Below are 63,466 nucleotides of genomic sequence, written 5' to 3'. Positions count from 1 at the left end.
ACACCCTATGATGGCTGGACACTATCTGCCACAACACCGGGCAGCCAATGACGTCACCAAAATAGAAAGAAACTCTTTCTCTTTCCGAGGGAGGAGTCTGGAAAGGGAGGGGCGGGGTCTCTGAGGAAAACCTGTGATGGGAGGGAGGAGCGTGCAGCCCGTGAAGGCCCCGCCCTCCTGTGCGAGTGCTGATTACTGAGGAGGCGGGGCTCCGATACCCATCTCCCCCCCTCCCCCATTATAATGTGTGCCTTACCATAGAAAGACATTTACATTATTTTTTATTGTTTATTTGTTTTATGTAAACAAAAAGAGTGTGTGTGTGTGTGTGTGTGTGTGTATATATATATATATATATAATTATTTTATTTAACCCCTTCGATACCGGGGGGGAGGTACTTTCACCCCCTTCCTGCCCAGACCAATGTTCAGCTTTCAGCTCCGCCGCACTTTGAATGACAATTACGCGGTCATCCTACACTGAACACAAACTACATTTTTTAAATGATTTTTCTCCCACAAATAGAGATTTCTTTCGCTGGTATTTCATCTCCTCGGCGCTTTTTATTTTTTGTGAAAACAAACTAAAAAAGAACAACAATTTTGAAAACAAAGACAAAAATATTTTTTCTTTGTTTCGGTTATAAAATGTTGTTTTCTCCTTCACTGAGGAGGAGGCACTGATGTGTAGAAGTGATGGGCACTGATATGTAGAAGTGACGGGCACTGATGTGTAGAAGTGATGGGCACTGATGTGTAGAAGTGATGGGCACTGATATGTAGAAGTGATGGGCACTGATGTGTAGAAGTGATGGGCACTGATGTGTAGAAGTGATGGGCACTGATGTGTAGAAGTGACGGGCACTGATGTGTAGAAGTGATGGGCACTGATGTGTAGAAGTGATGGGCACTGATATGTAGAAGTGATGGGCACTGATATGTAGAAGTGACGGGCACTGATGTGTAGAAGTGATGGGCACTGATGTGTAGAAGTGATGGGCACTGATGTGTAGAAGTGATGGGCACTGATGTGTAGAAGTGATGAGCACTGATGTGTAGAAGTGATGGGCACTGATGTGTAGAAGTGACGGGCACTGATGTGTAGAAGTGACGGGCACTGATGTGTAGAAGTGACGAGCACTGATGTGTAGAAGTGATGGGCACTGATGTGTAGAAGTGATGGGCACTGATGTGTAGAAGTGACGGGCACTGATGTGTAGAAGTGACGAGCACTGATGTGTAGAAGTGACGAGCACTGATGTGTAGAAGTGATGAGCACTGATGTGTAGAAGTGATGAGCACTGATGTGTAGAAGTGATGAGCACTGATGTGTAGAAGTGATGAGCACTGATGTGTAGAAGTGATGAGCACTGATGTGTAGAAGTGATGAGCACTGATGTGTAGAAGTGATGGGCACTGATATGTAGAAGTGATGAGCACTGATGTGTAGAAGTGATGAGCACTGATGTGTAGAAGTGATGAGCACTGATGTGTAGAAGTGATGGGCACTGATATGTAGAAGTGACGGGCACTGATGTGTAGAAGTGACGGGCACTGATGTGTAGAAGTGATGGGCACTGATGTGTAGAAGTGATGGGCACTGATGTGTAGAAGTGATGGGCACTGATGTGTAGAAGTGACGGGCACTGATGTGTAGAAGTGACGGGCACTGATATGTAGAAGTGATGAGCACTGATGTGTAGAAGTGATGAGCACTGATGTGTAGAAGTGACGGGCACTGATGTGTAGAAGTGATGAGCACTGATGTGTAGAAGTGATGAGCACTGATGTGTAGAAGTGATGAGCACTGATGTGTAGAAGTGATGGGCACTGATGTGTAGAAGTGACGGGCACTGATGTGTAGAAGTGACGGGCACTGATGTGTAGAAGTGACGGGCACTGATGTGTAGAAGTGACGGGCACTGATGTGTAGAAGTGACGAGCACTGATGTGTAGAAGTGACGGGCACTGATGTGTAGAAGTGACGGGCACTGATGTGTAGAAGTGATGGGCACTGATGTGTAGAAGTGATGGGCACTGATGTGTAGAAGTGATGAGCACTGATGTGTAGAAGTGATGAGCACTGATGTGTAGAAGTGATGAGCACTGATGTGTAGAAGTGATGGGCACTGATGTGTAGAAGTGATGGGCACTGATGTGTAGAAGTGATGGGCACTGATGTGTAGAAGTGATGAGCACTGATGTGTAGAAGTGATGGGCACTGATGTGTAGAAGTGATGGGCACTGATGTGTAGAAGTGATGAGCACTGATGTGTAGAAGTGATGAGCACTGATATGTAGAAGTGATGAGCACTGATGTGTAGAAGTGATGAGCACTGATGTGTAGAAGTGACGGGCACTGATGTGTAGAAGTGACGGGCACTGATGTGTAGAAGTGATGAGCACTGATATGTAGAAGTGATGAGCACTGATATGTAGAAGTGATGGGCAATGATATGTAGAAGTGATGGGCACTGATGTGTAGAAGTGATGGGCACTGATGTGTAGAAGTGATGAGCACTGATGTGTAGAAGTGATGAGCACTGATGTGTAGAAGTGATGGGCACTGATGTGTAGAAGTGATGAGCACTGATGTGTAGAAGTGATGAGCACTGATGTGTAGAAGTGATGGGCACTGATGTGTAGAAGTGATGGGCACTGATGTGTAGAAGTGATGGGCACTGATGTGTAGAAGTGATGGGCACTGATGTGTAGAAGTGATGAGCACTGATGTGTAGAAGTGATGGGCACTGATGTGTAGAAGTGATGAGCACTGATGTGTAGAAGTGATGGGCACTGATAGACGACACTGATTGGCACATAGGTGGTACTGATTGGCACTGACGTTGAGGTACTGATGGGTTTCACTGTTGGGCACAGTGAGCTGTGTTTTTATTGGGGCACCAGAGGGGTCACATGTGATGGGGGATGTTCTGATTATCAGCACAGACCCCCCTCTGACAGGAGAGTAGTGGATCGGCTCCCCCTGTCAGCGCCAACTGAGACATGCCGTTTACCGGCACTTCCTGGTTCACACGATGATCTGTGATTGGTCACAGCTGATCACATGGTAAGAAGTCTCTGACAAAGGCTTCTTATCAGGATGGGAGATGTGGGGTGTCAGAATGACACGCCGCACTCGGGATCACCGCGCTGTGCCCCCCCAAGGCATGTTATCCTGCTGGGCGTCATATGAGGTCCAGTCAGGATAACAGAACCACTTCCCAGACTTTATTGTGCATACGGCGGGCAGGAAGTGGTTAAACTTTTGTTTTTTCCATTTATTTTATTTATTTTTAAATTATTTTATTTGTATTTGTTTCATTTTATTTAAAATTCTTATTGTCTTCATTTTTTTTATTTTTTATTATGTATTTCTTTTTTTTTTTAGCTATTTTGAACTTTTAACAATATTAACCACTTGCTTACTGGGCACTTAAACCCCCCTCCTGCCCAGACCAATTTTCAGCTTTCAGCGCTGATGCACTTTGAATGACAATTACGCGGTCATACAACACTGTACACAAATGACATTTTTATCATTTTTTTCCCACAAATAGAGATTTCTTTTGGTGGTATTTAGTTACAGCTCGGAGTTTTATTTTTTGCTAAACAAACAAAAAAAGATGCAAAATAAAAAAATAAATAAAAATCATGTTTAATAGTTTGTTATAAAATTTTGCAAACAGATCATTTTTCTCCTTCATTGAAGTGCGCTGATTAGGCGGCACTGATAGGCACTGGTGGGCACTGATAGGTATAGTTAAGGTGGCACTAATAGGCACAGATAAGGCGGCACCGATGGGCACAGATAAGATGGCACGGATGGGTGGCACTAAGGGGCACTGATAGGTACCACTGATAGATGGGACTGATGGGCACTGGTAGGTGGGTCTGATAGGTGGCACTGCTAGGCACTGATGGGTGGCACTAGTGGGCACTGGTAGATGACACTGATGGGCACGGATATGTGGCACTGGGGTGCAGCATCTTTGTTGAGGCAGATTGTGGGCACTGCTAGGTGGCACTATGGGCACTGACGGGGGGCACTTATTTTTTTAACATCTTTATTGATGAGTGGGGCAGGTGGGCACTGGCAGGGGGCAGGTGGGCACGGGCAGGGCTGGCCGTGATCGGGACTGATGTCCCGATCACGGCCGCCGGTGATCGGCTTTTTTTTTTCAATAATAGCCGGTTACCGGCTCCGTTGTATCACATGATCAGCTGTCATTGGCTGACAGCTGATCACGTGGTAAGGGGTCGGGATGGAAACCCTTGCTCTGATCGGTGATCAGCCGAGTCTCATAGACTCGCCGATCACAGAGCGCGCCGCAGGCCGCTCGTGCACGGGACTACGTCAATAGACGTGGTCCCGGAAAACGAGATCTGCGCTGTAGCCGTCTTTCGGCTATAGCGCGGGTCCCAAGTGGTTAATTTATTTCTTTAATTTAAAAAAAAATAAATGTTTGCATTTGTTAATAAGAAGGTGGCAGCAGCCATATTGGTACACCCCACACTCGGCCACAACAAGCCTTCTGTCTGAAGGTGGCAGCAGCCATTTTGGTACACCGTGCACTCATCCACAGTAAGGATACAGTCTGAAGGTGGCAGCGGCCATCTTACTACACCCAGAACTGGTCCGCAGTAAACCTACAGTCTGAAGTCACCAAGCGGACATCTTTTTACACCCGGACAAGTCTTGCATTTCACACTTATTGTTACCAGTAAGCTGATCTTATATAATGACATACAAGATTTATAAATCTGTGACTCTATTTTGATGTTGAATTATCAAATCAGCGGACTTCTGTCAGATCAGCAAACCTGTGAGATCAGAAGACTCGTCGCTGCTTTTAACCACTTCCCGACCGACGCACACACATATACGTCGGCAGAATGGCAAGGACAGGCATAAGGGCGTACAGGTATTTAAATATGCCATAGGTTTACTGTGGACGAGTGCAGGGTGTAGCAAGGTGGCAGCGGCCATCTCGGTACACCCCACACTCGGCCTCTGTAAGCCTACAGTAAAAAGGCAGCATCGACCATATTGGCACACCCCACACTCGGCCACAGTAATTCTACAGTCAGAAGGTGGCATCAGGCATCTTATTATACCCACACTCTGCCGCAGTAATTCTAGTCAGAAGGTGGAAATGGCCATCTTGGTACACCCCTGCACTCGGCTGCTGTAATTCTACAGTCAGAAGGCAGTGGTGGCCATCTTGGTACACCCCACACTCATCCACAGTAAGCCTAGTGAAAAGGCGACAGTGGCCATGTTGGCACACCCCCACACTCAGCTGCAGTAAATCTACAGTCAGTAGGTGTAGTGTCACAGTTTGCTGCCTATCACAGGATGCTGCGGAAGTGACGTTGTTGCGTACTGCGCATGCGCCGTGCGTTCCAACATAGTTTCGGCAATACAGTTCAGCAAAACCATCACATAATGTTACGGAAGTGATGTTACACACAACACAAACACTGGGCCGTTCGTTACAACACTAATACTTCCCTTGTTACCTAGTAGGTTTTGCATTGCTGGGACTTGTAGTGCCTATCCTGAGCTACATGCTTCAATGTTCAGTGTCCTCATCCTTATCCCCATGCTTCAATGTTCAGTGTCCTCATCCTTATCCCCGTGCTTCAATGTTCAGTGTCCTCATCCTTATCCCCCAGCTTCAATGTTCAGTGTCCATCCTTATCCCTGTGCTTCAATGTTCAGTGTCCTCATCCCTATCCGCAAGCTTCAATGTTCAGTGTCCTCATCGAAGCTCGGGGATAAGGATGAGGACACTAAACATTGAAGCACAGGGATAAGGATGAGGACACTGAACATTGAAGCTTGCGGATAGGGATGAGGACACTGAACATTGAAGCTCGCGGATAGGGATGAGGACACTGAACATTGAAGCATGGGGATAGGGATGAGGACACTGAACATTGAAGCACAGGGATAAGGATGAGGACACTGAACATTGAAGCTTGCGGATAGGGATGAGGACACTGAACATTGAAGCTCGCGGATAGGGATGAGGACACTGAACATTGAAGCACGGGGATAGGGATGAGGACACTGAACATTGAAGCTCGCGGATAGGGATGAGGACACTGAACATTGAAGCACGGGGCTAAGGATGGACACTGAACATTGAAGCTCGGGGATAAGGATGAGGACACTGAACATTGAAGCACGGGGATAGGGATGAGGACACTGAACATTGAAGCAGGGGGATAGGGATGAGGACACTGAACATTGAAGCTCGGGGATAGGGATGAGGACACTGAACATTGAAGCTCGGGGATAGGGATGAGGACACTGAACATTGAATCATGGGGATAAGGATGAGGACACTGAACATTGAAGCATGGGGATAGGGATGAGGACACTGAACATTGAAGCTCGGGAATAAGGATGAGGACACTGAACATTGAAGCTCGGGGATAGGGATGAGGACACTGAACATTGAAGCTCGGGGATAAGGATGAGGACACTGAACATTGAAGCTCGGGGATAAGGATGAGGACACTGAACATTGAAGCTCGGGGATAGGGATGAGGACACTGAACATTGAAGCTCGGGGATAAGGATGAGGACACTGAACATTGAAGCTCGGGGATAGGGATGAGGACACTGAACATTGAAGCTCGGGGATAAGGATGAGGACACTGAACATTGAAGCTCGGGGATAGGGAAGAGGACACTGAACATTGAAGCTCGGGGATAAGGATGAGGACACTGAACATTGAAGCTCGGGGATAGGGATGAGGACACTGAACATTGAAGCTCAGGGATAAGGATGAGGACACTGAACATTGAAGCTCGGGGATAGCGATGATGACACTGAACATTGAAGCTCGGGGATAGGGATGAGGACACTGAACATTGAAGCACGGGGATAGGGATGAGGACACTGAACATTGAAGCAGGGGGATAGGGATGAGGACACTGAACATTGAAGCACGGGGATAAGGATGGACACTGAACATTGAAGCATGTAGCTCAGGATAGGCACTACAAGTCCCAGCAATGCAAAACCTACTACTAGGTAACAAGGGAAGTATTAGTGTTGTGACGCACGGCCCAGTGTTTGTGTTGTGTGTAACGTCACTTCCGTAACATTATGTGATGGTTTTGCTGAATTGTATTGCCGAAACTATGTTGGAACGCACGGTGCAAGTGTTTGGAACGCATCGCGCATGCGCAGTACGCAACAACGTCACTTCCGCAGCATCCTGTGATAGGCAGCAAACTGTGACACTACACTACACCTACAGTCAGGAGGCGGCAGCGTCCATCTTGGCACACCCTACACTCGGTTGCAGTAATTCTACAGTCAGAAGTCAGCAGTGGCCATCTTGGTACACCCCCACTGATCTGCAGTAAGCCTAGTCAAAAGGCATCAGTGGCCATCTTGGTACACCCCGCACTCAGCAGCAGGTGTAGTGTCACAGTTTGATGCCTATCACAGGATGGTGCGGAAGTGACGTTGTTGCGTACTGCGCATGTGCGATGCGTTCCAAACACTTGCGCCGTGCGTTCCAACATAGTTTCGGCAATACAGTTCAGCGAAACCATCACATAATGTTACGGAAGTGATGTTACACACAACACAAACACTGGGCCGTTCGTTACAACACTAATACTTCCCTTGTTACCTAGTAGGTTTTGCATTGCTGGGACTTGTAGTGCCTATCCTGAGCTACATGCTTCAATGTTCAGTGTCCTCATCCCTATCCCCGAGCTTCAATGTTCAGTGTCCTCATCCCTATCCCCGAGCTTCAATGTTCAGTGTCCATCCTTATCCCCGTGCTTCAATGTTCAGTGTCCTCATCCTTATCCCCGAGCTTCAATGTTCAGTGTCCATCCTTATCCCCGTGCTTCAATGTTCAGTGTCCTCATCCCTATCCGCGAGCTTCAATGTTCAGTGTCCTCATCCTTATCCCTGTGCTTCAATGTTCAGTGTCCTCATCCCTATCCCCATGCTTCAATGTTCAGTGTCCTCATCCCTATCCGCGAGCTTCAATGTTCAGTGTCCTCATCCTTATCCCTGTGCTTCAATGTTCAGTGTCCTCATCCCTATCCCCATGCTTCAATGTTCAGTGTCCTCATCCCTATCTGCGAGCTTCAATGTTCAGTTTCCTCATCCTTATCCCTGTGCTTCAATGTTCAGTGTCCTCATCCCTATCCCCATGCTTCAATGTTCAGTGTCCTCATCCCGATCCGCAAGCTTCAATGTTCAGTGTCCTCATCCTTATCCCTGTGCTTCAATGTTCAGTGTCCTCATCCCTATCCGCAAGCTTTAAATGTTCAGTGTCCTCATCCTTATCCCTGTGCTTCAATGTTCAGTGTCCTCATCCTTATCCCTGAGCTTCAATGTTCAGTGTCCTCATCCCTATCCGCGAGCTTCAATGTTCAGTGTCCTCATCCTTATCCCCCTGCTTCAATGTTCAGGGTCCTCATCCTTATCCCCGAGCTTCAATGTTCAGTGTCCTCATCCCTATCCCCCTGCTTCAATGTTCAGTGTCCTCATCCCTATCCGCGAGCTTCAATGTTCAGTGTCCTCATCCTTATCCCCCTGCTTCAATGTTCAGGGTCCTCATCCTTATCCCCGAGCTTCAATGTTCAGTGTCCTCATCCCTATCCCCCTGCTTCAATGTTCAGTGTCCTCATCCCTATCCGCGAGCTTCAATGTTCAGTGTCCTCATCCTTATCCCCGAGCTTCAATGTTCAGTGTCCTCATCCCTATCCCCCTGCTTCAATGTTCAGTGTCCTCATCCCTATCCGCGAGCTTCAATGTTCAGTGTCCTCATCCTTATCCCCCTGCTTCGATGAGGACACTGAACATCGAAGCATGGGGATAAGGATGGGACACTGAACATTGAAGCTTGCGGATAGGGATGAGGACACTGAACATTGAAGCACAGGGATAAGGATGGACACTGAACATTGAAGCTCGGGGATAGGGATGAGGACACTGAACATTGAAGCAGGGGGATAGGGATGAGGACACTGAACATTGAAGCTCGGGGATAAGGATGAGGACACTGAACATTGAAGCAGGGGGATAGGGATGAGGACACTGAACATTGAAGCTCGGGGATAAGGATGAGGACACTGAACATTGAAGCTCGGGGATAGGGATGAGGACACTGAACATTGAAGCTCGGGGATAGGGATGAGGACACTGAACATTGAAGCATGGGGATAGGGATGAGGACACTGAACATTGAAGCTCGGGGATAAGGATGAGGACACTGAACATTGAAGCAGGGGGATAGGGATGAGGACACTGAACATTGAAGCAGGGGGATAGGGATGAGGACACTGAACATTGAAGCTCGGGGATAAGGATGAGGACACTGAACATTGAAGCTCGCGGATAGGGATGAGGACACTGAACATTGAAGCAGGGGGATAGGGATGAGGACACTGAACATTGAAGCTCAGGGATAAGGATGAGGACACTGAACATTGAAGCTCGGGGATAGGGATGAGGACACTGAACATTGAAGCTCAGGGATAAGGATGAGGACACTGAACATTGAAGCACAGGGATAAGGATGAGGACACTGAACATTTAAAGCTTGCGGATAGGGATGAGGACACTGAACATTGAAGCACAGGGATAAGGATGAGGACACTGAACATTGAAGCTTGCGGATCAGGATGAGGACACTGAACATTGAAGCATGGGGATAGGGATGAGGACACTGAACATTGAAGCACAGGGATAAGGATGAGGACACTGAACATTGAAGCTCGCGGATAGGGATGAGGACACTGAACATTGAAGCATGGGGATAGGGATGAGGACACTGAACATTGAAGCACAGGGATAAGGATGAGGACACTGAACATTGAAGCTCGCGGATAGGGATGAGGACACTGAACATTGAAGCACGGGGATAGGGATGAGGACACTGAACATTGAAGCACGGGGATAAGGATGGACACTGAACATTGAAGCTCGGGGATAGGGATGAGGACACTGAACATTGAAGCACGGGGATAGGGATGAGGACACTGAACATTGAAGCACGGGGATAAGGATGGACACTGAACATTGAAGCACGGGGATCAGGATGGACACTGAACATTGAAGCATGGGGATATGGATGAGGACACTGAACATTGAAGCATGTAGCTCAGGATAGGCACTACAAGTCCCAGCAATGCAAAACCTACTAGGTAACAAGGGAAGTATTAGTGTTGTAACGAACGGCCCAGTGTTTGTGTTGTGTGTAACATCACTTCCGTAACATTATGTGATGGTTTCGCTGAACTGTATTGCCGAAACTATGTTGGAACGCACGGCGCGAGCGTTTGGAGCGCATCGCGCATGCGCAGTACGCAACAACGTCACTTCCGCACCATCCTGTGATAGGCATCAAACTGTGACACTACACAGGAATTCTACTGTCAGAAGGCGTCAGCGGCCATCTTGGTACACCCCGCACTTGGGCACATCAAGCCTACAGTCAGAAGGCAGCAGTGGCCATCTTGGTACACCCCAGACTCGGCCACAGTAATTCTACAGTCAGAAGGCAGCAGTAGCCATATTGGTACACCGCACACTGATCTGCAGTAAGCCTAGTCAAAAGGCGCCAGTGGCCATCTTGGTACAGCCCCACACTCAGAGGCAGTAATTCTACAGTCAGAAGGCAACAGCGGCCATCTTGGTACATCCCACACTAATCCGCAGTAAGCTTTGTCAAAATGCATCAGTGTCCATCTTGGTACACCCCCGCACTCAGCTGCAGAAATTCTACAGTCAGAAGGCAGCAGTGGCCATCTTGGTACACCCCACACTCATCCGCAGTAAGCCTACTCAAAAGACCTCACTGGCCATCTTGGTACACCCCCGCACTCGGCTGCAGTAATTCTACAGTAGGGTTGCCACCTGTCCAGGATTCACCCGGACAGTTCGGGTTTGGAACCATGCGTCCAGGTTTCAGACTGCCTGAAACCCGGACACATTATTCAGACTGGACTATGGCTTCCCAGCAGGGTTGCTGGCTGCAGTTGTCTAACCTGAGAGTGACTGTTACATTCTTTCACGCTGCCCAAAGCCAGCACTAACACCCCTCCCCCAAACACACACACAGACGGGAGAGGAGAGAGGGCTCGATCTGCACCTCTCCCCCCCCCACCCCCTACCCCTCTGTGTGTGCCCCACACTCCAATCCCCGGTGCTGTTCTTCAGAAAAGGAAAGTGGGGGCTGGAAATTGGAAGTCCAACAGCCTCAGATACATCTGGATGAGAGGTACTGATTGCCAAGGGGTGAGTGAGCTCACCATCCATCCCTGTCTGTGACTGAAGTCTCCCCCCTTCTCTCTCCTGACTCTGAGTGAGTACATTAAGGTATATCAGGGTTCTCAGAGCACCCCTTACATTCGATTTCCCCTTTACACCAGAGGCCACAGTGTTTCCTCTCCATAGATCAGGATCCCTTACGTCAGAGTCCCCAGAGTTCTTCCTTAAATCAGAGTCTGCAGAGTCCCCCCTTACAGTGAAAGGGAACTCTGCGAGTTCAGATGTAAAAGGGGAACTCTGCGGACTCTGATATAAAGGGGAACTCTTGTTATTAATTTCTTATGATTAGAAATATTATTTAATAGCAAAATATATATATAGTTTATAATATAAAAAATTTTTTTTTGCTGTGCGCCGCTAAAGTGTTCGGGTTTGACTTGAAGAAAAGGTGGCAACCTTATTCTACAGTCAGAAGTGACCATCTTGGTACACCCCACACTCATCCGCAGTAAGCCTAGTCAAAAGGCTTCAGTAGCCATCTTGGTACACCCCCGTACTCAGGCACATCAAGCCTACAGTCAGGAGGCGGTGTAGTGTCATATTTTGCTCCCCATCATAGAATGCTCCGGAAGGGACGTTGCGGCCATAAATTTAGCACTGCGCATGCGCGATGCGTTCCAAACGCTTGCACCATGCGTTCCAGAGGATTTCCGACAATGTAGTTCAGTGAAAGCGTCAGATAATGTCACGGGAGTGAGGGGAGGTAATCGTGACATTAACTTTAGACAGAGCGGAGAGCGGTGGAGAGAGAGCGGGTAACTGTGGCTCAGGGAGGGGATTACCTCCCCTCACTTCTCTGACATTATCTGACGGTTTCACTGGTCTGCATTGTCAAAAATCATTTGGAACGCATGGCGCAAGTGTTTGGAACGCATCGTGCTTGCGCAGTGCTAAATTTCTAGCCGCAACGTCACTTCTGGAGCATTCTATGATAGGGAGCAAAATATGACACTACACCTACAGTCAGGTGGCGCCAGCGGCCATCTTGGCACACCCCACACTCAGTCGCAGTAATTCTACAGTCAGAAGTAAGCAGTGGCCATCTTGATACACCCCAAACTCATCCGCAGTAAGCCTAGTCAAAAGGTGTCAGCGGCCATCTTGGTACACCCCACACTCATACACAGTAAGCCTACTCAAACTGCTTCATTGGCCATCTTGGTACACCCCCGCACTCAGCAGCAGTAATTCTACAGTCAGAAGGCGACAGCGGCCATCTTGGTACACTCCACACTAATCCGCAGTAAGCCTTGTCAAACGACATCAGTGGCCATCTTTGTACACCCCACACTCATCCACAGCAAGCCTACAGTCAGAAGGCAGCAGCGGCCATCTTGGTACACACCAGCACTCGGCTGCAGTAATTCTACAGTCAGAAGGCAGCTGTGGCCATCTTGGTACACCTCACAATCATCCGCAGTAAGCCTAGTCAAAAGTCTTCATTGGCCATCTTGGTACACCCCCGCACTCAGCAGCAGTAATTCTACAGTCAGAAGGTGACAGCGGCCATCTTGGTACACCCCACACTCTGCCACAGCAAGCCTATTGTCGGAAGGCAGCAGTGGCCATCTTGGTACACCCCACACTGATGCACTGTAAGCATTGTCAAAAGGCGTCAGTGGCCATCTTGGTACACCCCTGCACTCAGAAGCAGTAATTCTACAGTCAGAAGTCGACAGCGGCCATCTTGGTACACACCACCATATTCCGCAGTAAGCCTTGTCAAAGGTCATCAGTGGCCATCTTTGTACACCCCACAATCATCCACAACAAGTCTACAGTCAGAAGGCAGCAGCGGCCATCTTGGTACACCGCACACTCGGGTACATCAAGCCTACAGTCAGGAGGCGGCAGCGGCCATCTTGGCAAACCCCACACTTGGTCGCAGTAATTCTACAGTCAGAAGTCAGCCGTGGCCATCTTGGTACACCCCACACTGATGGGCTGTAAGCCTAGTCAAAAGACGTCAGTGGCCATCTTGGTACACCCCCGCACTCAGCAGCAGTATTTCTACAGTCAGAAGGCGACAGCGGCCATCTTGGTACACCCCACACTCGGCCACAGCAAGCCTATTGTCGGAAGGCAGCAGTGGCCATCTTGCTACACCCCACACTCGACCACAGCAAGCCTATAGTCAGAAGGCAGCAGCGGCCATCTTGGTACACCCCACACTGCTGCGCTGTAAGCCTTGTCAAAAGGCATCAGTGGCCATCTTGGTACACCCCCGCACTCAGAAGCAGTAATTCTACAGTCAGAAAGCGATAGCGGCCATCTTGGTACACCCCACACTAATCCACAGTAAGCCTTGTCAAAAGGCATCAGTGGCCATCGTTGTACACCACACACTTATCCACAGCAAGCCTACAGTCAGAAGGCAGCAGCGGCCAACTTGGTACAGTAATTCTCATCCGCAGTAATTCTACAGTCAGAAGGCGGCAATGCCCATCTTTGTACACCCCACGCACTCGGCTGCAGTAATTCTACAGCAGTGTTTCTCAATTCCAGTCCTCATGGCCCACTAGCAGGTCATGTTTTCAGGATTTCCCTCAGATGAAACAGCTGGGGTAATTACTAAGGCAGTGAAACTGATCAAATCACCTGTGCAAAATAATGGAAAGCCTGAAAACCTGACCTGTTAGTGAGCCATGAGGACTGGAATTGAGAAACACTGTTCTACAGTCAGGAGGCACACCCCACACTCGGTCGCAGTAATTCTACAGTCAGAAGTCATCAGTGGCAATCTTGGTACACCTCACAATCATCCGCATTAAGCCTTGTCAATAGACATCAGTGGCCATCTTTGTACACCCCACACTCATCCACACCAAGCCTACAGTCAGAAGGCAGCAGCGGCCATCTTGGTACACCCCCGCACTCAGCTGCAGTAATTCTACAGTCAGAAGGCAGCAGTGGCCATCTTGGTACACCTCACACTCATCCGCAGTAAGCCTAGTCAGTGGCCATCTTTTTTTTATTTTTTATTATGTATTTCTTTTTTTTTTAGCTATTTTGAACTTTTAACAATATTTAACCACTTGCTTACTGGGCACTTAAACCCCCCTCCTGCCCAGACCAATTTTCAGCTTTCAGCACTGATGCACTTTGAATGACAATTACACGGTCATACAACACTGTACCCAAATGACATTTTTATCATTTTTTCCCCACAAATAGAGCTTTCTTTTGGTGGTATTTAATCACAGCTCGGAGTTTTATTTTTTGCTAAACAAACAAAAAAAGATGCAAAAAAAAAAATCATGTTTAATAGTTTGTTATAAAATTTTGCAAACGGGTCATTTTTCTCCTTCATAGAAGTGCGCTGATGAGGCGGCACTGATAGGCTGCATTGGTGGGCATAGTTAAGGTGGCACTAATAGGCACAGATAAGGCGGCACCGATGGGCACAGATAAGATGGCACGGATGGGTGGCACGGATGGGTGGCACTAAGGGGCACTGATAGGTACCGATAGGTACTGAACATTGAAGTTCAGGGATAAGGATGAGGACACTGAACATTGAAGCTTGCGGATAGGGATGAGGACACTGAACATTGAAGTTCAGGGATAAGGATGAGGACACTGAACATTGAAGCTCGGGGATAGGGATGAGGACACTGAACATTGAAGTTCAGGGATAAGGATGAGGACACTGAACATTGAAGCAGGGGGATAGGGATGAGGACACTGAACATTGAAGTTCAGGGATAAGGATGAGGACACTGAACATTGAAGCAGGGGGATAGGGATGAGGACACTGAACATTGAAGCTTGCGGATAGGGATGAGGACACTGAACATTGAAGCTCGGGGATAGGGATGAGGACACTGAACATTGAAGCTCGGGGATAAGGATGAGGACACTGAACATTGAAGCTCGGGGATAAGGATGAGGACACTGAACATTGAAGCTTGCGGATAGGGATGAGGACACTGAACATTGAAGCTTGCGGATAGGGATGAGGACACTGAACATTGAAGCTCGGGGATAGGGATGAGGACACTGAACATTGAAGCTCGGGGATAAGGATGAGGACACTGAACATTGAAGCAGGGGGATAAGGATGAGGACACTGAACATTGAAGCAGGGGGATAGGGATGAGGACACTGAACATTGAAGCTTGCGGATAGGGATGAGGACACTGAACATTGAAGCTTGCGGATAGGGATGAGGACACTGAACATTGAAGCACAGGGATAAGGATGGACACTGAACATTGAAGCATGGGGATAGGGATGAGGACACTGAACATTGAAGTTCGGGGATAGGGATGAGGACACTGAACATTGAAGCTCGCGGATAAGGATGAGGACACTGAACATTGAAGCTCGGGGATAAGGATGGACACTGAACATTAAAGCTCGGGGATAGGGATGAGGACACTGAACATTGAAGCATGGGGATAGGGATGAGGACACTGAACATTGAAGCTCGGGGATAGGGATGAGGACACTGAACATTGAAGCATGGGGATAGGGATGAGGACACTGAACATTGAAGCATGTAGCTCAGGATAGGCACTACAAGTCCCAGCAATGCAAAACCTACTAGGTAACAAGGGAAGTATTAGTGTTGTAACGAACGGCCCAGTGTTTGTGTTGTGTGTAACATCACTTCCGTAACATTATGTGATGGTTTCGCTGAACTGTATTGCCGAAACTATGTTGGAACGCACGGCGCGAGTGTTTGGAACGCATCGCGCATGCGCAGTACGCAATTTCTGGTGGCAACGTCACTTCCGCAGCATCCTGTGATAGGCAGCAAAATATGACACTACACCATCTAATTCTACAGTCAGAAGTCAGCAGTGGCCATCTTGGTACACCCCACTGTCATCCGCAGTAAGTCTAGTCAAAAGGTGTCAGTGGCCATCTTGGTACACCCCCGCAGGCAGCAGCAGTAATTCTACAGTCAAAAGGTGACAGCGGCCATCTTGGTACACCCCACACTAATCCGCAGTAAGCCTTGTCAAAAGGCATCAGTGGCCACCTTTGTACACCCCACACTCATCCACAGCAAGCCTACAGTCAGAAGGCAACATCGGCCATCTTGGTACACCCCACACTCGGCCACAGCAAGCCTTTTGTCGGAAGGCAGCAGTGGCCATCTGGGCACATCCCCCACTCATCCGCAGTAATCCTAGTCGAAAGGTGTCAGTGGCCCTCTTACTACACCCCACACTTGACCACACCAAGCCTACAGTGAGAAGGCAGCAGGGCCATCTTGGTACACCCCCACACTCGGCTGCAGTAATTCTACAGTAAGAAGTGACCCTCTTGGTACACCCCACACTCATGCAGTAAGCCTAGTTAAAAGGCTTCAATGGCCAACTTGGTACACTCCCGCACTCAGCAGCAGTAATTCTACAGTCAGAAGGCGACAGCGGCCATCTTGGTACACTCCACACTAATCCGCAGTAAGCCTAGTCAAAAGCATTCAGTGGCCATCTTGGTACACCCCCACACTCGGCTGCATTAATTCTACAGTCAGAAGGCGTCAGTGGCCATCTTGGTACACCACACACTCGGTCTTAGTAATTCTACAGTCAGAAGGTGGCAGTGGCCATCTTGGTAAACCCCACACTCGGCCGCAGTAATTCTACAGTCAGAAGGCGGCATCGGCCATCTTGGTACACCACACACTGATCCGCAGTAAGCCTAGTCAAAAGATGTCACTGGCCATCTTGGTACATCCCCGCACTTGGCTGCAGTAATTCTCCAGTCAGAAGTGACCATCTTGGGACACCCCACACTCCACCGCAGTAAGCCTAGTCAAAAGGCTTCAGTGGCCATCTTGGTACACCCCCACTCTCGGCTGCATTAATTCTACAGCCAGAAGGCATCAGCGGCGATCGTGGTACACCCCGCACTCTGGCACATCAAGCCTACTGTCAGGAGGCGGCAGCGGCCATCTTGGTACAGCACACACTCGGTCGCATTAATTCTACAGTCAGAAGTCAGCAGTGGCCATCTTGGTACACCCCACACTCATCCAGAGTAAGCCTTGTCAAAAGGCGTAAGTGGCCATGTTGGTAAACCCCACACTAGGCTGCAGTAATTCTACAGTCAAGACGGTGTCAGCGGCCATCTTGGTACACCCCACACTGATCCGCAGTAAGCCTAGTCAAAAGGTGTCAGTGGCCATCTTGGTACACACCCGCACTCAGCAGCAGTGATTCTACAGTCAGAAGGCGTTAGCGGCCATCTTGGTACACCCCGCACTCGGGCCCATCAAGCCTACAGTCAGAAGGCGGCAGCGGCCATCTTGGCACACCCCACTCTCAGTCGCAGTAATTCTACAGTCAGAAGTCAGCAGTGGCCATCTTGGTACACCCCACCCTCGGCGGCAGTAATTCTACTGTCAGAAGGCAGCAGTGGCCATCTTGGTACACCCCACACACTACCACAGCAATCCTACCATCAGAAGGAGGCAGCAGTCATCTTGGTACACCCCACACTTGGATGCAGTAATCCTACAGTCAGAAGGTGGCAGTGGCCATCTTGGTACACCCCACACTCGGCTTCATTAATTCTCCAGTCAGAAGGCTGCAACATCCATCTTGGTACACCCCACACTCACCTGAGGTAATCCTACAGTCAGAAGGCAGCAGTGGCCATTTTGGTACACCCCACACTTGGCTGCAGGAATCCTACAGTCAGAAGTAGGCAGCAGTCATCTTGGTACACCCCACACTCGGACACAGTAATCCTACAGTCGGAAGGCAACAGTGGCTATCGTGGTACCCACCATACTCAGCCACAGTAATTCTACAGTCAGAAGGCATCATTGGCCATCTTGGTACACCCTGCACTTGGCTGAGTTAATCCTACAGTCAGAAGGCAGCAGTGGCCATCTTGGTACACCCCACACTTGGCCGAAGTAATCCTACAGTCAGAAGGTGGCAGTAGCCATCTTTGTACACCCCACACTCGGCCACAGCAAGCCTACAGTTAAAAGCCGGCAGTGGCCATTTTGGTACACCCCACGCTCATCTGCAGCAAGCCTAGTCAAAACGCGTCAGTGGCCATGTTTGTACACCCCGTACTTGGCTACATTCAGAAGGCAGCAGTGATCATCTTGGTACACCCCACACTCATCCGCAGTAAGCATAGTCAAAATGCATCAGTGGCCATCTTGGTACACCACACCGTCGGCTGCAGTAATTCTACATTTAGAAGGCGTCAGTGGCCATCTTGGTACACCCCACACTCATCCACAGTAAGCATAGTCAAAAGGCATCAGTGGCCATCTTGGTACACCCCACACTCGGTTGCAGTAATTCTACATTTAGAAGGTGTCAGTGGCCCTCTTGGTACACCCCACAATCGGCTGCAGTAATTCTACATTTAGAAGGTGTCAGTGACCATCTTGTTACACCCCACATTCGGCAACAGCAAGCCTACATTCAGAAGGCGACAGTGGCCTTCTTGGTACAGCCCACACTCGACCACAGTAATTCTACAGTCAGAAGGCAGCAGTGGCCATCTTGGTTCACCCCACACTCATCTGCAGTAAGCCTAGTCAAAAGGCATTAGTGGCCATCTTGGTACACCCCCGTACTCGGCTTCACTAATTCTACAGTCAGAAAGTGGCAGCAGACAGCGAGGTAAACCCCGCACATGGCCACAGCAAGCCTACAGTCAGAATGCGGCAGCGGCCATCTTGGTATGTTAATATATCAGGCTATAGCTGTATTCCTGTCATTGCTGTATATATTTTATATTTTTTTTTCCCAAAATGTCTGGACCCCAGAACAGTAGTACCAGATGTGTGACATTGTGCCTCTTGCCCCGTGACATCTCCAACATATATCTTCATTCTCTGAACTTATTTTATGTATATCTACTGGGCATCTGTACCATCTGGCTAATATTTTATAATTCCTTTCTTGGTGTCTATTGGATATTGATCATCTATGTGTTGCTATAATTGCTTTTTCCCACTTCACTCTGGAGATATTAATCCGAAGTTCTTCCTCCCATTTCTTATATATGTTATCTCCCGCACATTGTTCCCTGAGATGAAATACTTCTATACATTAGATAAGGTGTGTATTGGTTTCCAGGTTGGTCAGTGGTCTATTAATTAGACCCTCTTTCGTTAAGGAGAGGATATCTCTTTGAAGCTGCCAATGTTTTCCATTTATCTTCATATTCCGTACCCAAGAAATCCAGTGTGAGAAATCTATTATGCTCCATTATCTCTACCAACCTAGTGCCCTCCCTTCTCTGCCAATCTCTACCAACCTAGTGCCCCCCCCTTCTCTGCCAATCTCTACCAACCTAGTGCCCTCCCTTCTCTGCCAATCTCTACCAACCTAGTGCCCCCCCCTTCTCTGCCAATCTCTACCAACCTAGTGCCCCCCCCTTCTCTGCCAATCTCTACCAACCTAGTGCCCTCCCTTCTCTGCCAATCTCTACCAACCTAGTGCCCTCCCTTCTCTGCCAATCTCTACCAACCTAGTGCCCTCCCTTCTCTGCCAATCTCTACCAACCTAGTGCCCTCCCTTCTTTGCCAATCTCTACCAACCTAGTGCCCTCCCTTCTCTGCCAATCTCTACCAACCTAGTGCCCTCCCTTCTCTGCCAATCTCTACCAACCTAGTGCCCTCCCTTCTCTGCCAATCTCTACCAACCTAGTGCCCCCCCTTCTCTGCCAATCTCTACCAACCTAGTGCCCTCCCTTCTCTGCCAATCTCTACCAACCTAGTGCCCTCCCTTCTCTGCCAATCTCTACCAACCTAGTGCCCTCCCTTCTCTGCCAATCTCTACCAACCTAGTGCCCTCCCTTCTCTGCCAATCTCTACCAACCTAGTGCCCTCCCTTCTCTGCCAATCTCTACCAACCTAGTGCCCTCCCTTCTCTGCCATCTCAAGAAAGTCCCTGCTTCCAGTGCTGGTAGGAATTCTGGGTTGCTGAAGAGAGGGGTCATTGGGCCTATATATACGTTGACCCCGCCCCCTGTCTCATCAGTCCATCCCATACGTTCAATATTGATACAACCAGGAAGGGCATATCCCGATCGGGGGTGGGGGGGGGGGGCGTTTTTCTCTCTTTATCCATGGTAATGATTTTAATTGGATGTCTGTGACCTCCTCCTCCAGTCTGCATTGTGAAACCAGTCCACTATCCTTGTTATAAACACGGCTCTAAGATACGCCGATAGATCCGGGAGGGCCACGCCTCCGGGAGGGCCACGCCTCCACCCTTTATTGGGCGAATGAATGTGTCTCTACTGATTCTAGCAGACTTATCTTCCCAGATAAAGCTCCCTATAGCCTTTCCTAATTGGTTCAGGATGTTTGTTGAGGGGAATATTGGAATGGTCTGGAATATATAGAAGATCTCAGGCAATATATCCATATTTATAATATTTATCCTCCCCATCCACGGAAAAAATCCCGTCATATCCTTGGAGTGTCTTTATTTATTTTTTTTTCATTATCGGGAGGTAATTAAATTCCTGAAGCTTTTCCATTCCTCTGGGGAGATCTGTACCCAGATATTTAATTGCATTTATTCGCCATTTGAAGGAGAAATTATTGTTAAGAAGTTCCTCTGTATTATTTGGTAGTGTACCTCTGATTTGTTATAATTCACTTTAAAGTTACTCACCTTATCCAAACTCTTAAATTCCCGTAAAAAATTTGGTAACGTCACCAATGGATTTATAAAATATACCAACAAATCGTCCGCATATATGGACAATTTATATTCCTCCTCCCCCACTTTTATTCCTTGTATATCTCTATTGTTCCGAATGGCTGTCTCTAGATGTTCCATAGCTAATACACACAGCAGTGGAGACAGCGGGCATCCCTGACGGGTTCCGTTAGCTATGGTAATTGACTCGGATATGTCTCCATTTGCTCGTATCCTGGCAGTGGGACTATGATAAAGAACCGTTATTTTTTCCAGAAGCACTGGACCCAATCCCCATTGTTTTAATGTTTCCTTGAAAAAAAACAATATCACACCCATCAAAAGCTTTCTCTGCATCAATTGCCAGCAAACAGGATGGGGCTGGTGTGTTTCCGGACATACTCCACAAGTGTCAATGTCTTCAGGGTGTTATCTCTTGCCTCTCTTCCTTTTATAAATCCTACTTGGTCTAAATGTATGTATGTCGGGAGTATCGGGGTAAGTCTATTAGCTATGATCTTCAAATAAATTCGAAGTCAACGTTTGTCAGGGAGATTGGTCGATAGTTTCTGCAAATAGTATCCTTTTCAGGCTTCGGTATAAGAGAGATACAGTGGTGTGAAAAAGTGTTTGCCCCCTTCCTCATTTCCTGTTCCTTTGCATGTTTGTCACACTTAAGTGTTTCGGAACATCAAACCAATTTAAACAATAGTCAAGGACAACACAAGTAAACACAAAATGCAATTTGTAAATGAAGGTGTTTATTATTAAAGGTGAAAAAAAATCCAAACCATCATGGCCCTCTGTGAAAAAGTGATTGCCCCCCTTGTTAAAACATACTATAACTGTGGTTGTCCACACCTGAGTTCAATTTCTCTAGCCACACCCAGGCCTGATTATTGCCACACCTGTTCACAATCAAGGCATCACTTAAATAGGAGCTGCTTGACACAGTAAGGTCCACCAGAAGATCCTTAAAAGCTGCACATCATGCCGAGACCCAAAGAAATTCAGGAACAATTGAGAAAGAAAGTAATTGAGATCTATCAGTCTGGAAAGGGTTATAAAGCCATTTCCAAAGCTTTGGGAATCCAGCGAACCACAGTGAGAGCCATTATCCACAAATGGCGAAGACATGGAACAGTGGTGAACCTTCCCAGGAGTGGCCGGCCGCCCAAAATTACCCCAAGAGCGCAGCGACGACTCATCCAAGGTACCTGCACCCCCCTCCCCCCTGAAAGGTGCCAATTGTGGCGCCGGAGGGGGGGAGGGTTCCAATGAGCGGAAGCTCCACTTTAGGGTGGACCTCCGCTTTAACAGTCGATGTTGGATTTATTGGTTGGCATAGTGCTCTATCTAGGAGTTTACCGGGTTTATTTCTTTGTTGATAGTATAAGGAACGGGTTTTATCTCTAATCTGCAATGTTTGTTCATTTAATAGGGTTAGTAATTCTATTCTCTTTGCTGTTAACTCTACTACTTTCTCCTGTATTCAACTTTGTTTATGTTGTTTTTTTCCAATTTGGTTATATCCTTCGAGAGCCGATCTATTCCATTCCCCTTTGTCTTATTTAGTCTCGCTCCATATTTTATAGACAAACCCCGTACTATACATTTAAATGTTTCCCATTGGATAGATAGGGGGGTAGTATCCTTCAAATGGTCCCCCATAAAATGTGTTATTGCTAACCCAATCTCTGATGTACATACCTCATCAAATAACAGATTATCGTTTAGCTTCCAGGAGCCTCTAGCCCCATTCCCACTAGACATAGCCATCGTCAGAAATATCGGCATATGGTCAGACCATACCAAACTACCTATCTCAGAGGAAGAGGCCGCAGCCATTCCTAATTGATTTATCAAAAAGTAATCAAGTCTATGATTTGTTCCATGAACTTTCGAGTGGAACGTATAGTCTTCTCTAGTGGATGGGAAGCCCTCCATATGTCAACTAATTGATATTTAATCATCATATCCTTAAATCTCCTTTTCTCATTACTTCTCTGCAACATTGGGGGTGCTGTAGTATCTATATCCCGATCAAGAACAAAGTTAAAATCTCCGCCTATTAATGTCACCCCTTCTGCTTTTTCCATTAAATCCATTAGAAGTCGCGTTCCCGTTTTGATTTGGTCTTGATTGGGTAGGTATATATTGATAAAGGTATATTTTTTACCATATATGACCAGTTTTAATAATGTTGCTCTTCCGTCTCTATTCCTCCAGATTTCCATTACATGATGAGGTATTGATTTATGTATTGCTATAGAAACTCCCCTGGATTTAGAATAGGCAAAGGAGTCATGGTACCAGGTTGAGTAATATCCATTTTGTATGTTCGGTATATGATCTGAGCGAAAGTGTGTCTCCTGAGAGAAGATGATACCAACATTTTGTTTGTGAAGAGAGTATAGGACCTGTGATCTTTTTGAAGCTGAGTTTAATCCTCTAATATTATAAGAACATATTGTTACCATGCCAGTAGGATTTCACAAGCAGGGGAGAAGAAAAGAGAGAAAGAAAAAAAAAAGAAAGGAGGGGAAGTTTAAATTGGACTTTAACGGACAAACGCACCACATACTTCCCCACTCAAACACACCACACCCTATAACACTCGAACCAACCTCACGTACCAGCCTCTCACTACCTATTTGACTCCTTTGAGTATATACCCTTACAAATGAGGTCCCTAACTTGGAGGTAATGGGGTAGCCTTCCTTAGAGAGGACGTGCCCAGCCCGGGCTTATTTATTTATTATAATACTTCCCCACTAATAGAGCACAAGAGGCAAGAGGAGACAGGGGACAAGGGCAGGGGGGCAGGGAAGAGACAGAGGGGGGAGGAGGAGAGAAAACAAGAAAAAAAAAAACACCAACCATGACCTCCCCCTCCCCTTACATATTCTATTCAAAATTGTCCTCTATTGTTTATTGCCTATACATTATTAACATGTGTCCATAGTTTATCATTGTTTTCCCTACTACACCATTATTCATAAATGTGCCATGTGCAAAAAAAAAAGAGAGGGGGAACCACCCCCTCTTCCCTTCTACCCTAACCTACCCTCTTTACCCCCTGGTCGGGGAGTCCACGATCTCCATTGTGTTCTATACAGGGCCAGCTACCCTAAATGATTTAGTGCTAATTCATCATTCTATATTGATGTTGACCTTACGTCTCAGTTTTCTCAATTAACTTTGTTACATGGTGCATAACAGTAGAATACATACTTTCCCCATCCCCTTATTCTATATTTTAGTGCATACTCGCTTGTGATCCTTGTGTCCAGGTTATATAAGGTTCACCCCAAGAGCGTGTCAACATCCTCCCTATTATTGAAGGAAAAAAGAAAAAGCCCCTCCCCCTCCATCTTCCCCTATTTCCTCTCCTCCAATCCATCCACCCCCCCCCATCTCTCCACTATCTCCTTCTGTACTGCTCTCCTGAAACATCAAAATATGATTGTGGCCATGTCAGTAATTCAGTTGGAGGCAATTCGAGATTTTTCAAAAAATCAGGAAGATCTCTTAAGTCCCGAAAGGTATTTTTTTTTGTCCATTTTGGTGAACTATGATCCGAAAGGGAAATACCCATCTGTATAGAATCTCCCTTTCCCTTAATGCGTCCAATAGTGGCTTTACCGCTTTCCTCCTGACCAAGGTATATTTGGACAAATCCTGCAAGAAAATCAATGGAGTGCCTTCAAACTCAAAATCTCTTTGATTTCCATGCAGCTGCCATGATACTTTCCTTAATATAATAAAAACGTATCCCGCAGATCACATCTCTTGGTTTCAGTGGGTCTTTGTCTTTAAATCCCTGCGCTATGCGCTCAATCAATTTCTATTTCTGTTGTACCGGGCCGCTTTAGTACCATATTAAATATTTCTTGTAATAAGATCTTCAAACCTTCTAGTCCCTTTGCTTCTGGCAAGCCTCTGACTCTTATGTTGTTTCGTCTAATTCTATTTTCAAGGTCATCGGTAACATTTATTATATGGTTTAAATATCTATCAGATTTCTTTTTCTTCCAATAATAATATTTTTTGGTTAATATCCGCCATTTTAGAGTCGATGATATCACCCCTATTTTGTGTGTCTACTACTGATGTCTTCAATGTCTGAATTTCAGTTTTATAGGAAGTTTCCAACCTGTATACATATTTGTCCCTATTTACGGAAGTCTAGGGTTCCCACAGAATAACCAGGGGAGAAAGAGAAAAAGGAAAGTCCAGCTTTTACCTTTTGTTCAGCGGGCCTCCCTTTCTCCTTTTAGGGTATAATATCATCCCTCTATATTTATTATTGGTCTATGCTGAATGTGCAAACAAAAAAGAAAGCCAGACCTGTATCTTTATACTTCAGCAGGGCTCCATCCGTTCATAGATCTCTAGCAACCATCTCTAGCAACCCGGGCTCAAGGCAGTACCACCCGCCCGATCCCCGGGTGTTCCCCGATCTCAGCTGGACTCCAACTGGCTCTGGTGTAGTCGGTTGCTCCTCTCGGCGCCGCTTTTCCAGACTCTGGATCCTTTGGCACCACTCGGGGTCCTCGGTAGAGATCGGCTCCGTGCATGCCGATGTCGGCCAGGCTGGGGAGTGTTTGGCGGGGCTCGGGGGGAGGCCCGGCGTGTTTCTTGTGCTCTCAACAGCGCTTGGCTGCGGATACGCACCTCCGCTGTCCACGCCCTCTACACTTTGTTCGTCCCGGTTCTCAGTCTGTGCCCCGAGATCGCAAGGAGGTCTCAAGGAGATCCAGCGGAGCTTGATGGTTCCTTTTTGGCTCTTAGAGGAATATGGATAACAGGTAGCTGAAAAGATAGGATTTCAAGATCCATGGTTCATAGGCAGGGGAAATCAGAAAAGAAAACATCATAGCATTTGGGGATTGCTACAGCTGATTGCCTGGGCCGGGAGGAGTGAGCTCACCACATGTCCACTCTGGTCAGTTCCTCCCCCATTCTCCCCTATTGTGCTGTGTTTGATAACCTTGCAGTAGTGTGATTAGTATAGCGTGTTGGAAGTGGGAAGATGCCCAGTGTCAAGGCATTGTCCCTCTGAGCATTGGTCCCACTTGGAGATGCGCCTGTAGGGGTCACCCAAGAGATATTTATATATTAATAATCCATTGAATATTCATTACATTGCCATATTACGTTTGTGTGGTAATACAGTTGTTGTGACTGCTGTTTATACCAGTCTCAGTAAAATTACATTCTGGTTAATTACAATTGGTGTGAAGTGTTTTTCATTTTCCTACAGGTGGAGCAACGGATACCCAGGTAATGGTAAAGGTACATTATTGGTATATTGTATATTGTGGGATTGTCTTTTGTTGCTAAGCTTCACACCAACAATGTTTCACAGCTGTGACAAGCGGGTTGAGACAATTTATTGGGGGTGGAATAGCAGAGTACAGGTCCAATCATATATCAGCAGCTCCTTCGGGGGTCAGTGCTACACCCAAATTTCTGAAAAATGCATCAAAAAACGCATTAGCGTGAATCGAGACTAAAAGATCTCTTCGAGCATTTTGTGCTCCATTCTATGACACATTACTCCATGTGTATTCTTATCTGTGAAACCACTGACCTACTGACCTTAAGTCATAAACTCTGGACATGGAGAACAACTGGTACAAAAATGACCTTCACACACCGAACTATTTCAATATCTGTCTTATGCTGAGCTAAGTGAGCTGAGTGAAAGCTTAAAAGGGGACACAAACAGCATAAATACAGACCTTGGTTATAAAGCCAAATTAATACAATTATTTGACACTCAGTTAGGGGTGTACTGACTTTTGTTGCCAGCGGTTTAGACATTAATGGCTGTGTGTTGAGTTATTTTGAGGGGACAGGAAATTTACACTGTTATACAAGCTGTACACTCACTACTTTACATTGTAGACAAGTGTCATTTCTTCAGTGTTGTCACATGAGAAGTTAGGAGAAAAGATTTACATAAATGTGAGGGGTGTACTTACTTTTGTGAGATCCTGTATTATCTGTGTTCCTCTGTATAAGGAATCCTATGACTACGTGTCTCGGTGTCAGCCCCTCCCTGTGTAGGAATGTACAGAACTGGTAATGAGTGTCAGATACGTTCAGTGTCATTTCTCTCTTCCGCTCTCAGCGATGGCGTCTGCAGATCTGAGGAAGGAGCTGGAATGTTCCGTCTGTCTGAACATTTATACAGATCCTGTAATCCTGAAATGTGGACATAACTTCTGCCGGGACTGTATTGGGCGTGTGTGGGATACACAGGAGGGGTCTGGAGGTTATTCCTGTCCTGAATGTAGAGAAGAGTTCCAGGATCGGCCTGCACTGCACAGGAACATAACACTACGGAACATAGTGGAGAATTTCCTGTCCACCCATCCGGATCAGGAGGAGTCCGGGGTCTTCTGTACTTACTGTATTCACACTCCTGTACCCAGGGGCGGATCCAGGGGGGGGCAACGGGTCAATTGCCCCCTCCGAGAATACCGCCAGCTAATGACAGCACGGCCGGTTCCAATCGCGGCCGGTTCCGCGGGTACCCGCGGGCCGGTTCCGTGGGTCCAATCGGGGCCGGTTCCGCGGGTCCAATCGCGGCCGGTTCCGAGGGTACCCGCGGCCGGTTCCGCGGGTCCAATCGCGGTCGGTTCCGCGGGTACCCGCGCGGCCGGTTCCGCGGGTACCCGCACTGAGTGGACGGGTGAGGGGGGGGGCAGCTGGGCGGCTTAGGAGGGCTGCTGGCCAATCAGGAAGCCAGCAGGCAGGGGAGCAGGGAGATGACATCATCTCTTACTGCCCTGCATCCCTCCAGTTCCACCCTCACTGTGTAGGAAGCTGTGTGCAGCAGAGAGATTACATCATCTCTCTGCTGCCTATCTTCACTCTGGGACCCAACAAAAGACCACCAGTAGGTGACAATCCGCAGTGTGTGGCAGGCTACGTGGCAAGTGGCAATCCACAATGTGTGGCAGACTACGTGGCAGGTGGCAATCCGCAATGTGTGGCAGGTGACGTGGCAAGTGACAATCCGCAATGTGTGGCAGGTGACGGGGCAAGTGACAATCCGCAATGTGTGGCAGGTGACGTGGCAAGTGACAATCCGCAATGTGTGGCAGGTGACGTGGCAAGTGACAATCCGCAATGTGTGGCAGACTACGTGGCAAGTGGCAATCCGCAATGTGTGGCAGGTGACGTGGCAAGTGACAATCCGCAATGTGTGGCAGGCTACGTGGCAAGTGGCAATCCGCAATGTGTGGCAGGCAACGTGGCAAGTGACAATCCGCAATGTGTGGCAGGTGACGTGGCAAGTGACAATCCGCAATGTGTGGCAGACTACGTGGCAAGTGGCAATCCGCAATGTGTGGCAGGTGACGTGGCAAGTGACAATCCGCAATGTGTGGCAGGCTACGTGGCAAGTGGCAATCCGCAATGTGTGGCAGGCAACGTGGCAAGTGACAATCCGCAATGTGTGGCAGGTGACGTGGCAAGTGGCAATCCGCAATGTGTGGCAGGCAACGTGGCAAGTGACAATCCGCAATGTGTGGCAGGTGACGTGGCAAGTGACAATCCCCAATGTGTGGCAGGTGACGTGGCAAGTGACAATCCGCAATGTGGGTCAGGCAACGTGGCAAGTGACAATCCGCAATGTGTGGCAGGTGACGTGGCAAGTGGCAATCCGCAATGTGTGGCAGGCTACGTGGCAAGTGGCAATCCGCAATGTGTGGCAGGCTACGTGGCAATCCGCATCTGGTGGCAGGCGACGTGGCAAGTGACAATCCGCAATGTGTGGCAGGTGACGTGGCAAGTCACAATCCGCAATGTGTGGCAGGTGACGTGGCAAGTGGCAATCTGCAATGTGTGGCAGGCTACGTGGCAAGTGACAATCCGCAATGTGTGGCAGGTGACGTGGCAAGTAACAATCCGCATTTGGTGACAAGTGACAATCCACATTTGGTGGCAGGCAACATGGCAAGTGACATCCTCAGGGCTCCCACTGATTCTGCAATATGGTGAGTTGAACCATTTAATTTTATATTACAATGTATTAATAGAAATAATGCGCTTCAATCATCCTGACACCATAACAGCCATGGTGCCGTAATGATTGAAGCGCCAATACCAGCCATTTCCCATATAAATTGCCCCCCAAAAAACATATTTTATAGCAGTGCCCCTCCCGAGATTAGACTCTGGATCCGCCCCTGCCTGTACCTGCTGTCATATCCTGTCTGCATTGTGAAGCTTCTCTGTGTGACAATCACCTGAGAGTCCACAGCAAGTCACCAGAACACGTCTTATGTGACCCCACCACTTCCCTGGAGAACAGGAAATGCTCCGTCCATAAGAAGATCCTGGAGTATTACTGCACTGAGGATGAGACCTGTATCTGTATGTCTTGTTGTCTGATTGGAGATCACATCAACCATAAGAAGGAATCCCTGGATGAGGCCTCTGAGATGAAGAAGAAGAAACTGAGGAATGTTCTGCAGAAACTGATGACAGAGAGAGAGGAGATGGAGAAAAGAGTCCAGAGTCTGCAGGAACACGGGAGGAAAGTACAAGGAGAAGCAGATGATGAGACAGAGAGAGTCACTGTCCTGTTCAGAGACCTCAGGAGACGTCTGGAAGACCTGGAGAAGAGAGTCCTGAGGGAAATCTCCGGGCAGGCAGAGCGGATCTCCGGGATAATCAATGATCTGGTCCAGGATCTGGAGATAAAGAAGGAGGAGCTGTCCAGGAAGTTGCGTCACATTGAGGAGCTGTGTAACGTGACGGATCCACTGACTGTCCTACAGGAATCGGACACAGGTGACTTGTGTGATACTGAGGATGGAGATGATGAGGACAGAGAGAGACATGATAAACTCCTCCATGATGGGGGGGATCTGGATGTGGGGGGGATCTCACACACATTACACACAGGTTTATCTGATATCATGTCTGGGGTAAATGTAGAGAAATGTCCAGGCACACATGTCTATCCACATTCTACTACAAAGGGTGAAGGTCACATCAATGCTGAACCATCCAGGAGACCTCCCCAACCCTCCCCCACCATACAACCATCCAGGGGACCTCCCCAACCCTCCCCCACCATACAACCATCCAGGGAGCCTCCCTAACCCTCCCCCACCATACAACCATCCAGGGGACCTCCCCAACCCTCCCCCACCATACAACCATCCAGGGAGCCTCCCCAACCCTCCCCCACCATACAACCATCCAGGAGACCTCCCCAACCCTCCCCCACCATACAACCATCCAGGGGACCTCCCCAACCCTCCCCCACCATACAACCATCCAGGGGACCTCCCCAACCCTCCCCCACCATACAACCATCCAGGGGACCTCCCCAACCCTCCCCCACCATACAACCATCCAGGGGACCTCCCCAACCCTCCCCCACCATACAACCATCCAGGGGACCTCCCCAACCCTCCCCCACCATACAACCACCCAGGGGACCTCCCCAACCCTCCCCCACCATACAACCATCCAGGGGACCTCCCCAACCCTCCCCCACCATACAACCATCCAGGGGACCTCCCCAACCCTCCCCCACCATACAACCATCCAGGGGACCTCCCCAACCCTCCCCCACCATACAACCATCCAGGGGACCTCCCCAACCCTCCCCCACCATACAACCATCCAGGGGACCTCCCCAACCCTCCCCCACCATACAACACTCACACCTCCAGGCTGGAGGACCAAATATTGGGGCTGTACAGCAAACATCGGGGGTTACAGACATATTACTGGATGTGAGGACAGCTGCTAATGATCTACATATATCAGATGACAGGAAAACTGCATCCTACACATCACATCAGAATCGCCCAGAAACACCAGAGAGGTTTGAGGATCGTCAGGTGATGAGCAGTCAGAGGTTCTCCTCAGGGAGACATTACTGGGAAGTGGATGTCGGGGGGTCATTGGACTGGAGAGTCGGGATGTGTTACCCCAGTATAGACAGGAGAGGAGGTCAGTCACTGATTGGAGATAATAAGAAGTCCTGGGGTTTGGAGAGGTTGTATGGTAATCATCTCTCAGTGAGACATGACAGTAATAAGACCCCATTACCCGGCGGTGTCCCCAGTGGGAGATTCAGGATAGATCTGGATTATGAGGCCGGGCGGATCTCCTTTTATGATCTGTGTGACCCGATCCGACATCTCCACACCTTCACCACCACCTTCACCGAGCCCCTCCATGCTGGGGTATATCTAGGGGGATGGGTAGGGGCAGATCGTATAAAGATATGTGGGGGGAATCAGAAGTGAGAGATCTGCCTAGAGACATCACAAGGTGGATGATCTGATTGGTGATTGGTGGAATACTCATCCAATAGGAGGAAGCAGAGGACAGGAAACATGAGGGATTTATTTATAAAGCTGCAGGTTCCGGGGCCGTCATCTTCATCCTAAACCTCACTTCACTACCTAGTGTGTCACTGACCAGGAACAAGCATGCAGGAGGTCAGATTGTTCAGCCTTCACTGGCTGCATGCTTGTTCTGGGTCAGTGACACACTACATAGTGTAGCCAGGATCAGGATGACGGCCCTGGGGTCTCCACCGTCACTGTGTATCTATAGAAGAAAGGGTTATTTTTGGATGGAGTGGGGGAGGATTAGAACCTCTGTCAGATTTCTTTTTCTGCTATTTGGGGCTCCATTAGAGAGATTTCCCCTCACTTCCTGTTCCTGTGACAACATTTCCCCAGACAGGAAGTGAGGGGAACTCTCCAACAGCAACACAAACAGAAATAAAAATCCATTTCTTTAGTAGAGTAGGGGAAGGATTAGAACCCCTGTCAGATCTTTATTTCTGTCTGTGTCCCTGTTGCAGATTTTCCCTCATTTCCTGTCTGATAAAACGTTGTCACCAGGACAGGAAGTGAGGGGAAATCTCTCCAATGCAGCCCTAGATAGCGGTAAAAACCTGACAGGGGTTCTAATCCTCCCCCACTCCATCCAAATCTAGAACAATAGGATTTGTATAGACACACACTTTAATATCCACAATGAGAATTCCTACATTTCTGTCCTCACAGGTTCCTTTACATGACCAATCCATGGATCTGTGATAGCTCCTCCCCCTCACTGTGATTGGCTGTGATGATTATCACTATGAATACAGCCAGTGCTAGTCTTGTTTCTATTGGTTATGATATGGAGGGGCGGGGATTGTGGTGTGGGTGTGGTAGTGTGGACAGGTGACGGGGGAGGGGTATACAGTCTCAGGAAGTGGAAATCCTCGGCTCTGTATATGGGAATATTGATCAATGATTGGATATAGATATAACAATCAGACAGATTGGACTATTACTAGTATAGCACAGACCCGAGACTGGTCCTGCTGCTTGGTCCCAGGTAGACATGTGCACTGACAATACATTTGTTTGTTTTCGTTTCATTTTTTTTTTTGCTTTGCTTTTTTCGGAAATTAAAAAATTCAAAATTTCCAAATTCCAAATTTTCAGAATTCGAAAATACAAAAATCCAAAAATTAAAAAATCTGAATTAAAGAAAGAAAATCAGTAAAATTTGATATAATAACTATTAAATTATAGGTATTGTAATTTCCTTCCAAATTGGGCTGTTAGTGAACGTAACTAATACAAATTGATGTGAAGTTCGGAATTATCGGAAATAACGATTGCCGCCTCTAAACCAATGGAATGGAAGAAATGAATACTGATACTGTGTGATTTTGCATTGTGCATTGTGTCCCCCTTCTTATTACTGTGTACTATTTCTGATATATTTACTACCTTTTCTATGTAATTCTTTATAATAAAACTTCAGTTTATAAATCTATGTTTCCTCTCTGAGCCTTTAAATTCCCATTGAATGGGGGAAACCTCTTTTCTGTAGCAGATATTTAACCTCAAATTTATGTCAGCAGAGCCTAGAACAGGCACTAACAAACGATCACCGCTCCCCCTGATTACAGGGAGGCCAAAAACTACATTTACCTAACACTAGTAGGCCACTGAGGGGCGCTACACTACAATCACTATTGTCCCTTCAGTCCCGGGACCTCTATAATCCTTATGGGGCAGCACAATTGTTACATTTCCTGTATGGACATTTTCATTGGATAAAATAATGATATGCTTTGCTAATGATGAGATGACATGACTAAGTGCTTATATGCTAATGTCAGGTTCTTTATATAATAACAGGTTCTCTGTCTAGAAGGACTTTACAGAAAGATGTTATTAGAGGAAATTGTTGTTCTCGGGATCCTTGGAAGGTCTTGTTGGGGAACATAGAGACAGTTGGTCTCCTTCTTCTACAATGAGGGATTTGGGGGTCTGGAGGTGGGACAAGCTGATAAGGTGTTCAGAGATAACAGAAATGAATGTCTCTTGTAATGAATGATGTGCTGCTTCTACAAATTCTTCAGTGAATGATTCCATCTGTAAAATGTTGATGTTTGGGACGGTCCTCCATGACAACTGTCCAGGATTAGAGGGTAAAAGTCAAAATCAATATTGAACCCTACGGACTAAGATTGGGATGCCATTAAAGATCGTGTGTGTATAAAGGCAGGTGTCCCAATACTTTTGACAATTATATATATATATATATATATATATATATATATATATAGAGAAGCATGTGTATTTGAGCTTTGGGGTGCACACCCCAATGCAATAGGCTGCACACCCCTATCCTCCCGTATGATGAAGAGGTCAGATCCTTGGTCCACCTGCCATATCTAAGGATCTCCGCACACCTTCATCTCTCTACTTTCTAATCTTTACTTTCTCTTTGTAACTCTTGTAGCGCCGGCTCCTGAAGAGCACACGCTGTTTTTGAAAGTTAAGGTTACACCTGAACTGCAGTTTGGTTTGGGTACAATTGTTCTACATTGGGACCTCAGCATCAGTCTGACTGGACTATAGGATGTTCAGCCTGGCCACCGGGGGCACTGTCTCTTCTGGCAGGCATGGAACCACAGTCTGGTTGGGTGCTTTAAGGTTACCTTCTCTCGGAAGCCCGCCCAGTGGGAGTGTCACTCTTGCTGTGCTTTCTGGGAGAGGGTACTTAAGATGCGGATGTCACGTGTTTCAGGGTTCTGGTCCAGAAGGATGTTCTGACTCCATGATCCTGGTCCTGACCAGCCCCCAGGAAGGCTATGGCCTGGGGTGCAGATCCACCCGACTTGTTGTCTCGGGGCTGGCTAGCCCGAGGCAAGGAAACTAAAGAAGGATTCCGAGGTGGTCTGGTGCCGTCTCCGGTAGTTGGAGAGGCCCAGTAACTTCGTAGCTCTCCAGGGGAGGACTCTTCAGAAGAAGGCCATGTACAGGTTGGCTTCTTAGCAAGAGTCTGGAGGGGCTGAAGTACCAAAGTGAATCCAGTCTTGTGGGCATCGCCAAGCTGGCTAAAAGATCCAGATATCACACGAGTTCCACAAGTTTTAGTTTCCTGAATATTCCAAAACACCGTCTGTGGCAGAGACTTGTTCCTGAGTAAAGCACCTTGTTGGCTGCGAGACCTTGTGAGAGACGGACTGTCCAACCTGAGTGATCATCCAGTAGTGATTGGCTGTTCTCTGGATTTAGTCAAAGTAAGAAAGTCCTTCGTCATTGACTTTGACACTAAGAGAACCTGAACTTCCTTCCTGACCCTTTGATCCTATTCTAAGAGACTGTTCTTTGTCTACATTTTTGCAAATAAAAACCCCTTTATGCGGATCTGTCGTCAGTCTGTAAAGTTACTGGACCATCTACCACAGGAAACCCCGAGACACAAATCAAGGAGAAGAAGGGAACGGTAATCCCAATCAAACCAGCCGATCCTTCGGGGGTCGGTGCTTCACTCTTCTCTTCTAAATAAACTCCCAGATCCTTCAGCCTCGGATCGCACCGCTGACACCTCATTGTCCTGCCATTTCCAGTGTGAATTGCTTCCAACTTTCATACAACTTCAATGCGACTTTCCTCACAGAAGTCCCATCAGAATAGAAGCGTTCCTATACAACCTTGATGGCGGAATGTTTTTTATTTGCCCCTCACCTCTCTTCTCTGGTCATCCATGGTGCCTGAAAACTTCCCCCCACATCTCATTCACACCCCGCTGCCCTACGTCTGACAAACGCCCCGAGGTGGCTCTAGATGGTTTTGGTGGTGGAGTGTCTCATGTGTTTTCAGGGTGTATTTTGGTGCGTTTGTAACACAGTTTGATGTGCAGCAAAACGCGTGTCTGCTGACCGTGAATGAGACATGATTAATAATTAGGCTGCAATCACATCTGCACGTTTCCCAACGTGTGACCACCCACACAGGAAGTGCGCACTTTGCCACGCATTTCAGAAATGCATTGCAAACACGCATCACACTTGTGTCACCAAATTAGCAACACAGGCGTGTTTGTGAAACATGTTTTCCGTCCAGGTTGGCGTGTGTTCAGAAATGTGCAGATGTGAATGGAGGCTAAATGACAACACAAGCGCAATGTGTGTTTGCTGCGTGTTTCTGAAACATATGGAAAGCATGCGTTGTCTGTGCAGGTTGTCATGTGTTGAATGAATGACTTGTATAGCATTACCTATATGAACTGAATCGCCTCAGGGCGCTTTTTTTGCCACTGGTGTCCATCTGCAGCTATTTATGCGGTCCTTTAACCTGTAGAGTCCCGACACACTTACAACATTGACATACACATATTATGGCCAATTTTTGGACAGGGTCTAATTAACCTACCAGCATGTCTTTGGAGTGTGGGAGGAAACTGGAGTACCCGGAGGAAACCCACACAGGCACAGGGAGAACATGCAAACTCCAGGCAGATGGTGTCGTGGTCGGGATTTGAACCAGCAACCCTATTGCTGCTAGGTGAAAGTGCTAACCACTACACCACTGTGCTGCCCCAGAAACATTCAGAAATGTGCAGTTGTCAATGTCATGTGTGTGTGCCGCCCATTCTAATTTCTTGCCCTCCTGAGTTCTGTCCCTGAGCTACTTACTTGTTATATCAAAAATAAAATAGGAAATATGTTAATATTCACATTGCAAATTGCATTTTGTACTTGTTTGTAGCCTAAATACTGAAATTTACACTTAAACTTGTAATTTTGTAACTTTTGGAAATGCCAGTAAAAAGTTGGCTGTGCCAGTAAATTTTGGGTGTCGTGTCAGTAAATTTCAATCTGGTAGGTTGGTAACACTGCCTTACAGCTGCTGCCTTCCATGTGACATGAATGGGACTGCCTGCACAGAGATGCACACAACACCTGTCCACCCCTCTGCGGGGAAACACGCCCCTCCATGGGCGTACGCTTTATTACACCCCATGTGGACGAGACCTTAGTAGGGATTCAGCAGGAATGTTGTAAGTGATGTTGTGTTTATCTGTGCAAATAAGGATTTTAGGTTTATTTTGCCTAAAAAAATAAATGTTTATTCTACAGGTCGTGTGCTTTCAGGAAATGTCTGCTTTGGGGTCTTTCACAAACTCTGAAAGATGGATTTGAAAAATAAAAATAAAATCGCTACAAAAATTGTCCGGCCAGCCGAGTTTAAAAAGTGGAGTGCCGGGCCTGGCAGCCAAAGGGTTAAACTATAGGGAAACTTTCCAGTTTCGGGTTCCTGAAAAGACAATCATGTGACTTGTGAGAAATGAGAGCGTGTGATTGGATAGTTTCCTTTTCTCTAGGTATGTACTTGTTATCCTGGGATTGGCTACAGTTCAGCCGCCTCCCTCTTGTGTCTTCTGGTATGCCGAGCTCCTGGGAGAGATCTGATCCAGCAGAAGAGACACACAAGTCTGCCGAAGATCCGAGGAACCCAAACTACATGTGCCTCCTTTTCTTCCCACAAATACAGCTTTCTTTTCATGCCATTTGATTGCCTCTGTGATTTTTATTTTTTTGTTATATAAACGGAAAAAGAGTGAAAATTTAGAAAAAAAAAATATTTTCTACATTTTGTTATAAGAAAAATCCAAAAAACTCAATTTTATTCATACATTTAGGCCAAAATGTATTCAGCCACATGTCTTTGGTAAAAAAAATGTCAATAAGCGAATATTTATTGGTTTGCACAAAAGTTATAGAGTCTACAAACGAGGGAACATTTTCTGGAATTTACACAGCTTTTAATTTATGACGGCCTATCTCATTTCTTGAGGTGCTAAAATGTCAGGGCAGTACAACCCCCCCCCCCCAAATGACCCCATTTTGGAAAGTAGACACCCCAAGGAAATTGCTGAGGGGCATGTTGAGCCCATTGAATATTTTTTTTGTCCCAAGTGATTGAATAATGACACAAAAAAAAATCACTAAATTATATATTGCTCACACATGACATGGTTATATGTGGAATTGCACCCCAAAATATATTCTGCTGCTTCTCCCGAATACGGGGATACCACATATGTGGGACTTTTTGGGCCCCGAAAACCAAACACCGCCTTCAGGATTTCTAAGGGCGTAAATTTTTGATTTCATGCCTCACTACCTATCACAGTTTCGAAGATAGCACAACCCCCCCAAATGACCCCATTTTGGAAAGTAGACACCCCAAGCTATTTGCTGAGAGGCATGGTGAGTATTTTGCAGCTCTCATTCGTTTTTGAAAATGAAGAAGGAAACATTTGTTTATTTTTTTACATTTTCAAAATTTTGTGACAAAAAGTGGGGTCTGCAAAAACTCACCATACCTCTCAGCAAATAGTTTGGGGTGTCTACTTTCCAAAACAGGGTCATTTGGGGGGGGGGGGGGGTTTGTACCATCGGGGCATTCCATGGCCTCCGAAACTGTAATAGGTAGTGAGGAGTGAAATCAAAAATTTACGCCCTTAGAAAGCCTGAAGGCGGTGCTTGGTTTTCGGGGCCCCGTACGCGGCTAGGCTCCCAAAAAGTCTCACATGTGGTATCCCCGTACTCAGGAGAAGCAACAGAATGTATTTTGGGGTGTAATTCCACATATGCCCATATATCATTTAGTGACAACTATGTGCAAAAATAAATTCTTTTTAACTTGTGTCAAAATATAAAATATTCCACGGACTCGACATGCCTCTCAGCAAATAGCTTGGGGTGTCTACTTTCCATGGGGGGGTTTGAACTGTCCTGGCATTTTATGCACAACATTTAGAAGCTCATGTCACACATCACCCACTCTTCTAACCACTTGAAGACAAAGCCCTTTCTGACACTTTTTGTTTACATGAAAACATGAAATGGTGGGTGTTGCATTTTTTTTCCACACAGTATTTGCACAGCGATTTTTCAAACACTTTTTTGGGGAAAAAATTTAATTTTAATGCACTAAAAGACACCATATTGGGCAAATTTTTGATGAAATAAACAAGATGATCTTATGCCGAGTACATGGATACCAAACACGACATGCTTTAAAATTGCGCACAAACGCACATCGGCGACAAACTACATACATTTTTAAAAGCCTTTAAATGCTTTTACAGGTTACCACTTTATATTATCTGACCTCTATCTGACCTTCGTGGTGATACCTCACATGCATGATACAATTGTTGTTTACATTTGACGCCAGACCGACGCTTGCGAGCAGGGGGGGGGGGGACAGGGGTGCTTTTTCTTTTTTTTGCTTTTTTATCTTATTTTTAAACTGTTCCTTTCATTTTTTTTCTTTTTTTTTAATCATTTTTATTGTTATTTCAGGGAATGTAAATATCCCCTATGATAGCAATAGGTAGTGACATGTACTCTTTTTTGAAAAGATTGGGGTCTATTAGACCCTAGATCTCTCCTCTGCCCTCAAAGCATATGGCCACACCAAGATCGGTGTGATAAAATGCTTTCCCAATTTCCCAATGGCGCTGTTTACATCTGGTGAAATCATGAAATGCTCATAGCTTCCGGTTTCTTAGGCCATAGAGATGATTGGAGCCATTCTAATCTCTGATCAGCTCTATGGTCAGCTGGCGGAACCACCGGCTGCATTCTCAGGTTCCCTGTGGGGACAGGAGAGCCAGAGAAAACCATGGAAGACAGTGGGGGGGCCATTCCCTCCCACTGCTTGTAAAAGCAGTCCAGAGGCTAATTAGACACTAGGATTGCTTTTACATGAAAGCCGACCTCTGGCTGAAAAGAATGATACCAAGATGATACCTAAACCCGCAGGCATCATTCTGGTATAACCACTCAAAATCCAGCAACATGCCAGTACGTTGCTGGTCCTTGTTGGGCATATATTGTAATCTGAAAAAAGGGGGGGGAAACACTGCGCTGTATCAGAGCCCATTCACACAGGGGCAACATGACTTGTAGGCGACTTGAGTGAGGCAACTTGGACACGACTTGAGTTAAGATCACAGCGCGACTTGGGACGACTTCAAAACGACTTGTGATGACTTCAAGCCCGACTTGGGACGACTTACAAGTCGCCCCAGGCCAGGCGACTTTTGCCGAGGCCAAGCAGAGAATGAGCTCAAGGGGGAACTCCACGGCAAATTTCTGAAAAGAAATTGGCATGGGTTCCCCCTCCGAGAGCATACCAGGCCCTTAGGTCTGGTATGGATTCCAAGGGGAACCCCCTACGCCGAAAAAACGGCGTGGGGGTCCCCCCCAGATCCACACCAGACCCTTATCCGAGCACGCTACCCGGCCGGCCAGGAAAGGGGGTGGGGACGAGCGGGCGGCCCCCCCCTCCTGAGCCGTACCAGGCCGCGTGCCCTCAACATGGGGGGGGTGCCTTGGGGGAGGGGGGGCGTGCGGCCCCCCCCACCCCAAAGCACCTTGTCCCCATGTCGATGAGGACAAGGGCCTCTTCCCGACAACCCTGGCCGTTGGTTGTCGGGGTCTGCGGGCGGGGGGCTTATCGGAATCCGGGAGCCCCCTTTAATAAGGGGGCCCCCGGATACCGGCCCCCCACCCTATGTGAATGAGTATGGGGTACAATGTACCCCTACCCATTCACCTGTGGAAAAAAAGTACAAAAAAAAAACACAACACAGGGAAAAAATATTTTATTGCACAGCTCCGGGGGTCTTCCGTCTTCGGGGGTCTTCTCGCCAGACTCCTCCGCTATCTTCTTGTAGCTCTTTTGCTAGCGGAGGAGTCCAGCTTTCTTCCTCCCCGCCGCCGGTCTCTTCTCCCGACTTCGGGGGTCTTGTCCCCCTCTTCGGTTCTTCTGCCGGGCCACCGCGCCTTCTTATAGCTCTTTTACAGGCGGTGGCCCGGTCTTCTGTCGCCGCCGCCTTCCGTTCTTCTTCTTCTTCTTCTTCTTCTTCTCCAGGAGATGTTGACACGACGCTCTCTCCGGCCACAATGCCAGGGACGCGCTCCGCTGCCACTTATATAGGGACAATGGGGCGGTGTCACATGGGTTGATGTCACATGGGTTGGTCACATGGGTTGATGTCACATGGTGACCCCGCCCCCTTACCATGTGACATCAACCCATGTGCCCAACCCATGTGACATCAACCCATGTGACACTGCCCCATTGTCCCTATATAAGTGGCAGCGGAGCGCGTCCCTGGCATTGTGGCCGGAGAGAGCGTCGTGTCAACATCTCCTGGAGAAGAAGAAGAAGAAGAAGAAGAAGAACGGAAGGCGGCAGCGGCGGCGACAGAAGACCGGGCCACCGCCTGTAAAAGAGCTATAAGAAGGCGCGGTGGCCCGGCAGAAGAACCGAAGAGGGGGACAAGACCCCCGAAGTCAGGAGAAGAGGCCGGCGGCGGGGAGGAAGAAAGCCGGACTCCTCCGCTAGCAAAAGAGCTACAAGAAGATAGCGGAGGAGTCCGGCGAGAAGACCCCCGAAGACGGAAGACCCCCGGAGCTGTGCAATAAAATATTTTTTCCCTGTGTTGTGTTTTTTTTTTGTACTTTTTTTCCACAGGTGAATGGGTAGGGGTACATTGTACCCCATACTCATTCACATAGGGTGGGGGGCCGGTATCCGGGGGCCCCCTTATTAAAGGGGGCTCCCGGATTCCGATAAGCCCCCCGCCCGCAGACCCCGACAACCAACGGCCAGGGTTGTCGGGAAGAGGCCCTTGTCCTCATCGACATGGGGACAAGGTGCTTTGGGGTGGGGGGGGCCGCCCGCTCGTCCCCACCCCCTTTCCTGGCCGACCGGGTAGCGTGCTCGGATAAGGGTCTGGTGTCGATCTGGGGGGACCCCCACGCCGTTTTTTCGGCGTAGGGGGTTCCCCTTGGAATCCATACCAGACCTAAGGGCCTGGTATGCTCTCGGAGGGGGAACCCACGCCAAATTTTTTTCAGAAATTTGCCGTGGAGTTCCCCCTTCAGAGCTAATAATTCTGTCAAAGTTGCCTCCGTATAGACGGAGATCCGACTTGGAGGCGATCTCCATTGAAATCAATGGGTACCGGTCGCCTACAAGTCGGATAGAAGTAGTACAGGAACCTTTTCTGAAGTCGGAGCGACTTCAGTAGCGTGCATTAAGACGGCTCTCATTCACTTACATTGCTTTTTAAATGTTGTCCGGCCTGAGGCGACCTGAGGCGACTAGGGGCGACCTGAAGTCGGATCAGGAGTTGCCCCTGTGTGAATGGGCTCTCAGGGAGAACAAGTGAAAAAAACAGCTGCCAACACTTCAAACAAACAAAGTCAAAACAATTCAAAACAATAAATAGTGTAGCGCTCCTATTAAATGGAAATGTGATCCAAAGAAAGAAAATCTAAAGTGTGATCACAAAAAAATCAATCTTATCAGTAATCACATAAAAAAGTCATTGATCACCTGGGGAAAGTCCAAAGACAATCACAGATGTTATTGGAATCCTCTATGCTGTGACCGGTACACAGAAGATGTGATAAAACTGCTTCAGAAATCAGGTATAACCCAGTACATCGGCTTGTCTGATGATATCAAAGAAATAGGTGAAATACTCTTACCGAATATGATGGACTCACACAGTCATATGACGGTTGAGTCGAATGCGCTTAGGGTCCAAACCTAGGACCAGAGGGTAGGTTGATGGTGATATAACTAGGTGTAGAGAAGACTCCAAGTGGCTGTAGATCCCAGTGGGCGTCTCCAAACGGCTGTAGACCCTGGGGGACGTCTCACAGGGGGTTCTCTGGAGTGTTCGTCAGGTTATCCAATTCGGATATAACTTAATAAGAGTTACAACTCCAAACGAAGGATGAGGGGTATATAAATTTAAAACAAAAAAAGAAAAAGAAAGCTCCACATAGTGCGGGTCAAAAAATATTAACCATCAGGTTTTATTAAAAGTCATATAATAAAAATAAAAATTATGACTGGTGATCACAAACGAATGAAATAAAAGCAATGTGGGGTGCCAAAAGCGAGCCCGACGCGTTTCGACATAGAGTGTCTTCAACAGGGGCATGATGGAACCCACCACATTGCTAACAAATTTATAAGGTTTCTAAGGTAGGTCTGCCTAAAAAGGGGGTGGGGCCTACAATCAGAAACAGACTGTGCACAAATTAGCGATCCAATGGTATCGGGCTGTGGGAGGGCTCACACAAGCACAGTCAACAATGTACACAGCCAATCTACCATTTGTATACATCATTAGATATCATGCATTTGTATATATTCAAATTTGACTTTAACTTATATTAGGTACAAAGGGTAGATACAGGCAAATACATCTATATATCAAATATATATATATGCATAAAAAAACCACTAAGAACAAAGAAAATGCTCCACTGATGTTCAACTCATAGCAAATATATAAAATACAGCTATCAGATAGACAACATTATATATAGTATATTGGACATCTGATCAAACTACTTCTGTTCAGTATTTACTCACATACAGACTGTAATTCATCAAGATGAATCCTTGTATATAGCATTGGTGGCAATGATGTCTGTTTGAGCCCTATGTGTGGACTATTAACTTTAAAATTGTTTAAGGATGAGGACACTGAACATTGAAGCTCGGGGATAGGGATGAGGACACTGAACATTGAAGCTCGGGGATAGGGATGAGGACACTGAACATTGAAGCTCGGGGATAGGGATGAGGACACTGAACATTGAAGCCCAGGGATAGGGATGAGGACACTGAACATTGAAGCCCAGGGATAGGGATGAGGACACTGAACATTGAAGCTCAGGGATAGGGATGAGGACACTGAACTTTGAAGCTTGGGGATAGGGATGAGGACACTGAACATTGAAGCACAGGGATAAGGATGAGGACACTGAACATTGCTGAACATTGAAGCACAGGGATAGGGATGAGGACACTGAACATTGAAGCTCGGGGATAGGGATGAGAACACTGAACATTGAAGCACGGGGATAAGGATGAGGACACTGAACATTGAAGCAGGGGGATAAGGATGAGGACACTGAACATTGAAGCCCAGGGATAGGGATGAGGACACTGAACATTGAAGCTCAGGGATAGGGATGAGGACACTGAACTTTGAAGCTCGGGGATAGGGATGAGGACACTGAACATTGAAGCACAGGGATAAGGATGAGGACACTGAACATTGCTGAACATTGAAGCACAGGGATAGGGATGAGGACACTGAACATTGAAGCTCGGGGATAGGGATGAGGACACTGAACATTGAAGCTCGGGGATAGGGATGAGGACACTGAACATTGAAGCTCGGGGATAGGGATGAGGACACTGAACATTGAAGCTCGGGGATAGGGATGAGGACACTGAACATTGAAGCACAGGGATAAGGATGAGGACACTGAACATTGAAGCTCGGGGATAAGGATGAGGACACTGAACATTGAAGCTCGGGGATAAGGATGAGGACACTGAACATTGAAGCTCGGGGATAGGGATGAGGACACTGAACATTGAAGCTCGGGGATAGGGATGAGGACACTGAACATTGAAGCACAGGGATAAGGATGAGGACACTGAACATTGAAGCTCGGGGATAAGGATGAGGACACTGAACATTGAAGCTCGGGGATAGGGATGAGGACACTGAACATTGAAGCAGGGGGATAGGGATGAGGACACTGAACATTGAAGCATGGGGATCAGGATGAGGACACTGAATATTGAAGCTCGGGGATAAGGATGAGGACACTGAATATTGAAGCTCGGGGATAAGGATGAGGACACTGAACATTGAAGAGATATAATGCGCAATACATTATCACACACTTTCAACCCTCCTTCATGTTATTCTGATATGTCCTCATTATGAGGGTAATACAAGCACTCATTATCACATAGGACACTTTTTTTCCTTTTTTTTTTCACCTCAACATCACAGAGACCCAGTAAATGTCACACACATGAACTTTTCATTTATTTTTTTATTCTTATATTTTTTTTTTTTTAATAGCATTATATTGATTGATTCAACAAAATATAAATAAAAGTTCAATATGTTTATTAAGATTATTTGCCATAATCAATGCCCTGCTCCATCCCCCGTCCTTATATTCACCATAAATGAAGATGTTAGTGGTGTCCATTAACCCCCCTGGTGGTATTCCCGAGTCTGGCTCGGGGTGGAATTTTTATACCAAAAGCGGTAACCCCGAGCCAGACTCGGGACCACATCGCTGTATACAGGAGGACGCTTACTTACCTTGTCCCCTGGATCCAGAGATGTCCCCGCGCTGTACGAGCGGCTCGTCCTCCGCTCGATTCATCACGGAGCCGATCTCCGTTCCCTGCGAGCGTTGCGACGCACAGGGATGGAGATCGGCGCCAAATTCAAAAAGTGAAACACACACATTACATACAGTACAATGTGATCTTACAGCTGTATGTAATAATTTCACATCCTCTTTGTCCCTAGTGGTCTGTCCAGTGTACTGCATGCAGTTTTATATTATAAATACTGTTCTTTATGCCTGGAAACTGGAGATTGTCCATAGCAACCAAAACTGTCCCTTTACATCAAAAATGATTTTAGACCAGCTAGAAAACAGCGATAATAAATTAGAATGACTCGCAGAATTGAGCGATAGCGATTTGTGGGGAGATCCGTCATCAAATACTGAAAAGTAATGACAGTGACAATTCTGCAACTCAGCAAATTTCAGTGTTTTTGATTTGATTACATTATTGAATAATTTTTATTATTATATTATTTGGTACAATTATTTATAATTATTTATTATATTATAATTTATGATTTCATTTTTCAAACTTTATCATACCCGGGATGTCTGCTAGACTCTGGTTTGGACAGATTTAAGTGAGTTATTGCCAAGAATTACAGGACTACAATATAAAACGCCAAATTTTCATGCAAAATAATTGTACCGCTTTTAGCACCTAAAATCTAAAATAATCATCCCGCCAGGGAGGTTAATAATACAAATTCTAATATGTGGATTGTCACTTTCAGGTGCTTTTGCTCCTCTAGTAGCAGGCGTCTTTGATTGCTGCTGTGGTGGGCACCATAACACTGGCACCTCTTACCAGCCGGTGGGGCCCCCCCAGTCTGACTGGTCCCCCTGCCCCCACCTTTTGGTGGGAGAGGGTGGGGCGGGCGTCAATATAGCGACTTCTGGATTCATGCTCAGGGAGAAGGTCTGAGACTGCCGAGAATAAAAACTCTGCTTTATGCGGAAAGGATTTCTCTGTTAAAAAGGGTAAATATGTATTATTGGTCAGAGGTAGAAGAACGCAGGATATTGATGTAAGATAACGCTGAACACCTCTCATCTTCATATATCTGTAGAAAAAACCTTCTGCTTGCTGTACAGCAGAGCTCATATTTTACATTCCTGTGCGCACTGTACATTGTATGATTAGTGTGTCACCAATAAAAACACTTTTAGGAATTCACTTGCTTCCTCATTGCTGCTGAAAAACCCCCACGGGGGGAATCCATCTTTTCTTTTTTTCAATATTTGGTGAGACTAGTCCAATGCCCTGCCTTATAGTTCTGCGCAAAGTTAGGACGCCCCAAACCCCCGTTAAATTCAGGGAGAAATAATGTGTGTTTTTGTATTCGTGGTTTAGAGGAACCCCATATATATGTCAATGTTCTATTCTGTAGAGTTCTCAGAAAATAGGCAGGCACCGGAATTGTATAGTATTTTGGGAAGTATTGTCATTTTCATTGCATTTATTCTTCCACACCCTGATAGTGGGATGTGAGACCAGGATTACATTAGGTTTGATATAGATTTCAGGATTGGAGGATAATTTCATGGAAAAGGATCTGACAATGACGCAGTACGATTGATCCCTAAATATAAGATTGGTTTTTCATTCCAATTAAATGGGAGTCCCCATTTTGCTGAGGTTAGTTCCAATTCTGAAAGGGATATGTTCAAAGCTAAGCATTTTTTGGGGGTTGATTGATAGGCCAGAAAAAGCAGCAAATTCATGAAGAATTGGGATAAGATTGGGCCCTGAGACCTGTGGAGAAGAAAGAAATAGTAATATATCATCTGCAAAAAAGACAGATTTTGTGTTGGTAACCACCCAATTCAATGCCTGTTATAGTATGATTTCATCTTATTGACTGGGCAAGTGGCTCAATTAAAAGCGCAAACAATAAAGGGGAAAGAGACATCCCTGTCTTGTACCTCTTTCAATGTTAAACAGTTCAGACTTGTAACCCACATATTTTACGTAAGCTTGTGGTTTGTTATATAATGCCATTATCCAATTTATGTAGTTAGGACCAAAGCCCCATTTTTGTAGGGTGAAGTTCACATACGACCAAGAAATAGAATCAAAGGCTTTTTTAATGTCTAGAGAAAGAGAACATGCGGGTATACAACGTGTCTTTGCAATGTGTGCTAGCAGTATTGCTCTATGCACATTGTCTCCCGCTTGACATTTTGGGGATAAATCGGACCTGGTCTTGATGTATTAGAGATCCAATGATTTTATTTAGGTGAGATGATAGAATTTTTGACAGAATTTTGATATTGGTGTTTAACATTGAAATAGGACGGTAATTAGAGCAGGAAGTTTCATGTGAATTAGGTTTCGGAATCATGCAAATGATTGGCATTAAGGATTCTGGTCTAAAGGATTTATCATCTAATATATTATTAAATGCATCCGCCAACAAAGGGGAAATGATGTCAGCAAAAGTGCGATAATAGAGTGCTGTATATCCCTTCAGGGCCCGTCTTTTATTTATTTTTAAATCCTTAATGGCAGCCATTACATGTTCGGTAGTTGTATGTACGTCTAAAAGATTCTTATGAGAGGAAGAGATTTGAGGAATCTTTATATGTGAGAAAAAGGATTCAGCTTCTACAGGGTTAAACTTTTCGGGGGAATAGGGGTGATAAGCTAGATCCAAATTTCTGCACTATTTTGAGCGGATTACTGGTGTAAGTGTTTCTTGCCCATTTAAGTCTGATTGGTTTAAAAGATTTATTAATGGATTTTAGTGCACAAGCTAAGTACATGGCAGATTTATTTGACTTCACATAAAATGCATGTTTAGTATACGGTACAATGATTTATCTGCAGAATTTGTAAGGAATAAGTCGTATTCTAATCTTGCCTTTTCTAGTTTAGTTTTTGTTGTCGGATTGTTTGGAAAATCTATAAGAGAGGAATTATATTCAGTTTCTAGTTTCCTTGCTATATTTATGCGTTCCCGTTTGAGTATTCCCGACTGTTGTTGAATTCTTCCTCTTAGAACGGGTTTGTGTGCTTCCCAGAGTGTCAATGGGGAAATGTCTGAGCATGTGTTATTTTTTAAATATTCTTTTAGGGATAGTTTTATTTATTTGCAATGAGATGTTTTATTGATATGTTTGGAAGGGACCATGTGTGATCGTGAGCTTTCGTTATGGTAGATGCAATGGAAGTGAATACTGCATTGTGATCGGACCAAGGAATTGGAATTATATTGGATGTATTTCTGGCACCATTCCTATAGTTAAAAAGATATGGTCAATTCGACTAAAAATGTGATGTATTTTCTTTTGGTAGGATTATTTCCTCTCCAGGAGTCCGCTAATTTAAATTTAGAGAGGAGCTGAGAGAAAGATTGTTTATATTGGTTATTGGGAGGAGAAAAAGGGGTTTTGTCCAAAAATGGAAGAATGACCAGGTTGGAATCCCCACATATAATTAGCGTTCCCATTTTATTTGAGTTTATTCTTTAAAAAAGGTGTGACAGAAAAGGTATAGATTTTTTATTAGGCGCATAGAACGAGACAATGGTAATGGCTGTGTCCATAATAAATCCAGTAAGTATAATATATCTGCCTTCTGGATCTTTCATTTCATTATCTATGGTAAAGGGAGTAGACCTATGAAAGGCTACAAGAGTACGTCGCTGCTTGGTATCAGCTGAAGCTGTGAATACCTGGGGACAATGTCTGCTTTTTTTGGCCTGAAATGTTCTAAAAGCTTTCTTGCGTTTTTGCGGACTATTTAGACCCTGAACATTCAGGGATAGAATATTCAATGGTGCCATAGCAGTTGTTGAGTCAGCAGACAATTCTTACCGAATTTTCCAGAGTTTTGGCTTCTCGACCCAATGTCCACAGAAAAAGATAGAAATAAGAGAAAGAAAAGTCCAGGAAGACCTGGAGTGGGTAAAGAACAAAAGATGTGTGAGATCATGTAATAAATAGGTACAATAAAGATGTTAAAACATTCAAGGTGTACCCCCATGTTAAATCTGGAGATCCGGTGAAGGCGAATTGGGGCGCATGGATCTTCCGTGAGCAGAACACCAGTCTCAAAATATATTAAATATGAACATCATAATGATGTTTGTAAATAAACCCTTTCAATATTTTGTTAATTTTTGAACAATAACTGAATTTTCACCTGATTAGGGTAAATTGATAAGGAATAGATTTGTCTAATAATAGCCCTTTCATGACTAAGCCTATTTTTGACATTTGGTGTTTACAAGTTAAAATACATATTTTTTGCTAGAAAATTACTTGGAACCCAAACATTATATATATTTTTTAAGCAGAGACTCTAGAGAATAAAACAGCGATTGTTGCAATATTTTATGTCACACGGTATTTGCGCAGCGGTGTTTTAAATGCAACTTTTTGGGAAAAGGGACACTTCCATGAATTAAAAAAAAAAAACTAAACAGTAAAATTAGCCCAATTTTTTTGAAAAAAATTGAAAGATAATGTTACGCTGAGTAAATAGATACCAAACATGTCACACTTTATAATTGCACGCAGTCGTGTAATGACGACAAACTACGGTACCTAAAAATCTCAATAGGCGACGCGTTAAATTTTTTTTCTGGTTACCAGGTTAGAGTTAGAGGAGATCTAGTGCTAGAATTATTGCTCTCGCTCTGACAATCGCGGTGATACCTCACATGTGTGATTTGAACACCGTTTACATATGCGGGCGCGACTTCTGTATGCGTTTTCTTTGCTGCACGAGCTTACAGCGACGGGGGGGGGGGGGGGGGCGCTTTAAATTTTCTTTTTCTTATTTATTTTAAAATTAATAAATTGTTTTTTAAAAATTTGATCACTTTTATTGCTGTCTCAAGGAATGTAAACATCCCTTGTGACAGTAATAGGTGGTGACAGGTACTCTTTATGGAGGGATGGGGGGGTCTAAAAGACCCCCCGATCCCTCCTTTACACTTCAAATTATTCAGATTGCCATTTTCAGTGTTTCTGAATAGTGTATATATTTTTAAATCCGGCTCCATTGGCAGTCGAGTAAATGGGAAGTGACGTCATGACGTCGCTTCCGTGTTTACAATTAGGAGACTGGAATGAAGCCGCTTACGGCTTCATTCCAGTCCCTCCCTAGCCGCTGGAAGCAGCGGATTTGAGATCGGTGCTCCCGATTGAACGGGAGCACCGTTAAAAGCGGCGGGAGGCGGCGGGAGGCGGCGGGAGGCGGCGGGAGGGGGGACATCCCCTCCCACTCCTCCGGCATAACAGCCAAGCAGCTTTTAGCCGCATCGGTTGTTATGGCTGGAAAGCCCATCACCCGCTCTAAAAAAACGGTACCAGGATGATGCCTGCAGCTGCGGGCATCATCCCGGTATAACCCCTGGAAGCCGAGTACACACATCTGCATACGCTCGGCGGCAAGGGGATAGTAATGAAATGAGAAATCCTAATATGGATAGGTGAAGGGAAAAGAGACTAAACTTTCAATTATATATTATTATTTATCCTATGAATTTGAGTTATTTGGTTAATATAGAGAGATAAAATAAATAAAACTTGCAATTCTATGGATGAAACCCATCCATGGTAATTAAAATCAGTGTTAATGTATAGTCACACCAATATGAATCAAAAGGACCATATAGGTCAAATTGGAAAAATTTGATTAAAAAAATTAATTAAAAAAAAAACAATAAAAGTTAAAAAAATATATAAATAGATATAAAATATATAAATAAATACGTAAATAAATAAAAAGCGAAAATGAAGATAATATCTGCCTCCATATATATTAAATATTAGCATCATGCTAATGTTTGTTAATAAAGACTTTTAATATTCTGTTAATTGAAGCATTAACTGAAATTTTCACCACAATAAGGGTAAATTGATAAAGGATGGATTAAACTAATAATAATATTGAATGAGGAATAATCATATTACAGATAAGTGAAGGAAAAAAGATACTATACTTTAACTTATAAAATCCTATTTATCCTGCAAATTGCAGATATTTGGTTAATATGAAAAAAAAAAGAGAAAATTTAGGGGTGTGGCTTAGCAATGGCCGAGTGAGGACGCGTGTAGTAAGTGCTCCGGTCCTCCTTACCTCTCCCTTACCTTGCAGACAGCATTACAGACAGCATTACAGCGCTCTCTAGGAGGGATGTGCCCCGTCAAAAGACACGGACCTAGATCCAGACCTCCCACTGGCGGATCCCGTACGAGAGCACCGCAGCGATCCATGCAGCAGTATCTACGGGACTCCCAGGATCTGCTAGATCAACAGACCGAAGTGCCCGGCAGTACCGCTGAGTTACCACGTGCACCCCGCACCAGCGAGACACCACCTCCCGCTGAGTCGGTCTCCCCTATAGACGGAGAATTACATCCGGCACCTCCGAACCACTTGCTTCCTGCAATGACTGCAATGACTGCAATGACTGCAGTGTCTGCTCCGTCTCACCCACTGCCACCGCCTCCGCCACCGCCACTGCCGTTACCATCACCCGCTCTGCCTGATGAGCTACGGAGGATCCTACAGGCATTGCCAACTAGGGCGGACTTTGAGGCTTTACCCTCTAAGGCAGATATGGAATCCCTCATCTTACGGGTGGAAGAAGCACATATACGTGACATGCAGGAGGTAAGAGGGGATATCCTGGCTTTGTCTAATAGAGTTGAGACTGGAGAAGCAGTGATACAGTCTCTCACACAGCGGGTGGTTGAGCTGGAGCAGGTGCGGGTCGAGCAACAGGCTGCGACCATAGGTCTCCAACTCCATTTGGAGGTTGTGGAAGACCACGGCCGCCGTAATAATTTACGATTACGGGGGTTGCCAGAGACTATGGGAGTAGAAGACCTAGCTGGGATGGTGGGGGAGATATTTCATAAGATCCTTGCTGTAACCCCCGCCATGACGGTTGAACTGGACAGAGTTCACCGTACTCGGGGACCCAAATCAACAGACCCTGGGAGACCAAGAGATGTGCTCTGCAGACTTCTCAGGTACTCCCAAAAGGAATTGATCATCAGGAAGGCATGGGAGCATGGAGAAGTGAGTTTTAATGGGACTATGGTTAAAGTATTACCAGATCTCTCCAGAGCTACGTTGCAGAGGAGGGCATTGCTGCGACCGGCGTTAGAAGTGGCGAAAAGACAGGGGTGCACTTATCGCTGGGGTTATCCCCTGGCGGTTACATTTCAGAGAGAAAATGGCTCCTTCACTCTTCGCTCTACTGCGGACTTGCCAGCTTTTTTTGCCTTTGTGGGAGCAGACCCGGTACCTGTCCCTGATTGGCTAGAGTTGATTCCACATCGTTCATCTAGTTAAAGTCTACTTCATCCCTAGTTTCAGCCTTTTATCTCCTCATCTGCTTCAGTGATAAGATTAGAGCAAGGCAAGGAAGTGACCGTGGTGACAGTAGGAGACGGGGTCACGGGGTCATGTGAGCTGTAATCGCCATCCGCCAGGACTATATTGGACTATACTGGAGGCGGAACCAGACTGTTTGGTGTGGAGATATCCCTGAACTGCTATATCCATAATCCTATTTCCATCTCCTCCATCCATCCATCCATCCATCCCCCCCCCCCCCCATTATTATGATGATGTGATTATTTTTGGAGGCTTCGCCCTCCCCTGGGAACTCTCCTATATGTTCACCAAGGTTTTTTTTTTTTTTTGACCATATGGGGATATATGGGGGTTCCCTAAGGTAATAATACATTTTGGGTAAATGGACTATATAAGGGGGACTTGTTTAGATTGCCTGGGGCTCCCCCCTCTTTATCAACGGAATGTCCCCTAAACCCAGGGGAAAGAGGACTTTGTGGTTTACCAGACTTAGAAAGGGGTTAGACTATCATTGTATGTGTGAAGGGCGGAGTTTTGGTAAAAGGGAAAGGGGGAAGGAAAGGGGGAAAAGAGAAAAGGGAAGGAAAAAAAAAAAGGAAAAAAGAAAGAAAGAAGGGGAAGGAAAAAAGGGGGAAAAAGGGGAAAAAAAAAAAAAAAAATTTTTCTTGGGGAATGGAGGGGGAAGTTGGGGTGGTGGCTGGTTTTATTTTGTAAAAATGGGGAAAGGAAAGGAAACGTCTGGGGAAATGCCTACTTGATTTCAAATTTTTCGTTGAGGTATGGGAGTACTTTTGAGGTAAGGGGGTCATTCTAGCTTTTTGAGTGGCACTAGGCCCAGTGTCTATAAACAATGTTGCAAAGTAATTTGTTGTTTGTTATTGGTAAAGTATCTGCACTAATCTTTATCTTTATTTTTTTTGGGGCTGTATATTTGGGTTGCTGTAGCTGTCGATATAATTAGTTTATTATTGTTAAGGTTTGGGGAGGGGGAGGACTGGCTGCCTGTTTCTCGGTCACTGTTTTCTCCAACCCCCACATAGGACTGCGCCCGATTACCAGCTCATCGCTGGTGGGCGTAATAGCACTATTGTGCTGTAAATTTAGTAATGCGCTGTTCTCCTTCTGAGAACTAGCTCTTGGGGTTTTTTTTTTTTTTTTTTTTTCTCTGTTTTTTTTTTTTTTTTTCCTACTGGATTACAGTCCCTGACTTGGGACTTTTATCTGGGATCCATGGAGACAGTTAAGATTCTCTCCCTGAATGCGAAGGGTTTAAATGTCCCGGAAAAGAGGCGCATGCTGCTGCAGGACTTACGCCGGCTTAAAATAGACCTGGCTTTAATCCAAGAGACCCATTTTTGGAGTGGGAGCCTGCCCCTCTTGCGCAGTAATCTGTACCCAACTGTGTATCACTCTACTAATGCGACCTCTAAGTCCAGAGGTGTCTCTATTTTAATTGCCCGACATGTCCCCTGGAAATGTTTAGAAGTAAAAATGGATCAGGAAGGGAGATCTTTGTTTCTTAAAGGTTTAATTGGGGAAGTGGCTGTTACGTTTGCGAACATATATGCACCCAATTCTAGCCAAGACCATTTTATCTCTAAGACGTTGTCTACTTTACAGATGTTTGCCTCAGGCCAATTGATAGTTGGAGGAGACTTTAACATACCATTGATACCTACGGAGGATACATCCTCCGGAGCCTCCTCCATTACCCCAAGTGTCAGGCATCGTATTGTACGCTCCATACATAGAGCACAGCTGATTGATGCGTGGAGGTTACTCCACCCGTCAGAGAGAGACTATACATTCTACTCTTCGCCCCATAGACAGTATTCAAGAATTGATTACTTTTTTATCCCTCACGACTACTTGCATGCTTTGAGAGATGCTTCAATCGAACCAATTACGTGGTCAGATTATGCCCCTATTTTAATATCCTATTCCTTAATGGACGGTGGCACTGCTAAGACACGGAATTGGAAGCTGAATGAAAGTTTGTTGCAGGATAAGGAGGTGCTCCAGGACGTTGTCAGGGAATTAGATCAATATTTCGTATTTAATGATACCCCTGACAGTAACCCAGGAATAGTGTGGGAGGCACATAAGGCGGTTATTCGAGGGGTACTGATCAAGCATGGGGCCCGTATCAAGAAGATACGCATGGCACAGATGAAAGGTTTACTTTGTGACCTGCATAGAGCTGAGGCTAGGCATAAGCACATTCAGACTTTAGCAGGCGAAACAGAAATTAGGATCCTGCGGAATAAAATTACTGACTTAATGCAATTTCAAGCGAAAGCAGCCTTACAAAAATGCCAACGAACTACATACGAGTCTGGTAATAAGTGCGGTAGAATCCTAGCTAAAACGTTAAAAGAACAAGCACTTGCTAATTACGTGCCCCATATTAGGACCCCCCATAACCAGAAAGCCATTCTCCCACGGGAAATAGCGGGGGAATTTAAAGAATATTATGGCTCTTTATATAACCTACAAACCCCTGTGCCTCCTCACACTCACATCGAGGACTATTTATCTGCCTCCAATATGCCCAAGCTGTCCGAGGAGGATAGAAGGGCACTAGATGAACCTGTCACCCAGAAAGAGCTGCAGGAGGTGGTAAGAGGGATAAAGATAGGGAAGGCCCCGGGACCAGATGGGTTTACGGCCCTATATTATAAAATGCTACTACCGTCATTGGGGAATTTTATGCTTAAATTCCTCAACTCGTTGGGGATAACACAGTTACTCCCAAGGGAATCCCTGCTTGCTCATATTACAGTAATCCCTAAGGAGGGCAAGGATCCCTCACAATGTAGCAGTTATAGACCGATCTCACTACTTAATACAGATCTAAAGATATTTACGAAATTATTGGCATCAAGAATACAAGGCCTTCTCCCGTCACTGATCCACTTGGACCAGGTGGGCTTTGTGCCCACCAGGGAAGCACGAGACAATACGATCAGAGTGCTTAATCTTTTACATATAGTTAACGATACCAAGACCCCCTGTGTTTTTTTAGGGACGGACGCGGAGAAGGCCTTCGACAGGGTGAATTGGAGATTCATGACGTCTGTTTTGCGTTATGTGGGTTTCGGCGAGAGGCTATTGGATTGGATTAGCTCTATTTACTCTAACCCGATAGCCCGGGTCCGGGTTAATGGAGTTCTGTCCGAACCTTTTGAGATACATAACGGCACCCGCCAGGTATGCCCTTTGTCCCCTCTCCTTTTCGCCCTGTCGCTGGAGCCTTTTCTATGCAAGGTGCGAGCCAATTCTAACATTATGGGGATTTCAGTGGGAGATAAACAATATAAAACCGCTGCATATGCAGATGATATGTTATTTTCCTTGATTAACCCAACGATCTCTCTTACCAATCTGATGCAGGAATTCAGGGAGTATGGTGATATCTCTAATATGAAGATTAATTTCCATAAATCTGAGGCAATGGGTATAGGTCTTCCCCAGGGCCTTATAGTAAGACTTCATCAGGATTTTAATTTTAAATGGACCCGGACAGCCCTGAAATATTTGGGAACGTATATTCCGCCAACTATATCCCAAGTTTATGCTTTAAATTTTCCACCACTACTATTGACAATTCGGGCCCTGTTTGTTAAATGGAATAAAGGTCTGCACTCTTGGCTGGGTAGATGCAACATCGTGAAGATGTGCATCTTACCTAAGTTTCTTTACCTTTTGCAAGCATTGCCGGTCAAGATCCCTTCTCATTATCTTTTACAGACTAGGAGGTTGATATCTAATTATATTTGGGCTTATAAACGACCGAGACTTAACTATCAACAATTGACCCGTCCGAAACAACAGGGAGGCTTAGCGATACCGGATCTCCGTAATTACTACCAGGCCATTCATTTGACTAGATTGATTGACTGGAACAGACACTACGATAGCAAATTGTGGACCCAGCTGGAGCAGGCCCAAATAGGAGTAGCATTGAACAGGGCTCCTTGGTGCCATAGTAGATTACCAAACAAGGTGAAAAACCATCCTCTTATAGGAATAACTTCAAGTATTTGTGTGTCTCTCTTTATGAGTGCTGGGCTTGTTTCGCGGACTTCCCCACTTTGCCCAATTTTAGGCACCCCGGAGTTCTCTCCCGGGGTCACGGAACCAGTATTCCGTTCCCTTAGGATTTCTGGGATTTATCAGGTATCCCACTTTTTGAAGGGGGACAAATGGGTGACTACCACTGATCTAATGGACCCGGCGGGTCCATATAAATTAGATTTTTGGAAAGCAATCCAACTGAATCACTTTTTAAGGTCCCTGGCTCCCCCCGACAGCTATAACCAAAGTCTGACTTGTTATGAAGCTTATTGCTCGGAGAGAGGGGCTATGTCCCATGCCTTATCTGCCACATACCATATATTGACCGTTGCACCGGACGATAGTGGACCGAACTGCCTGAGGGCCTGGGAGAGGGATATGCGGTGCAGATTCTCGATACGCCAAAAACAAAATATCTTATTTTTTACACATAAATCCTCCATTTGTTCAAGAACACAGGAGACCAATTTTAAAATCGTAACCAGATGGTACAATACCCCGGCGAAGCTGCATCGGGTCTATCCGACATCTTCAGACAGATGTTGGAGATGTCGGCGGGAAGAGGGTACGATCCTCCACGTCTTCTGGTCATGCCCACTTTTAGAGCGGTTCTGGAAGACAGTGGGGGATACGATCACTAAGTTTACCGACATTCCGGTTCCGGAGGGCCCTGCCTTTTATCTCCTTCATGCCACGAACATGTCCCGCAAGAAATATCAGACCTCGGTGCTTCGGCATCTTTTAGATGCCGCTAAAGCATGTATTCCACTGCGTTGGAAGAATACTCACCCACCAACTATTGGTATGTGGTTGAGAAGGGTAGAGGACATTAAGAGAATGGAAGACTTAATTTTGACGTACAGGGGACAGAACGAGCAATTTATTAAGACATGGTCAAATTGGAATATATTTATATCCTCGCGTGCGGGTAGGGCACTTCTGGATGGGAATGCCCTGAGTGATGCCCCGAATGGTGGAGGACACCCCTTGGGTATAGATTATTGACAGAATGTACAGATCATCATGGAGAATTAGGTGCCCGGTATCGGCTGTTTGATACAGGGGGACAGTCCTGCCTACATGGATCTCATGGACCTTTTCCCTTGAGTTACCCTTTTCTTTTCCCAACCCCCACCCCCTTTTTTTTATTTTTTTATTTTTTTTTTTCCCATTCTCCTACTCTTCCCTGCGTTTAATTTTCCTGCTGTTTTTTGTTTTCCTTTTAACAGTCTCTTTTTTTTTTCTTTTGTCTAAGGGTTTGGGCCTGGGGGGTACGTCAGGGTGCCCTCCACGCCCAAAACTTTTTCTTTATATATAGGTTTGAAATCTGGATGGGTTCTATGGGGCTGACTAGTGTTTGTGGAATAATTGTGCCAAGGGCATTTGGCCTTTTTGGTATGGAACTGGAGACCCTACTATGAGAAGGCTCTTCCTTTGGGAGCTATGGAAGGAGTTGTCTAGATGGGTTAGAGATGCTAGATGCTCTACAGTGGCATGATGTATGGCCATTTGCTATAATATCGATTTACTTTGTATGCCGATTGGTTCATTGTTTTATTTACTTGTTTTGTTCCTTATTTTCCTGTCCTATGAATAAAATATAAATTTGCAAAAAAAAAAAATAAAAAAAAATAAATAAATAAAACTTACATCCCTAAGGAAGTAACCCGACCATGGTGATTAAATCAGTGTAAATGTACAGACACACCAATATGAATCAAAACGGATCTTATAGGGTACATTTTGAAAATTTTTAATAAAAATAAAAATAAGGAATAATAAAAATAAAAATAAAAAGTCAATATGAAGGATAACAATCCCAAAAACCCTATATAGGAAGGAAGAAAAAAAAGTAAAAAAAAAGTTGGAGTCATATGACTTTTAGAGGGGATTTTAGGCTCCTTTACACATTGTGACCAAGTTCTGGAATAATTCGATAATATGCAGTCCATTAGTTATTGGGAGTAGGTTTCTCTACCGATGATAATGGAATTCTTCATGAATTATTTTCCATTAAAGGATTATATTTGCAACTTCCCTCTTTGCGTTTTTCATTCCATAACATCTTCTTTTTCTTGAGGTGGGGATACATGTCTACTTCTTTTGTGTTGATTTTCATTTTTCTCCACATATTGAGAAGAATTTCTTTGTGAGGAAGTAGATGCTGTTCTTCTTCTTGAGGTAGATGTAGTTTGTGGAGATTCAATCTTGCAGCGCTTGTTGGAGTTCTTCAGATGTTCTGCAAGTGTGTCTGATACCTTGGTAAGTAAATCTTAAGGAAAACGGAAAACCCCATTGGTAAGTAATCTTGTTTCGTTGCAATTCCATTAATTGTGTCTTCATTGCACGCCTTTTGGAGATAGTTAGTTGTGATAGGTCCACAAATAATTTATAGTTATGTCCCTAAAAGTCTAAGTTAGTCTTTTCTCTAGCAGTAATTAATAATTGTTCCTTTGTTCTGAAAAAGTGTAATTTAGCTATTATGTCCCTTGGGGGGGCATCTGCTTTTTTGGGCATAAGAGCCCGGTACGCTCTGTCCATCTCCAATCTTTCCATTGGTATACCTGGTAATAATTCTTGACACAATGCTGTTACTGAGGATTGCACATCTATAACAGATTCTGGTATCCCCCTGATACGCAGATTTTACCTTCTAGCTCTATTCTCATAATCCTCAAGTTTGTTTTGTAATACAATATTTTCTTCTTTAAGCATATCCATTTCTGTCATGAATTCATTAGTTGTATGTTCAATATCTTCCACTTTAATTCCAAGTGCTGCTGTGCGGTGTCCCAATTCTCTCATCTCCTTTGTAAGATTTTCAGTGATTTGCTCTGAAGTTTGTTTCGGCGTTTTATTTAACATTTTTTCACATTGCTTCAAAATGTTTTGAGGTGAAATAGAATCTTGTGGGGCTGAATTAGATACAGATAATTCATTGTGTGAATCTCCTGAGGAAACAGGCTGTATTTGGTTTCATTTCAATTGTTGTTTAGTACAGCGTGTTGAAGTGTTTGAGGCTTCTGAGGTCATTTGCGCCATTTTAGGTGACACCCGCACTGGTGTGCCTCCTAACTTAGTTTTTGTTTTAATGCTCCTCCAAGCACCGTTCTTATATTACAATGTTCCTCTCACCTCTCCGGTATATGGGATGATATTTCTAATTGAATGTCCGCTGGGTTACCTCTATTCGGCGGGTAATCTCCTCACTTAGCAGAGCTCTAGCTGAACATGTCTGCCCCGCTAGACTCCGCCCACGCACCCGTGACTGTGCTTTTTATCCACCGCAGGATCTACTGAATCCCCAACTTCTCCATTCATCCAACGGTGCCTTATCTGCAGCTTTGTATCCCGCTATCCTCCAGCAAGCGGCACTCCCTCCCCCAACTTTCTCTCCTTCCTGGGACACTTCTTGCCTCACTCGGTCTGCTTTATCTGAGCTCTGCCCCTTCTACATCTCTCTCTAACTACCTATCCTGCACAATCACACAGTAAGTCGATCCTCCTCACTCCTCTGCTCTGTTTATTTCTCCCTTCTTATCATATCTGCTGTCCCCTCCATAAATCTGCCCTACATAGTACACATGTCCTGCAGCCTCCCGTCTCAGCTCTGCCCATTCCACACAGCCCTCTGTCTGTCCTCCTTTCCATCCCAGTTTGCTTTTAGCTCTTCTAACTTTCCTCTTCCCATCATGTAGCCGAGAACATTCTTCGCACGCCACCATTACTTTGCTCTTCATTAACACCGACTCTTACCACCCCGGCCTCCTCGCCCATTTACTCCTTTCTTATCCCTAATAGCCAATTCACACCGGTGCGCTGTGGTTTGGCTGCAGTGTGATTGTATGTGCGGATTATCCACAGTTTTATGTACACGGGACGTTCTTCAACCTCTCCTGAAAGATTTAACTCGACAACTAGAAACCGGCATCTAAAAACGACCATTTAGCTGCGTTTATATGTCTAGTTTAGCCATGTTTAGTCGCGTTTGTGTCTAGGAGCATTTGGATTCTTTTTTTTTAAATAGCCAAAAATGATAAACGCCTGTAAATGAAACGCTGCGAAATGTGAGTTGCCACGTTTAGCTGCATTTAGCCACATTTAGCGTTTGAAATGCCTCTTAACAGAGCTTCTGAACCCATTTTTTCACGTTCCAAAAAAAGCCTCAAAACACAACTGCCTAGAAACGACTATAAACGACCCCGTGTACATGTCCTGATAAGATAACATAGAGGAGGGTTCAGGAACAGTTGAAAAAAAAACGCCCAACTTCTCCTAAACGTGCGTTTACCAGCGGCCGTGTACATGAGGCCTTAGGTGCGCTCCCATTACATTCTATTAAACTGAGTGTTTTCATGACAGCAAATCGCAGTCTTGCATGCTGCATCTTTGATGCATGTTCAGAAAATGCGCAGTTCAATTGAATACTTCAGGAGGGCACATAAAACTGCAGGTAAACTGCCCACACCTGCTCTAAGGCTCGGTTCACGTGCTTACATGTCAAGAATGTGCACAGAATTTTGTCTTTCCTGACAAACACAGAAGTGCTCTGTCCTTTAGTAGATGCACAGCACTGCCATTTATATTTAAGGTGGAGTTCCACCCAAGAGGGGAAGTTCCGCTTTAAGGACTCCTGACCCCCTGGCATGCTTTGGCATGTCATTTGTTTTTTGGGGGGTGGGTACCTCATTTTGACAGGTACGCGGCTCCCACTCGGGCCGCCTCTCCCCCTCCCTGCAATCTTCTGGGACACATCACAGGTCCCGGCCATTCAGGACGCACAGAATGACTCGCGCATGAGCAGTGCGCACCCAGCTATGAAGCTGCAAGCTGTCACAGCTGTGTACCCACACTTGTGATGCCGGCGCTGGGGAGAGGCGGGACAGAGGACTGGGGGCTCGGGCATCGCTGGATCGAGGGACAGGGGAGTGTGTGCTTTTTGTAGCTGATAACTTTTAATAAGCACAGAAAGGGCTGTAAAGCTGCTTAAAGGGGAACCCCACATATCTATGAATCCTTAACACAAGTCCTTGTGGTATGCTGTCATGATTCCATGAACATGGACTTTACTTATATGGGTCGTTTTCAGCAGGCAGTACTGCCCACCAAATTAGACCGGCGGGCGGGGGGTTCATTTATTTTGCGATACATAGCATCATAGCTCCATCATGTGCAAACTCCATATGGCTACATTTGAAGATTAAAGGGGTGGAGACGGTAAAACTGCAGCTCAACCACCTTATTATATGACCCCTTCAAGCACAAGTGTGAGCAAGGCATTGGGGCTCAGTCACACAGGTGTTTTAGTGCCCCAACCACCCACCTGAGAAAGGAGATGATGCCAGCCAGGGCAGTACACATGGCCAAACTGAAATGGCATGCACTGTACACGGTAGGTTGGCATTTTTAGGGTTAAAACCAGTAAAAGCCACCTATGGCCCCCTCACCAGCTGTCAAACACCAGCAATGATAGCCACATGTCTGAACAAGGCCTTGGAGACCTTCCAGCCCCCCTTACTCCCTCAGTGCCCCCATAGATCCCTTTAGGACCATGCACCCCTCAGGGTCCACCTCCCCTCCAGACTGACACCAACAACATAACGACACATTTCCTTCCCAGTGACACCATCAACATAGGGACATCTTTATCTTCCAGTGATACTACAGACGCAGGGACAATTGTCCCCAGAGACACCAACCACTGCTGGGACAGCTTTCCTTCCAGTGACACCACCTACCACTAGCCGGTATGTGGCCACCAATTTTATACTCTCCAGGTGGCTGGAGTGTAACATTGGTGGTACTATCTCAGTGCATGTCACAAACATTACAGACCTTAAACCACTACTGGCCCAATCCTGCGGAGGGGGAGGGGCGCAGTTTGCCATTTCCACCCTGGGCACTGGATGGCCTTGTCCCAGCACTGCTCAGAGGGACCATATGATGTGTAATATATGTTTCCAGGAAGGCTACAGTGGTGTGAAAAAGTGTTTGCCCCCTTCCTCATTTCCTGTTCCTTTGCATGTTTGTCACACTTAAGTGTTTCGGAACATCAAACCAATTTAAACAATAGTCAAGGACAACACAAGTAAACACAAAATGCAATTTGTAAATGAAGGTGTTTATTATTAAAGGTGAAAAAAAATCCAAACCATCATGGCCCTGTGTGAAAAAGTGATTGCCCCCTAAACCTAATAACTGGTTGGGCCACCCTTAGCAGCAACAACTGCAACCAAGCGTTTGCGATAACGTGCAATGAGGCTTTTACAGCGTCCTGGAGGAATTTTGGCCCACTCATCTTTGCAGAATTGTCCTAATTCAGTTACATTAGAGGGTTTTCCAGCATGAACGGCCTTTTTAAGGTCATACCACAACATCTCAATAGGATTCAGGTCATTACTTTGGCTAGGCCACTCCAAAGTCTTCATTTTGTTTTTCTTCAGCCATTCGGTGGTGGACTTGCTGGTGTGTTTAGGATCATTGTCCTGCTGCAGAACCCAAGTTGGTTTCAGCTTGAGTACACGAACAGATGGTCGGACATTCTCCTTCAGGATCTCTTGGTAGACAGCAGAATTCATAGTTCCTTTTATCACGGCAAGTCTTCCAGGTCCTGAAGCAGCAAAACAGCCCCAGACCATCACACTACCATCACCATATTTTACTGTTGGTATCATGTTCTTTTTATGAAATGCAGTGTTCCTTCTACGCCAGATATACTTGGACACACACCTTCCAAAGAGTTCCACTTTTGTCTCATCGGTCCACAGAATGTTGTCCCAAAAGTCTTGGGGATCATCAAGATGTGTTGTGGAGAAATTGAGACGAGCTTTGATGTTCTTTTTGCTCAGCAGTGATTTTCTCCTTGGAACTCTGCCATGCAGGCCATTTTTGCCCAGTCTTTTCCTGATGGTGGAGGCATGAACGCTGACCTTAACTGAGGCAAGTGAGGCCTGCAGTTCCTTGGACGTTGTTGTGGGGTCTTTTGTGACCTCTTGGATGAGTCGTCGCTGCGCTCTTGGGGTAATTTTGGGCGGCCGGCCACTCCTGGGAAGGTTCACCACTGTTCCATGTCTTCGCCATTTGTGGATAATGGCTCTCACTGTGGTTCGCTGGATTCCCAAAGCTTTGGAAATGGCTTTATAACCCTTTACAGACTGATAGATCTCAATTACTTTCTTTCTCAATTGTTCCTGAATTTCTTTGGGTCTCGGCATGATGTGTAGCTTTTAAGGATCTTCTGGTGGACCTTACTGTGTCAAGCAGCTCCTATTTAAGTGATGCCTTGATTGTGAACAGGTGTGGCAATAATCAGGCCTGGGTGTGGCTAGAGAAATTGAACTCAGGTGTGGACAACCACAGTTATAGTATGTTTTAACAAGGGGGGCAATCACTTTTTCACACAGGGCCATGATGGTTTGGATTTTTTTTCACCTTTAAAAATAAACACCTTTATTTACAAATTGCATTTTGTGTTTACTTGTGTTGTCCTTGACTATTGTTTAAATTGGTTTGATGTTCCGAAACACTTAAGTGT

At 45.8% G+C, this 63,466-nt stretch overlaps 1 protein-coding gene across 1 annotated transcript; it reads left to right on the top strand.

Annotated features, from left to right (window-relative positions):
• Window positions 1-27,060: 27,060 nt before the first annotated feature.
• Window positions 27,061-31,866, top strand: LOC143973769 (E3 ubiquitin/ISG15 ligase TRIM25-like). Its single transcript, XM_077474615.1, has 3 exons — window positions 27,061-27,391; window positions 29,146-30,030; window positions 30,505-31,866. Exons 1-3 carry the CDS (start codon window positions 27,098-27,100, stop codon window positions 31,240-31,242), a joined length of 1,917 nt encoding a protein of 638 aa, XP_077330741.1. The 5' UTR covers window positions 27,061-27,097; the 3' UTR covers window positions 31,243-31,866.
• The last annotated feature ends 31,600 nt before the right edge of the window (window positions 31,867-63,466 follow it).

This window comes from Lithobates pipiens, unplaced genomic scaffold (genome assembly GCF_037356315.1).
Source record: "Lithobates pipiens isolate NorthernLeopardFrog02 unplaced genomic scaffold, aLitPip1_a1.2 Scaffold_96, whole genome shotgun sequence".
In the NCBI taxonomy this organism is placed as follows: Eukaryota; Metazoa; Chordata; class Amphibia; order Anura; family Ranidae; genus Lithobates; species Lithobates pipiens.
The sequence above is the reverse complement of the archived record's forward strand: the minus strand, read 5'-3'. Positions and strand labels throughout refer to the sequence as shown.

Coding starts and splice junctions, on each gene's coding strand:
- LOC143973769 (XM_077474615.1), top strand. CDS start 27,098: ATGGCGTCTGCAGATCTGAGGAAGGAGCTGGAATGTTCCGTCTGTCTG. Junction 27,392..29,145: donor CTTACTGTATTCACACTCCT/GTACCCAGGGGC, acceptor TCCCGAGATTAG/ACTCTGGATCCGCCCCTGCC. Junction 30,031..30,504: donor CCACCATACAACCATCCAGG/GGACCTCCCCAA, acceptor TCCAGGGGACCT/CCCCAACCCTCCCCCACCAT.